The sequence below is a fragment of the Rana temporaria genome, chromosome 4, assembly GCF_905171775.1.
Source record: "Rana temporaria chromosome 4, aRanTem1.1, whole genome shotgun sequence".
Classification (NCBI taxonomy): Eukaryota; Metazoa; Chordata; class Amphibia; order Anura; family Ranidae; genus Rana; species Rana temporaria.
Window position 1 is genome coordinate 464687327 of NC_053492.1, and position 72089 is coordinate 464759415.

The 72089-nt window shown below is 47.5% G+C and overlaps 1 long non-coding RNA gene across 1 annotated transcript; it reads left to right on the plus strand.

The window, feature by feature from the left end:
• Nucleotides 1–8356: 8356 nt before the first annotated feature.
• Nucleotides 8357–59972, plus strand: LOC120938041. The gene is made up of 3 exons (XR_005748777.1): nucleotides 8357–8789; nucleotides 10273–10390; nucleotides 59850–59972. It is a non-coding gene; the product is annotated as an uncharacterized LOC120938041 (long non-coding RNA).
• The last annotated feature ends 12117 nt before the right edge of the window (nucleotides 59973–72089 follow it).

Below are 72089 nucleotides of genomic sequence, written 5' to 3' on the forward strand. Positions count from 1 at the left end.
CGATACGTTTTCTACATATTTTTTGTAAAAAAAAAAACAATCGCAATAAGCGACTGGTTTGCGCAAAAGTTATAGCGCCTACAAAATAAGGGAAATATTTTTTTTTGTTTTTACCAGTAATGGCGGCGATCTGCGATTTTTTTATTGCGACTGCGACATTATGGCGGACACATCGGACACTTTTGACACATTTTTGGCACCATTCACATTTGTACTGCAATCAGTGCTATAAATATGCACTAATTACTGTATAAATGTGACTGGCAGGGAAGGGGTTAACACTAGGGGGTGAGGAAGGGGTTAAATGTGTGTCCTATATAGTGTTCTAACTGTGTGGGGGGGGGGGTGACTGGGGGGTGACCGATCTGTGTCTCTATGTACAAGAGACACAGATCGGTCTCCTCTCTCCCTGACAGCACCGCTGTCTGTGAGAGTGCCGGCAATGAGAAATGATCTCATATGTAAACATATGAGATCATCTCTCATTGGCCGCACAGATCGCCTAGCAAACGGCCACTCCGATTGGCCGTTCACGGCGATCTGTGATTGGCTGTGTCCAAGGGACACGGGCAGCACAGAAGTTCCCCGCTGCGCGCTCGGGAGCGCGGAAAGGGGCGGACGTCAATTGACGGCGCCTCAGAGAAGTAGAACCACCCTGCGGCCGTCAATAGTCGTACGGCCGTCGGGAAGTGGTTAAATAGTTGATCAGATAATGAGATTACATGGTGGAAACAGATGCGATTGATACTTGTGTAGCACCCTCTAGTGTGCCGGAATAGGTTAACCACTTCAATACCGGGAACTTACACCCCCTTCCTGCCCAAGCCAAGCCAAGCTCTTAGCGCTGTCACTGTTTAAATGACAATTGCGCGGTCATGCTACACTGTACCCAAACAGAATTTTTATCATTTTTTCCCCCAACAAATAGAGCTTTCTTTTGGTGGTATTTGAACCTCTGCGGTTTTTATTTTTTGCCAAACAGATTTTTTTTTTTTAAATACGTTTTTCTTTTGTTTCTGTTATAAAATGTTGGAAATAAGTATGTTTTCTCCTTCATTGATGGGGCACTGATAAGGTGGCACTGATGGGCATTGATAGGCAGCACTGGGCACTCATGGGTGGCACTGGTAGGCATTGATAGGCGACACTGGGCACTGATCCGTGGCACTGATGGGCATTACTGATGGCACTGGCAGGCATTGGGGATGGGCACTGATTGGCAGCTGCTTGGGCGCTGATTGGCATTTTCATGGTGGTCTAGGGGGCATATTTGGTGGTCCAGTTTGATGGTAATTAGTGATGTCCCGGTACCGATACTACCGATACCAAGCATTGCCCCGAGTACTTGTACTCGGGGAAATGCTCCGATGCCTCAGCCGATACCTGGGCAGGCAGGGGAGTTGCAAGTCTTCTCCCCCCGTGCTGTCTTTCCCCCGTGCTCCGTGCTGTCTTTCCCCCGTGCTCCGTGCTGTCTTTCCCCCGTGCTCCGTGCTGTCTTTCCCCCGTGCTCCGTGCTGTCTTTCCCCCGTGCTCCGTGCTGTGCTGTCTTTCCCCCGTGTTCCGTGCTGTGCTGTCTTTCCCCCGTGTTCCGTGCTGTGCTCTCTTTCCCCCGTGTTCCGTGCTGTGCTCTCTTTCCCCCGTGTTCCGTGCTGTGCTCTCTTTCCCCCGTGTTCCGTGCTGTGCTCTCTTTCCCCCGTGTTCCGTGCTGTGCTCTCTTTTCCCCCGTGTTCCGTGCTGTCCTCCCCCCCCCGTGTTCCGTGCTGTCCTCTCTCCCCCCTCAATTTGTCATGATGGAGAGCGGAGGTAGGAGCCGCACTGGCACTGATGGGCATTACTGATGGCACTGCCAGGCATTGGGGATGGGCACTGATTGGTAGCTGCCTGGGCGCTGATTGGCATTTTCATGGTGGTCTAGGGGGCATATATGGTGGTCCAGTTTGATGGTAATTAGGGATGTACCGATACCAAGCATTTCCCCGAGTACTTGTACTCGGGGGAAATGCTTCGCTGCCTCAGCCGATACCTGGGCAGGCAGGGGAGTTGCAAGTCTTCTCCCCCCGTGCTGTCTTTCCCCCATGCTCCGTGCTGTCTTTCCCCCATGCTCCGTGCTGTCTTTCCCCCGTGTTCCGTGCTGTGCTCTTTCCCCCGTGTTCCGTGCTGTGCTCTCTTTCCCCCGTGTTCCGTGCTGTGCTCTTTCCCCCGTGTTCCGTGCTGTGCGCTCTTTCCCCCGTGTTCCGTGCTGTGCTCTCTTTCCCCCGTGTTCCGTGCTGTGCTCTCTTTCCCCCGTGTTCCGTGCTGTGCTCTCTTTCCCCCGTGTTCCGTGCTGTGCTCTCTTTCCCCCGTGTTCCGTGCTGTGCTCTCTTTCCCCCGTGTTCCGTGCTGTGCTCTCTTTCCCCCGTGTTCCGTGCTGTGCTCTTTTTCACCCGTGTTCCGTGCTGTGCTCTCTTTCCCCCGTGCTGTGCTATTTCCCCCGCGTTCCGTGCTGTGCTCTCTTTCCCCCGCGTTCCGTGCTGTGCTCTCTTTCCCCCTCGTTCCGTGCTGTGCTCTCTTTCCCTACCTGGGCAGGCAGGGGAGTTGCAAGTCTTCTCCCCCCGTGCTGTCTTTCCCCCATGCTCCGTGCTGTCTTTCCCCCGTGTTCCGTGCTGTGCTCTTTCCCCCGTGTTCCGTGCTGTGCTCTCTTTCCCCCGTGTTCCGTGCTGTGCTCTTTCCCCCGTGTTCCGTGCTGTGCGCTCTTTCCCCCGTGTTCCGTGCTGTGCTCTCTTCCCCCCGTGTTCCGTGCTGTGCTCTCTTTCCCCCGTGTTCCGTGCTGTGCTCTCTTTCCCCCGTGTTCCGTGCTGTGCTCTCTTTCCCCCGTGTTCCGTGCTGTGCTCTCTTTCCCCCGTGTTCCGTGCTGTGCTCTCTTTCCCCCGTGTTCCGTGCTGTGCTCTTTTTCCCCCGTGTTCCGTGCTGTGCTCTCTTTCCCCCGTGCTGTGCTATTTCCCCCGCGTTCCGTGCTGTGCTCTCTTTCCCCCGCGTTCCGTGCTGTGCTCTCTTTCCCCCTCGTTCCGTGCTGTGCTCTCTTTCCCTACCTGGGCAGGCAGGGGAGTTGCAAGTCTTCTCCCCCCGTGCTGTCTTTCCCCCATGCTCCGTGCTGTCTTTCCCCCATGCTCCGTGCTGTCTTTCCCCCGTGTTCCGTGCTGTGCTCTCTTTCCCCCGTGTTCCGTGCTGTGCTCTCTTACCCCCGTGTTCCGTGCTGTGCTCTTTCCCCCGTGTTCCGTGCTGTGCGCTCTTTCCCCCGTGTTCCGTGCTGTGCTCTCTTCCCCCCGTGTTCCGTGCTGTGCTCTCTTTCCCCCGTGTTCCGTGCTGTGCTCTCTTTCCCCCGTGTTCCGTGCTGTGCTCTCTTTCCCCCGTGTTCCGTGCTGTGCTCTCTTTCCCCCGTGTTCCGTGCTGTGCTCTCTTTCCCCCGTGTTCCGTGCTGTGCTCTCTTTCCCCCGTGTTCCGTGCTGTGCTCTTTTTCACCCGTGTTCCGTGCTGTGCTCTCTTTCCCCCGTGCTGTGCTATTTCCCCCGCGTTCCGTGCTGTGCTCTCTTTCCCCCGCGTTCCGTGCTGTGCTCTCTTTCCCCCTCGTTCCGTGCTGTGCTCTCTTTCCCCCGCGTTCCGTGCTGTGCTCTCTTTCCCCCGCGTTCCGTGCTGTGCTCTCTTTCCCCCGCGTTCCGTGCTGTGCTCTTTCCCCCGCGTTCCGTGCTGTGCTCTCTTTCCCCCGCGTTCCGTGCTGTGCTCTCTTTCCCCCGCGTTCCGTGCTGTGCTCTCTTTCCCCCGCGTTCCGTGCTGTGCTCTCTTTCCCCCGCGTTCCGTGCTGTGCTCTCTTTCCCCCGCGTTCCGTGCTGTGCTCTCTTTCCCCCGCGTTCCGTGCTGTGCTCTCTTTCCCCCGCGTTCCGTGCTGTGCTCTCTTTCCTCCGTGTTCCTCACTGTCCTCTCTCCCCCCGTGTTCCGTGCTGTCCTCTCTCCCCCCTCAATTTGTCAGGACGGAGAGCGGAGGTAGGAGCCGCTAAATCCGGCTCCTACCTTTTCAGAATGAACAGAGTCAGTGATCACGATGCTTCAGTTTATGAATGGAGAGGAGCTTCTCTCCTTTCTTAGCTGAAGCTGCAGAGAAAGGGACTGGGGAATCTGTGTCCCTAGTGCCTTTCTCTGTCGTAGGCCGAGTACTCACGATCAAACATGTCCGATGAAACCGGTCCGCGGACCGTTTTCATCGGACATGTCTGCCCGGGGACTGCCCGGGGACTTCTGTTCGATGGCCGTACACACCATCGAACAGAGGTCCAAGCGTAAACAATACGCGGGGCGTGTCCGCGGTGTCGCCGCGTCGATGACGCAGTGTCGCCGCGACAATGACGCGGGGACGTGGGCGGCCTGCCTTTAAAAGGCTTCCACGCATGCGTCAAAGTCATTCGACGCATGCGAGGGATGGCGGGCGGCAGGACATGTACGGGGCTGGAAACCTGTCCGATCCGCCCGAAAATGGTCCGATTGGGCCTACACACGGCCAAACATGTTTGCTGAAACTGGTCCGCGTTTCAGCAGACATGTTTGGTCGTGAGTACGGGGCCTCAAAGGGGAGATGTCAGAGGTCTCTTAAGACCCCTGATATCTCTCCAAAAAAACCCAACAGGGCTGATTAAAAAAAAAATGCAATAAATATTTTTTTTTAAAAATAAATAAAATGTAAAAAAATAAATAAAAAAAAAAACACAGACAATCCACCCCCCCCCCAAAAAAACACAAAAAACCCCAAAAAAATCACTGTAAAAAAAAAAAAAATACTGTCACATGACATTGAAAAAAAGTATCGGTATTCGGTATCGGCGAGTACTTGGAAAAAAAGTATCGGTACTTGTACTCGGTCTCAAAAAAGTGGTATCGGGACAACCCTAATGGTAATCCCTGGTGGTCCTGGGCGGGCATCCGAGGGGGCCCTGCGCTGACAAACAATCATCACAAACCCCCACGTCAGACGATTAACGGCTCTTCCTGTTTACATCGTGATCAGCCGTGATTGGACACCGCTGATCACATGGTAAAGAACCTCAGTCAGCTCTTTACCAAGTTTGGTGTAGTTATGTGTCAGACTGATGCGCACCCCTCACAGTGGGTGTCGGCTGTTATATTGTCATATGACCACCGCCTGGCCGTCATTGTGCTATCGGCCAGGTGGGAAGTGACACTAAAGGTTTGTGTGTTTTTTTTTTTTTTTAAAACAAACATGTCATACTTACCTCTACTGTGCCTTTTGTTTTGCACAGAGTGGCCCTGATCCACCTGTTCTGGGGTCCCACGGCGGCTCTTGCGGCTCCTCCCCGCATTAGATGACCCCCTCTGGGAAGCTCTCTACCGAGGGGGTTACCTTGCGGACACGCTCCCAAGTCATTCATTTGGCGTGCATAGCCGCTGAATGTATGACTCTGCCCTGCCCCCCAGCACCCACGTCATTGGATTTGATTTACAGCAGTGGGAACCAATGGCTGCGCTGCTGCTGCTATTATTATTATACACAATTTATATAGTGCCAACAGTTTACGCAGCACTTTACAATGTATGGGGGGATATAACAATTACAGTATAGTTCAATACATATGGTACAGGAGGACCCTGCTCGTAGAGCTTACATTCTAAAGGGAGGGGTGGTGGTACTATCCAATCAAGAGCCAGGAAGCCGTGGAGAGAGCAATGGTGGGGACACGCTCACAAAATTTCGGGGGTCAGGCAAGTAAAACGGGGGTCTGGGGGGCCGGACACTGCGAGGTGGTTTTTTTTCACCTTAAGGCATAGGATGTCTTAAGGTGAAAAAACAAAGGTTTACAACCCCTTTAATTGTTGGTGTAGGAAAATTTAGCCTGGCTTAGAGCCAGGGCTGGGTTGAATCTGTGTCAGGTTTGAGTGACCCAGAGAGTCTGGATTTCTCAGCAACCACCACTCTGGTACCCCCCCCTGCTTTCTGGAACCTTGGAGAAGCTTCTAGAAGTAGAAGTAGAGGTTGGAGTCTAGGAGGAGCTGCTTGGAGTATTGATGAGGGCCCCAGCCAATCCCCAGCAAAATGGGTTGGCAGGGGGCAGGCACCTCTTAAATACTAATGGGTCATGCCAACAGGGGCAGTCGGGTGGAAGATGGAGATGGAGTGCTGAGGGGGTTGTAATTGGCCCTTGAGGGTGTCCCCTAGTCTGGGGGGGGGGGGGTGTGACCTGGGGCTTGGGTGCTGGAGGAACCCTCTACAACTCACGGAAGAAATCCTTCCTGGAGGCACAGGGAGAGGACAGCAGGTGAGTGAGCAGTCTGCAAGGACTGTGGAGGGGGGGCTAGTAAAAATGGCTGCTGCAGCCAGGAGGGCTGGCAGGGGTGGTGCTGGGACCAGTGACCACAGGAGGAAGGCGTACTAAATGTTTTAGTGGTGTCACTCTACATTCCACAAGTATAGAGGCTGCGAGTCTCTGCCTGCAAGGGGCCATTGCTATAGACTTTTACAGAGTGACACTGCTGATGATTCTGTAAGCAAGTGCTGGAGGAAGGAAAGGAGCTCTATATAGGACTGTATATACTAGGAGTTTTTCCTGAAGTTTGCTTTTGAAGTCAAGTGTCCCATCATTTCCCCATCCAAGTTATTAACCCCTCAATAAAATAACAAAACAAAGTGCTGGACTGTTTTCAGACTCTGGGAACCTGTGGAAATTCAGTGTACCTGGCTGTGCCGGGCGGGGAAGTCCTACGTGGGGTGAGATACACTTATGATCCTAAGATGCAATTGTATCTTAACCAGGGCTCAAAATGTCAGGTCCTGAGCTACTCGCCAGGCCTTAAGATTTACTCGCCACCAGTTGCCCCGCCCCTAAACGCCTTTGTAAATTATCATATTTTATCCAGCTCATACATAGGTATACCATAATTGCAAATGCCCCCCTTCCAACGCTCTCAATAATGCCCACCCAGCTCTCTCACAAATCCCCCCCCCACCTCTCTCACAAATCCCCACCCCAGCTCCCTCACAAATGCCCCCCAGCTCCCTCACAAATGCCCCCCAGCTCCCTCACAAATGCCCCCCCAGTTCTCTCACCAATGCCCCCCTCCCAATAATCTCCCCCAGCTCTCTCACTATTCCCCCCCCAGCGCTCTCACTATTCCCCCCCCAGCGCTCTCACTATTCCCCCCCAGCACTCTCACTATTCCCCCCCAGCTCTCTCACAAATCCCCCCCACCCCAGCTCTCTCACAAATCCCCCCACCCCAGCTCTCTCACAAATCCCCCCACCCCAGCTCTCTCACAAATTCCTGCCCCCCCCCCCCCCCACCCCAGTACTCTCACAAATCCCCCCAGCAGCTCTGTCACCTCTTGGAAATATAGGATGCAGCCGGCACTGTGCTGTTTAGTTATTTTTTTTTCTTCAGAGCTCTGACTGTCGGGACTGTAGCACAGAGGCGAGGAGAAGTTTCACTGCACGTCACTCGGCTCCATGCTACAGTCAGAGAAAGAAGGTGCCTTGGACTGAAACAAAAGCAATACAGGCGGTTGCAGCACAGGGACACCCACCAGCAAATGTGGGGCATATGCCCTGTGTCCCTGGCGCTCACAATAAAGCTGTCTCTCAAAACTATTTCATAGGGGCTGCAGGATTCCTTACCAGGGGAGCTGCTGAGACCGAGGCGGAGGGCGAAGCTGGTTGAAAATCGTGAGATTGGAGTCTGCATTGAGGAGGGGGGAGAGCAGAGATTGCCAGCAAGCCAGGACGGTTTGGGGTTATCCCCTCAGCATCCACCAGGCGCCTCTTCTCCTCCCTCAGCAGCATACGGTCTGCTTCTGCCTGCTCCACTCGCTCCTAAATATCCACTCGCCAAATGCGAGCAGGCGAGTGCAATTTTTGAGGGCTGTCTTAACTAGAGGTCAACCGATATGGGTTTTTCCCTGGCCGATGCCGATATTTAAAAATTGGGGCGGCCGATATATGTTGCCGATTTTTGCGGCCGATATTTTAGGGAAAAAAATGTTCCCTTCATCTCAGAAAATCTAGGGTGGAGAGGTGGGGAGGAGGTTATTGTTTAGGGTGGAGAGGTGGGGTGCAGTCTATCAGTGTCCCATCATTGCCACCTCATTAGTGCCCACGAGTTCAGCCTGTCAGTGCCACGTCAGTGCAGCCCACCAGTGCAGCCTATCAGTATCCATTAGTCCCCACCAAAGCAGACTGTCAATGCAACCTCATCAGATTCAGTGCCCATCAGTGCCACCTCATAAGTGCCCACCAGTGCAGCCTATCAGTGTCCATTCGTGTCTGTCAGTGCAACCTCATCAGTACCCATCAGTGCAGCCCATCAGTGCCACCTTATTAGTGCCTACCAATTCAGCCTGTCAGTGCCACCTCATTGGTGCCCATTAGTGCTTACTGATGCCGATTTCTCTAAAAAGGCGAAATATTGGTCGATATATCAGTCGACCTCTAGTCTTAACTATCAATTGAAATCCACTTACCCTGCGAGTGGCATGTTGATCGAATGGGTTTTCGACTATAGATAAATTGTTCCATCACAAAAGAAATTGATTATTTATTGAAGTGTGTATGGTCTCCATTAAACACAAGATTCTCATCTTCTTGCTCTATCAGACACTTAGTTGCACTTATTTTTTTTTCAGATTCACCATATAGCCCCTTCCTTGACGTTTATGACCTGAAACCGCTGAAACATCAAGGCTCCGTTTTCTTGAAAGGGGTTCCGGTGACGGCGCCCATATCGCAGACCGAACAATATACCACCGGGAAAAAAAAGGTAAAAAAATAGAAAGAAGGGAGCTATTACCTTGTCCTCCTGCAGGGTGACTCCGATGGGAGCTATGACTGTCCTCCTGCAGGGTGACTTTGGTGGGGGGCTAGGAGTCTGTCCTCCTCCTTATATCTGGAGAGCTGTGATATCACCCCTGTATTATATAACTTACACTACATTGTCAAAAGTATTGGGACACCTGCCTTTACATGAACTTTATTGGCATCCCAGTCTTTGTCTGTAGTGTTCAATATTGAGTTGGCCCCGCCCTTTGCAGCTATAAAAGCTTCAGATCTTCTGGGAAGGCCGTCCACAAGGTTTAGGAGTGTGTCTTTGGGAATGTTTGACCATTTTTCCAGAAGCGCACTTGTGAGGTCAGGCATGTTGGACGAGAAGGGTTGAGGTCAGAACTCTGTGCAGGCCAGTCAAGTTCCCCCACCCTAAATGCGCTCATCCATGTCTTTATGGACCTTTCTTTGTGTGCTGGTCGAAATTATTTGGTGGAGGGGGATTATGGTATGGGGTTGTTTTTCAGGGATTGGGCTTGGCCTCTTAGTTCCAGTAAAGGAATCTCTTAAAGGGATTTTAAGGCTTTGTTTTTTTATTTTTTAAATACCAAACATGTCATACTTGCCTCCACTGTGCGGTTAGTTTTGCACAGAGTGGCCCCGACTTCTGGGGTCCCTTGGTGGATCTCGCGCTCCTCCCCGCATTGTATAACCCCCTAGGAGAAGCGCTCTCCCAAGGGGGTTACCTTGCGGGCGCACTCCCGAGTCCAACATTCAGCGTCCATAGATGCTGAATGTAGGACTCGGCCCTGCCCTTGGGTCATTGGATTTGATTGACAGCAGTGGGAGCCAAATGCTCCCAGCTTTGTGGGAACAGTTTGGGGACGGCCCCTTCCTGTTCCAATATGACCGCGCACCAGTGCACAAAGCAAGGTCCATAAAAACTTGGATGAGCGAGTTTGGGGTGGAGGGACATGACTGGTCTTGCCAGAGTCCTGACCTCAACCCGATATAACACCTTTGGGATGAATTAGAGCACAGACTGCGAGCCAGGCCTTCTCGTCCAACATCAGTGCCTAACCTCACAAATGCTCTTCTGGAAGAATGGTCAAACATTCCCGTGGACAGCCTTCCCAGAAGAGTTAAAGCTATTATAGCTGCAACGGGTAGGCCAACCTAAATATTGAACCCTACAGACTAAGACAGGGATGCCATTAAAGTTTAGGTACATGTAAAGACAAGTGTCCCAATACTTTTGACAATATAATGTACCTTATATCTATAGAGCGGTGATGTCACTTTTGTATAATATATCTTTTATCTGGAGAGTGGTGATGTCACTCCTGTATAATATATCTTTTATCTGGAGAGTGGTGATGTCACTCCTGTATAATATATCTTTTATCTGGAGAGCGGTGATGTCACTCCTGTATGTAATAATGTGTATCTGCACGGTGATTAATGTATATTCTCCTAACCAGGACCAGTTGCAATTTTTTACCACCATGCTCTCCCGCCTGAGGAAGTTCAGCGTAACCAACATGATCCTTGGAGGTGACTTCAACGTTGCTTTAATACCCCGCCTAGATACATCAAATGGTAAGTCCTCGTTTTCTTTGGCCACCACCACCAGGCTGCGCACTTTATTCTCTGATCTTTCCCTGGTAGACGTGTGGAGAGTACTCCATCCCTCTGCCAGGGATTATATATATTTCTCCCCTGCACACTTATCCTACAGCAGACTGGATTATATACTTATTTCCCAGTCGCTGCTGGACTTTTCCCCTACTACCTCGATTGGCCTTATATTATGGTCAGACCACGCACCTATCCATATGACCTTGGGAAAAGCACCTCCCCATAAATCCAGAGCCTCATGGAGGCTTAATGACAATTTATTGTCAGACTCAGTCTGTATTGCCGATATTCCATCGTGATTATAAAAATGTAGAAAACGTTTTTAAGAAACATTGGCCTATTTTATTAAAGGACAATGATTTGGCCAAAATTTTACCTGCCAACCCTAGATTTATTTATAGGAGAGCTCCAGGTCTTCGTAACATTATATCTCCCAACGTTCCAGACCCCCCCAAAAAGCCTCTCACTTTTCTTGACAGTCCGGGTTTTTACTACTGCACGAGGTGCAGATCATGTAAAATTACGAACAGACAGGGCAAGAAGAAATTAAAATTCAAATCCAATGTAAGTCAACAAGAATTCACCATAAAACCTTTGATCACTTGTCACTCGAGATACGTGACATACGTTCTCGAGTGTCCCTGTTCATTACAATATGTTGGTAGAACCACCAGGGAATTAAAAATCAGGATCAATGAACATGTTGCAAACATTATCAAGGGATTTCCGAATCATAGCGTTTCTCGTCATTTTGATGAATACCATGGCAGAGATCCCAGTCTACTTACTTTTTATGGTATTGATAAGATTTCCACACATTGGAGAGGCACTAACCTTACCCAAGAAGTTTCTCAGAATGAGACCAAATGGCTGCATTGTTTACAAACAATGCAGCCGTTGGGTCTAAACATTGAATTAGACCTCAATTGCTTTCTCAGTAATGAATAACAACCACCTATCAGCATTGAGTTTCTATGTGTTTTTTTGTTGTATTATGCGTAGTACCAGTACATACAATTTTAAATATATCATTTTTTAAATATACCATTTATCAATGGGATTGTCCTCTTTGGCCTCAATTTGAATATTGAGACAAAGTTTTATATCGATATATAGGAAATTATTCCTATTTTTATTTGTTATATTATCGCTACCATTTACCACAGAGTATCTCAGCGTTATATAGCTTTGTTCGTTTAATAAAGTTTTATTGTTAGAGCTTGAGACCGGAACTGAGGCTACGATTGGTCCCATTCCAACCACTCATGCCGCGTACACACCATCACTTTATGTGATGAAAAAAAATGACGTTTTTAAAAACGTCACTTTAATTGACTGTGTGTGGGGGAAAACGTCGTTTTATATCTTGTAAAAAACGACCAAAAAAAATTGAAGCATGCTTCAATTTTATGTGTCGTTTTTCAAAAGTGCACTTTTTACTTCACAGAAATTGACCGTGTGTAGCAAAAAACGTCGTTTTCTAAGACGTTTTTTCATCCACGCATGCCCAGAAGCTACTTATGAAGCAAGCTTCAATGGTAAAACGTGGTGGAACGTAACCTCGCTTTGCAAGAACATTGTGAGAAAACGATGGTGTGTAGGCAACTTCGTCTTTGAAAATTGAAGTTTCAAAAACGTCATTTTTTACTTCACAGAAAGTGTCGTTTTTTTTCATTACATAAAGTGATGGTGTGTATGCGCCATTAGATTCGTCACAGGGTTATTTAGACCCATTCGATGCGTGACCAGTGACGCTTCCTGATGACGATTTCACATCGAAACGTATGTCGAGGCGCACACTGGTCACGCTGACGCACGCTACTTCCGGGTCCTGGTGGGAGAGCTGGAACGCACGCCACCTACGGAGATACATGCAGACCCGCTCTTTGCAACATTCGATGCATTGGATTACACGCGCAGTAGCCTCAGTGCCGGGACTTTGGCACTTTATCAAGTAAGAGGCCATTTGGCTGTCCTGTCATTTTTTATATTGCTTTTAATAAAGGATAATATACTATTGCGACCTTTCTTTTGCATTTTTCGATGGGATGTGAGATCTGCCACCTGTCTTTTTGCTGACTGAGATGTCCTCACCTGCTTATTCCATGGTTACAGTTGTGTAACAAAGCTGATTTGACCTCTTTTTAACTAAAGGGTCCACTCAAGTTGGTAAGGAGCCAATCTATTTATTCACGTCGGGTGAACGTTATTCCTTTGGTGGAGGCTTCAATTGTTTTTCTCCAGACACAGATCTCACTTTATGGAAAAAAAATTCTTTCAAAGGACTTTTGTGAACACTCGTTGTCTACACAAATTTTCATAATTTTTTATATATATTTTCTATTTATCACTTATAATTTTTATTTTTCTTAAGCACATACTTGGATGGCTTCATATATGGACTATTATTCATTCACTATTATGTTTATTTACGTTTATATATGTTCACGATTTAATTAGATATAGCGCCCCCTCCCTCACATGCAGCCTAACTTAACTTTTCAGAGTTAAGTTACACTGCTGCAATTTTCCGAAGTTAAGTACCGATCCTCAAAGCACTTACCCGGAAAATTGCGGCAGCGCAACTTAACTCCATCCATCGTAAGGCGTTCCTAGTTTAAATGGGCGATTCCCATTTAAATTAGGCGTGCTCCCGCGCCGGACGTACTGCGCATGTGCGTGACGTCATTTTTCCCGACGTGCAGCGCGCAAACGTAATTTACGCCGGGCTTTGTGGATTGCGACGGGACAATAAAGTTGCGACGGGGGAAAAAAAAGTTCCGCGCCGGGAAAAAAATTTCAAATTTAAAAAAAAATTGTGGCGATCGAAAAAAAGGTCTGGTTTTACATGGTGTACTAACTTTACACATTGTAAAACCAGCCCTAATTTTACGCGTGCAAATCGTAACTTACGCAGAAAACACAAAGCTTAAAAGCTTTGTGGATCTGCTTAAGTACTCATTTGCATACGCTAGGCGGCATTTCGACTCGAAATGCCCCCAGCGGCGGATGCGGTATGCATCTTAAGATCTGACAGTGTAAGTGTCTTACAGTTGTCAGATCTTCTGCCTAACTTTGGAAAAATCCTTTTGAGGATCGTTTCCAAAGTTAGGCACAGAGATACGCAGGCTGAACAGCAGTTCCGCCTGCGTATCTCTTTTGTGGATTTGGCCCATTCTTCCCACTGACCACCAATGTAAGGGACATTCTTCCCACTGATCACCAATGTAAGGAACATTCTTCCCACTGATTACCAATGTAAGGGACATTCTTCCCACTGATCACCAATGTAAGGAACATTCTTCCCACTGATCACCAATGTAAGGGACATTCTTCCCACTGATCACCAATGTAAGGGACATTCTTCCCACTGATCACCAATGTAAGGAACATTCTTCCCACTGATCACCAATGTAAGGAACATTCTTCCCACTGATCACCAATGTAAGGAGCATTCTTCCCACTGACCACCAATGTAAGGAGCATTCTTCCCACTGATCACCAATGTAAGGGACATTCTTCCCACTGATCACCAATGTAAGGGACATTCTTCTCACTGATCACCAATGTAAGGGACATTCTTCCCACTGATCACCAATGTAAGGAACATTCTTCTCACTGATCACCAATGTAAGGGACATTCTTCCCACTGATCACCAATGTAAGGGACATTCTTCCCACTGATCACCAATGTAAGGAGCATTCTTCCCACTGATCAGCAATGTAAGGGACATTCTTCTCACTGATCACCAATGTAAGGGACATTCTTCCCACTGATCACCAATGTAAGGAGCATTCTTCCCACTGATCACCAATGTAAGGGACATTCTTCCCACTGATCACCAATGTAAGGGACATTCTTCCCACTGATCACCAATGTAAGGAGCATTCTTCCCACTGATCACCAATGTAAGGGACATTCTTCTCACTGATCACCAATGTAAGGGACATTCTTCCCACTGATCACCAATGTAAGGGTCATTCTTCCCACTGATCACCAATGTAAGGGACATTCTTCCCACTGATCACCAATGTAAGGATCATTCTTCCCACTGATCACCAATGTAAGGGACATTCTTCCCACTGATCACCAATGTAAGGGACATTCTTCCCACTGATCACCAATGTAAGGAACATTCTTCCCACTGATCACCAATGTAAGGAGCATTCTTCCCACTGACCACCAATGTAAGGAGCATTCTTCCCACTGATCACCAATGTAAGGGACATTCTTCCCACTGATCACCAATGTAAGGGACATTCTTCTCACTGATCACCAATGTAAGGGACATTCTTCCCACTGATCACCAATGTAAGGAACATTCTTCTCACTGATCACCAATGTAAGGGACATTCTTCCCACTGATCACCAATGTAAGGGACATTCTTCCCACTGATCACCAATGTAAGGAGCATTCTTCCCACTGATCAGCAATGTAAGGGACATTCTTCTCACTGATCACCAATGTAAGGGACATTCTTCCCACTGATCACCAATGTAAGGAGCATTCTTCCCACTGATCACCAATGTAAGGGACATTCTTCCCACTGATCACCAATGTAAGGGACATTCTTCCCACTGATCACCAATGTAAGGAGCATTCTTCCCACTGATCACCAATGTAAGGGACATTCTTCTCACTGATCACCAATGTAAGGGACATTCTTCCCACTGATCACCAATGTAAGGGTCATTCTTCCCACTGATCACCAATGTAAGGGACATTCTTCCCACTGATCACCAATGTAAGGATCATTCTTCCCACTGATCACCAATGTAAGGGACATTCTTCCCACTGATCACCAATGTAAGGGACATTCTTCCCACTGATCACCAATGTAAGGGACATTCTTCCCACTGATCACCAATGTAAGGGACATTCTTCCCACTGATCACCAATGTAAGGGTCATTCTTCCCACTGATCACCAATGTAAGGGACATTCTTCCCACTGATCACCAATGTAAGGAGCATTCTTCCCACTGATCACCAATGTAAGGAGCATTCTTCCCACTGATCACCAATGTAAGGAACATTCTTCCCACTGATCACCAATGTAAGGAACATTCTTCCCACTGATCACCAATGTAAGGAGCATTCTTCTCACTGATCACCAATGTAAGGGACATTCTTCTCACTGATCACCAATGTAAGGGACATTCTTCCCACTGATCACCAATGTAAGGAACATTCTTCCCACTGATCACCAATGTAAGGGACATTCTTCCCACTGATCACCAATGTAAGGAGCATTCTTCCCACTGATCACCAATGTAAGGAACATTCTTCCCACTGATCACCAATGTAAGGAACATTCTTCCCACTGATCACCAATGTAAGGGACATTCTTCCCACTGATCACCAATGTAAGGGACATTCTTCCCACTGATCACCAATGTAAGGAGCATTCTTCCCACTGATCACCAATGTAAGGAGCATTCTTCCCACTGATCACCAATGTAAGGGACATTCTTCCCACTGATCACCAATGTAAGGGACATTCTTCCCACTGATCCAGGTTGAGAAAGGTCACAAGTCTTACTACCCCTATAAACCAGAGATATGCTCTATATAGAGCCCTATAGACACTTTGGGCCTGATCCACAAAAGGGATACGCCGGCGTATCTACTGATACGCCGTCGTATCCCTGTTTCTATCTATGGAACTGATCCACAGAATCAGTTTCTCATAGTTAGGCAGAAGATCCGACATGTGTAAGGGACTTACACTGTCGGATCTTAGGATGCAGTACCGCAGCCGCCGTTGGGGGCATTTCTCGTCGAAATCCAGCGTCGGGTATGCAAATTAGCACTTACGGAGATCCACAAAGCTTTTAAGCTTCGTTTTTTCTCCGTAAGTATTAGTTTGCCGTCGCAAAATTAGGGCTGCTTTTACAAGGTGTAAAGTTAGTACACCATGTAAAAGTAGACCCTTCTTTCCCGCGACGCTGTCAATTTTTTTTTAAAACATTTTTTTTCCCGCCGCATCTCTTTTTTTCCCGACGCAACTTTTTTTACCCGGCGCGATTCACAAAACTCGGCGTAACGTAATTTCGCACAATGCACGTCGGGAAAATCGCATCGGGAGCATGAGCAGTACGTCCAGCGCGGGAGCGCGCCTAATTTAAATGGGACTCGCCCCATTAGATTAGGAACGCCTTGCGCCGGACGGATTTAAGTTGCACCGCTCAAAATTTCTAGGTAAGTGCTTTGTGGATCGGGCACTTAGGTAGAGATTTTGCGGCGGTGTAACTTAAATAGGAAAATTTAAGTTACGGCCGCTCTTTGTGGATCAGGCCCTTTGCTCCTACAAGTGACAGATGGAAAGGGGAAATTTTTTCCCCATGTAGTAATTGTCATGCATTTTTTTTCTATCATCATTACTCTCATATAGGATTACACATTGTCACAATACTCTAAACCAAATTACAACCAGTAAAGCGGAAATCGTTCTTTGTGTCAGGTCTTGCAGAGGGGCGGCAGTCTTGGCTCTTTTTTGTTTTCCTAATGCAAAACGGAAACAGAAAATCTCATTGATCATCACGGATAACAAGGACAGCTTTTTCTTAGAAGACTTTAACAAATATTAAAGCGGAGGTTCACCCATAGAGAACACATTTTCCCCTTAGATGGATGCTCGTTTTGTCTAGGGGAATCGGCTAGTTGTTTTAAAATATGACCTGTACTTACCGTTTACGAGATGCATCTTCTCCGCCGCTTCCGGGTATGGGCTGCGGGACTGGGCGTTCCTTCTTGATTGACAGTCTTCCGAGAGGCTTCCGACGGTCGCATCCATCGCGTCACGATTTTCCGAAAGAAGCCGAACGTCGGTGTGCAGGCGCAGTATAGAGCCGCACCGACGTTCAGCTTCTTTCGGCTACTAGTGACGCGATGGATGCGACCGTCGGAAGCCTCTCGGAAGAATGTCAATCAAGAAGGAACGCCCGCTCCCGAAGACCCATACCCGGAAGCGGCGGAGAAGATGCATCTCGAAAACGGGTAAGTACGGATCATATTTTAAAACAACTAGCCGATTCCCCTAGACAAAACGAGCATCCAGCTATGGGGAAAAGGTAAAAAAATAAATAAATGGGTGAACTCCCGCTTTAAAGGAATCTCATTTACATGAAGTGACTGTAATGGGATGTCCGTGCATTTATAATACATTAAAACCACATTACTAATGTGTTGGTGTGAATGCACTTCGCCTAAAAGCAGTGCTTATTACATTTTTTTATATTTGAGGCTTTGTGACTGAGATTTATTGCCTTCTCTATGTGTCGGTATTATTAGGAAGCCTTTCTTTAACCACTTGCCCACCAGGTAAATTCTGGCACTTCTCTCCTTCATGTGAAAATCACATTTTTTTTGCTAGAAAATTAATCAGAACCCCCAAACATTATATATTTTTTTTTAGCAGACATCCTAGGTAATAAAATGGCAGTCATTGCAATACTTTTTGTCACACCGTATTTGCGCAGCGGTCTTACAAGCGCACTTTTTTTGGATAAAAATCACTTTTTTGAATTAAAAAATAAGACAACAATACATTTTGCCCAATTTTTTTATATATTGTGAAAGATAATGTTACGCCGAGTAAAATGATACCCAACATGTCACGCTTAAAAATTGCGCCCGCTCGTGGCATGGCGTCAAACTTTTACCCTTAAAAATCTCGATAGGCGACGTTTAAAAAATTCTACAGGTTGCATTTTTTGAGTTGCAGAGTAGGTCTAGGGCTAGAATTATTGCTCTCACTCTAACGATCGCGGCGATACCTCACTTGTGTGGTTTGAATACCGTTTTCATATGCGGGCGCTACTCGCGTATGCGTTTGCTTCTGCGCGCGAGCTCGTCGGGACGGGGCGCTTTAAAAAAAATTTTTTTGGTTTTCTTATTTATTTTTATTTCGTTTTATAATTTTTTACACTGAAAAAAAAAAAAAAAAAAATTGATCACTTTTATTCCTATTACAAGGAATGTAAACATCCCTTGTAATAGAAAAAAGCATGACAGGTCCTCTTAAATATGAGATCTGGGGTCAAAAAGACCTCAGATCTCATAATTAGACTTAAATGCAAAAAATAAAAAAAAAATAAAAAATGTCATTTTTTCAAATGACAAAAAAAAAAATGTTTCTTTAAGAGGCTGGGCGGGACTGACGTTTTGACGTCACTTCCGCCCAGCAGAGCTATGAGGACGGGTGAAGGAGATTTCTCCTTCAATCCCGTCCCCGCTCAGCTGCCGGACACATCCGATCCCCTCCGCCGCTACCGACGGCTCCGGTAAGCGGCGGAGGGCGCGGGAGAGCGGCGGGAGGGGGGGGGCCCCTCTCCCGCCACCGATAACGGCGATCTCGCGGCGAATCCGCCGCGGAGACCGCCGTTATCGTGTACACCACCGCCCCCTGAAAAGATGAATGTCTCGGTTGTGGCAGCAGCTGCTGCCGTTATCGAGATATTCAACTTTAAAAAGGAGGACGTCTTTTTGACATGGGGCGGTGGTCAAGAGGTTAATTACAATCCTACCTTACCAATATACAAGGAACTCCATTGCCAGAGCAGTTTAAACATGACAGCTTATTCAATACCTACTTAGATGTTAAATAGCTAGCATTAAAAACTGGCTGCACAGTAGGTGCTATTGTCCTTTGGTGTTGTACAATGATATTTAAAGCGGAGGTCCGGTTAAATAATAAAAATAAATGAAAAGTCAGCAGCTACTAACACTGTAGCTGCTGTCTTTTAATAAGGACACTCGCCTGTCCTACTCGCCCGCGATGACGGCAGCCGAAGCCGAGCAATCGCTCGGGTCTCGGCTTCCCAGCCGCCATCCTCAGTGAGGGAATCGGGAAGCTTCACTGCCCGATTCCCTACTGCGCATGCGCGAGCCGTGCGGCACTACGTGAATGGGCGATGTCTCCTTGGACACACACAAGGTCCCAGAAGACACTGCTCCCCCATTCCACAGGAGGCACCCCGAGGAGGAGAAGAAGAAAGAAGATGGACCGTGGATCAGGAAGTGGCAGATTAGGATGATCTACCTAGCAACGGGCACTTCTGGTATGCAGCATTTTGGAATATTTTTTTTCAGGGTGGAGCTCCGCTTTAAGAAGAATTCAAGGTACAGTTACAATAGTCCCATTTGGCCCAATGTAAGTATGTGTGTGCCATACCTGTGGGAGCTGAAAATTACTTTACTAAGCCCCATCGTTGGTGTCAGTGGGAGGAATTGCATCCTTTTGTTGGTGTCAGTGGGAGGAATTGCATCCTTTTGTTGGTGTCAGTGGGAGGATTTATATCCTTTTGTTGGTGTCAGTGGGAGGATTTACATCCTTTTGTTGGTGTCAGTGGGAGGATTTACATCCCTTTGTTGGTGTCATTGGGACAAATAGAGACCCATTGCTGGTCTCAGTGGAAGGAATTATAACCCATCGTTGGTGTCAGTGGGAGGAATTGCATCCTTTTGTTGGTGTCAGTGGGACAAGTAGAGACCCATTGCTGGTCTCAGTGGAAAGAATTAGTCCCCATCATTGGTGTCAGTGGGAGGAATTGCGTCCTTTTGTTGGGGTCATTGGGACAAATAGAGACCCATTGCTGGTCTCAGTGGAAGGAATTAAGTCCCATCGTTGGTGTCAGTGGGAGGATTTGCATCCTTTTGTTGGTGTCAGTGGGACAAGTAGAGACCCATTGCTGGTCTCAGTGGAAAGAATTAGTCCCCATCATTTGTGTCAGTGGGAGGAATTGCGTCCTTTTGTTTGGGGTCAATGGGACAAATAGAGACCCATTGCTGGTCTCAGTGGAAAGAATTAGTCCCCATCATTGGTGTCAGTGGGAGGATTTGCATCCTTTTGTTGGTGTCAGTGGGAGGATTTGCATCCTTTTGTTGGGGTCATTGGGACAAATAGAGACCCATTGCTGGTCTCAGTGGAAGGAATTAAGTCCCATCGTTGGTGTCAGTGGAAGGATTTGCGTCCTTTTGTTGAGTTAATTGGGACAAATAGAGACCCATTGCTGATCTCAGTGGAAGGAATTGTGCCCCATCGTTGGTGTCAGTGGGAGGAATTGCGTCCTTTTGCTGGTGTCAGTGGGACAAATAGAGACCCATTGCTGGTCTCAGTGGAAGAAATTATGCCCCATCGTTGGTGTCAGTGGGAGGAATTGTGCCTTTTTGATGGTGTCAGTGGATTAAATAGTACCCCAAGGGCAAGATAAAGGCAACCAAAAGGCTTGCATCCAGCCCCCCAGGTCACAGTTTGGAGACCGTTGCATCAAAATAAAAGAAACCATAAGGTTTTAGAACCACTTTAACAAAATTTAGCAACCTTCTGTTACCTCCGGCTAAGATTCAGGTCCAACACAGAGCGCATACAGCGAAGTATTATTGAAGGTACAAAATCATTTTCATTATTCTTGTATTTTCTTCAGGCATTCACCTTATTTTAAAACTACATAAAAGTCAATAAAAAGCCATCTAAAAAAAAAACGGTAAGAAAGACAGCAGAACATTAAGTACTTTTATCCTTCACAAATATTAATGATTACTTTTGAAAAGGGAAAAGCCGGAATGAAAATGTCAAGTAGAAGAAAACAGTTTGAAATCTGCGACATTTTCCACTTATCACAATGCAGCCGCACTTCTAATCTTTGTTATGTGAAGCTTACTTAAGATAAATGCGCCTCTGGGACGTTCCCATCTATATTATTCTTGTTTCTTTGATTTGGGTGTATAAATAACACTTAATAATACAAGGCGTAGCAACGCACAGCGTGGTATAAGAGCACCTAGTGGGAACCTAAAAAAAAATAAAAAATTTGATAGCTGCTAATAAAAAAAATGTCGAATGACTAAAGCTAACCTATACGTCGTCAGAATGGCACGGGCAGGTTAAGCAACGTACTTGCCCGCCACGGGCTCTGTGCCCGCGGGACCTGCGGACTCGATGTCCGCCGGTGTCCCGCGATCATGTCACGGAGCTGCAGAACGGGGAGATGCCTATGTAAGCAAGGCATTTCCCTGTTCTACCTAGTGACAGGACAGTGATCTACTGCTCCCTGTCATCGGGAGCAGTGATCTCTGTCGTGTCACTTTAGCCCAGCCCACTCACAGTTAAAATCACTCCCTAGGACACACTTAACCCCTATCTTGCCCCCTAGTTGTTATCCCTGTGACGGATCTCGAATACCGCAGGTGGGCACATCTGCCAGACCTGTGTCTCCTGTCCTCCAAACGCACCCGCAGCCTGCAGATTCGTTATAACCAGCCCTTAACCCCTCAATCACGGGACAATCCACACAAGTGTTGAGGGTTAAACATGCAGGGCATAAACTGTTTATTAAATACAAGACATACAGTTTTACACACAGTTAGGGACACTCCTCTTAGCTTTGTCTTAGAGAGGAGGGGGTAGGGGACAAGGAACAACCAATGGGAACAGAACACTTGTACATTGAAACAGTCTACAGATAAACATAAAGGGATTATGGTAAGCAGGCAGCGTCTCAATACACATCCCCTGCGGAGAGATGTCTCCAGTCCGGACCATTGTCTATGCTATGTGCCATTTACCAACACAATTAGACACAGCAACAAGAGGGGGGGGGATGGGGGAGAAGAGATGTAGCATTACATTATCGAAATGCCAGCTTGTCCCCGGGGTCTCCAGTCTCTTCTGGGCCATAATCTGTGGGTAGGAGGCCTGCCCACAGTCCCTTCCAAAACACACAGTGACAGTGGGTTCTGACACAATCCCCTTCCCTGCAAGTGTCATTTACACAGTAATCAGTGCATTTTTATAGCAGGGATTGCTGTATAAATGTGAATGGTCCCAAAATAGTGTAAAAAGTGTCCGATGTGTCTGCCGCGATATCGCAGTGTCCGATGTGTCTGCCGCGATATCGCAGTCACGATAAAAATCTCAGATCGCCGCTATTACTAGTAAAAAAAATAATAATAATAAAAATGCCATAAAACTATCTCCTATTTTGTAGACGCTATAACTTTTACGCAAACCAATCAATAAATGCCTATTGCGATTCTTTTATCAACAATATGTAGAAAAATACATAAAAATTAGGAAAAAAATCTTTTTTATATATATATTTTTGGTGGATATTTATTATAGCAAATAGTAAAAAATACTGCTTTTTTTTCAAAATGTTCACTATTTTTCTTGTTTATAGCGCAAAAAATAAAAACCGCTCCTAAAGATTAGTAACAGGGATCTGTCTCCTCCTCCAATGAGTCCCATCCCCCTTAGCAGCCCACCCCTGACCACTCTTACTTGCTCAACCCTGACCACTAGCCCACCCCTGACCTCTCATATTAGTTCACCACTGACCTCTCTTACAAGCCCACACCTGACCTCTCTTACTCGCTCAACCCTGACCACTAGCCCACCCCTCATCTTTCTTACTAGTTCACCCCTAAACCTCTCTTACTCGCTCAACCCTGATCACTCTTCCTAGCCCACCCCTAACCTCCCTTATTAGCCCACCCCTGATCCCTCTTCCTAGCATACCCTGATCTCTCTTACTAATTTGCACCTAATTACTCTTACTAAACCAACCCTGACCTCTCTTACTAGCCCACTCCAGACCTCTCTTACTCGCTCAAGCCTGAACACTAGCCCACTACTGACCTTCCTTATTAGACCACCCCTAATCCCTCTTCCTAGCATACCCCTGATCTCTCTTACTAACTCACACCCAATTACTCTTTCTAACCCACCCCAACCTCTCTTACTAACCCAACGTTGACCTTTCTTACTAGCCCACTCCTGACCTCTTTTACACAATCAACACTAAGCACTAGCCCACCCCTGACCTCTCTTACTCAATTAAACCTGACCTCTCTTACTAGCCCACCTCTTATTAGTTCACCACTGACCTCTCTTGCTAACCCACCTCTGACCTCTCTTACTAGCCCACCCCTGACCTCTCTTACTCAATTAAACCTGACCTCTCTTACTAGCCCACCTCTTATTAGTTCATCACTGACCTCTCTTACTAGCCCACCCCTGATCTCTCTTACTTGCTCAACCCTGACCTCTAGCCCACCTTTGAACTCTCGTATTAGTTCACCCCTGACCTCTCTTCCTCGCTCAACCCTGACCTCTCTTACTAGCCCACCCCTGACCTTTCTTACTAGCCCACCCCTGACCTTTCTTACTAGCCCACCCCTGATCCCTCTTCCTAGCATACCCCTGATCTCTCTTACTCACACCTGACCTCTCTTACTAACCCACCACTGACCTCTCATACTAACCCACCCCTGACCTCTCTTACTCGCTCAACCCTGACCTTTCTTACTAGCCCACCCCTGATCCCTCTTCCTAGCATACCCCTGATCTCTCTTACTCACACCTGACCTCTCTTAGAACACCACCAATGACCTCTCTTACTAACCCACCCTTGACCTCTCTTACTCGCTCAACCCTGATTACTCTTACTAGACCACCCCTAATCTCCCTTATTAACCCACCCCTGACCTCCCTTATTAGCCCACCCCTGATCCCTCTTCCTAGCATACCCCTACTCTCTCTTACTAACTCACACCTGATAACTCTTTCTAGAACGCGCATGCGCTGAATACACCAGCGCATGCGCATTAGACATCGCCGTTCAGGGATTTGTAAATATCTCCTAAACTTTGTAGGTTTTGGAGATATTTCCAGCACCTACAGGTAAGCCTTAATCTAGGCTTACCTGTAGGTGAAAGTGGTCTGTAAGGGTTTACAACCACTTTAAAGCGACGCAGTGCCAAATTGTAAAAAGCGTTCTGGTCAGGAAGGGGGTAACATTTTCCAGGGCTAAAGTGGTTAAAGTGTCTAGCAACATTAGTGACACGTTCCTTTTCGGTATCACGAACATGATCATTCAGTAGATCTCTTAATCTTCTTGTTGTTCGACCTACATATTGAATGTTACATGTCTGGTATTACAGTTTATGTATGTTCAAATACTGTAGGATTTGACACTAATATTGGACGAGAAACTATCACCCCTGATAATACATGGACATATATTGGCTCCACACCGGCGGGCGCGATCACTGCCGGGAACCCGCGATCGCTCGTTACAGAACGAGAACCAGGAGATGTGTTCTGTCAGGGGGAGAAATGACAGATCGTATGTTCATACAGCGATCTGTCATTTCCCCAAGTCAGTCCCACCCCCCCTTCAGTTAGAACACACACAGGGAACATAATTAACCCCTTCCCCGCCCCCTAGTGTTAACCACTTCCCTGCCAGTGGCATTTTTATAGTAATCAATGCATTTTTATAGCACTGATTGCTATAAAAATGCCAATGGTCCCAAAAATGTGCCAATAGTGTCTGCCATAAGGTCGCAGTACCACTGATCGCCGCCATTAGTAGTAAAAAAAAAAAATATTAATAAAAATGCCATAAAACTATCCCCTATTTTGTAAACGCTATAACTTTTGCGCAAACCAATCAATAAACGCTTATTGCGATATTTTTTTACGAAAAATATGTAGAAGAATATGTATCGGCCTAAACTGAGGAACAAATTGTTATTTTATATATTTTTGGGGATATTTATTACAACAAAAAGTAAAAAATATTATATTTTTTCAAAATTGTCGCTCTATTTTTGTTTATAGCGCAAAAAATAAAAACCGCAGAGGTGACCAAATGCCACCAAAAGAAAGCTCTATTTGTGGGAAAAAAAGGACGCCAATTTTGTTTGGGAGCCACGTCGCACGACCGCGCAATTGTCAGTTAAAGCGACGCAGTGCCCAAACGCAAAAAGTGGCCCGGTCATTGACCAGCAATATGGTCCGGGACTGAAGTGGTTAACGGGTAGATCGAGATTTAGCCACTTAGCCAGCATGCAGAGTAGCGCAGGCAGGAAATGTGTGTAATAAGTTCTCTCTCATTTCTCGCTGCGGCTGCTCCCCGCCCCACGGCGGCCCCTCCTCTCTTCTCGTCCATCCCCATTTGCTTATGACATCATCTGGGATGGACGATAAGAGAGGAGGGGCCCCGGGGAGCAGCCGCAGCGAGACATGAGAGAGAACTTATTACACATACTTCCTGCCTGTGCTACTCTACTCTGCATGCTGGCTGGTAAACAGTGTGCCCGGATGTGCGTCCTGTGCCCCCGTGTCCTGATGTACTATGTGCCCTGATGTGCTATGTACCCTGTTCTCTGTGCCCTGATGTGCTATGCGCCCGTGCCCTGATGTGCTATGTGCCCGTACCCTGATGTGCGCTGTACTCTGATATGTTGTGCCCTGGGCCGGGCTGGATGAATTCCAGGGCCACATTTTTGTCCCAGTCCAGCCCTGCCTAACGCCTATTTGAACCTGGGACTGGCTGTTACTTTTTCTTCTACCAGCAATATTTCCTTTATTGGATACTTAAAGTGTGATAGGGTGAGTAAGCATGTAGGCTTGAGCATGGTGGGTGTAATGCTGCGTACACACGACCGCTTTTAATGTCATGGAAAAAACAAAGTTTTTCTCAACGTGATTCTTCTTGTCAAGCCTGCCTTGCATACACACGATCGTGAAAAAAAAATGCTGGGGCAAAGCGCGGTGATGTACAACACGTACGACGGCACTATAAAGGGGAAGTTCCATTCGATTGAGTGAGTGAGTGAGAGTGAGTGAGAAACTTATATAGCGCAAACAAATGCGAACTTAATCGCCTCAAGGTGACACCCTTTGGGCTGATTATACACATTTCCCTTCTCATAACCTGCTTCTGAGCATGCATGTTTTTTCCCCTGTCGTTAAAGTCCACACACAACCGTTTTTTTTCCACGTTAAAAAAAAAAAAAGAAAAAAAATTAAGAATGTTCTAAATTTTTAATGCCCATTTTTCACGTTGAGAAAAATGCTCTGGAGCCCACACACGATCGTTTTTAATTGACCAATTTTAAAAAATATATATTTTTCTCGTCATGAAAAACGGTCGTGTGTACGCGGCATAAGTCTGTTACTGACAACGTTGTCAAATATTGATTATGAAATGGTGAAGGTAATTGTGGTTTTATGTATGTTTATGTAATAAAGCAATTTGTACTTTTTCAAAAAAAAGTTTTTACTCCTCATTGATGAATATCTTGAAAATGTTTGTCCTCTTTTCATGATTTGGAGCTTGGGAAGTCTGATGCCTGTGGAAATGAATGCAGATTGGTAGTTATTTCCGGACTGCCTCTGTCTTCCTTGTTTTGAATTGTCATAAGGTAAGAGCTGTTTTTTGTGGTTCTTTATACTTACTGAAGTCACAGATGGTGAGTTATTGAGGTTTCAACAAAAGGTTTTCTTCCTTATTATACCCACAGCTTTTTTGTCATCATAATTTTCTGGCTCCCTCTGGTGGTTGATTAAGGAAATGACAGCTTCCAAATCTGCAGAATCTACACTGAGCAAAATTATAAACGCAACACTTTTGTGTCTGCCCCTATTTATCATGAGCTGAACTTAAAGATCTACGACTTTTTCTATGTACACAAAAGGCCTATTTCTCTGAAATATTGTTCACAAATCTGTCTAAATCTCTGTTAGTGAGCACTTCTCCTTTGCCGAGATAATCCATCCACCTCACAGGTCTGGCATACCGTATTTGCCGGCATATAAGGCGACTGGGAGTATAAGACGGCCCCCTAATTTTCCAGCTAAAATGTTGGTTTTGGGATATACTCGCCGTATAAAACGGCCCCATTCTTGACAGGAACAACCGCTGACAGGAACAGGCTTTATTCAGCTTTTTTCAAATCTCTCTGTACCATTGCATGCCTCACTGTGCCATTGCATGCCTCACTGTGCCATTGCATACCAAACTGTGCCATTACATGTCTCATTGTGCCATTGCATGCCTCACTGTTCCATTGCATACCTCACCTCGACGATTCCATACCTTATCCCTGACATGAAGAGTCTCAGTCAGACAGCGGGCGTCCATTGTTTAAAAGCCGCTCCTCCTCCTTGTACTGTTCCCGTGATAGGCGGAATACTTAGTTTCCCAGCAGAACCTCTGTTCAGTGTTCCGCCTATCACGGATGTCCTCTCGTCCGAGGCAGAGGATGAGAGGACCTCCGTGATAGGTGGAACACAGAACAGAGGCTCCCCGTGGGAAACTGAGTGTTCCGCCTATCACGGAACAGCACGAGGAGGAGGCACGGCTTTTGAACAATGGACGCCTGAAGTCTGACTGAGACTCTGCATACAGGTACCGGCGTATAAGACGACCCCTGAGTTTTGAGACATATTTTTAAGTATAAAAGGTCGTCTTATACTCCGGAAAATACGGTATCAAGACGCTGATTAGACGGCATGATTATTGCACAGGTGTGCCTTAGGCTGGCCACAATAAAAGGCTGCTTTAAAATGTGCAGTTTTATCACACAGCACAACGCCACAAATGTCGCAAGTTTTGAGGGAGCGTGCAATTGGCAGGCTGACTGCAGGAATGTCCACCAGAGCTGTTGCCCTTCAATTGAATGTAAATTTCTCTACCATAGTAGGGGTCCTACCCGACCAACCAATATTTATATACAGAAGGCCACCGAATTTTGGTGACCAGGTGGTAAGGAAAATCTTGGATCCACCTGGCCAGCAAACAATAAAAATTGATTAAAAAAAATAAAAGTTTTATTCATGCAGGAAATGCATATGTTGCAGAACTGTTATGCCAAGTACACACGATCGGATTTTTTGTCTGAAAAACCTTGGATGGTTTTTCCGACGGAATTCCGCTCAAGCTTGGCTTGCATACACACGGTCACACAAAAGTTCTCTGAGCTTTCGACCTTCAAGAATGTGGTGATGTACGACACTACGACGGGCCGAGAAAATTAAGTTCAATGCTTCCGAGCATGCGTCTAACTGTTTCTGAGCATGCATCCGGAATTTTGGATTTTTTTCTGTCGGAAAATTTGAGAACCAGCTCTCAAATTTTTGTTGGCGTAAATTCCGACAGGAAAAGTCCGATGGGGCCTACACACGGTCGAAATTTCCGACCAAAAGCTCGCATTGGATTTTTCATGTCGAATTGTAGAGTAAGCAATAGGATCACAAATAATGATCAGGAAGTATTTGAGATAAATGAGTTTCTCACAAGTTGTATACCTATTATGTGCCCCTGTGTGTTTGTTCTATGTGGGGAGAACAAAAAGACTCTTGAAGGTACGAATTGCTGAGCATTTAGCAAATATAAGAAAAGACCTCAAATATCATAGCGTCTCCCTACATTTTAAAGAGAAACATGACCGAGACCCTACTTTATTACAGTTCTGCGGGATAGATTGCGTATTCCCTGCTTGGAGGGGCTCAAATAGGGTACGGGATTTATCCCAGAGAGAAACTCGATGGATCTTTCTGTTAAAATGTCTCTTTTCCAGAGGCTTGAAATATTGAGGTAGACCTTAAAGGGGTTGTAAAGGTACAATTTTTTTCCCTAAATAGCTTCCTTTACCTTAGTGCAGTCCTCCTTCACTTACCTCATCCTTCCATTTTGCTTTTAAGTGTCCTTATTTCTTCTGAGAAATCCGCACGACACTCCACACCAGGGAGAAAGCCTCGCATTACTGTGTGGAGTTACAGACAGAAAAGGAAGTGAGGATTTCTCAGAAGAAATAAGGACATTTAAAAGCAAAATGGAAGGATGGGGTAAGTGAAGGAGGACTGCACTAAGGTAAAGGAAGCTATTTAGGGAAAACATTTATTTTTTACCTTTACAACCCCTTTAACCCTTCTTGTGTGGTTGAAAGTGTTTAAGTCAAGCACAAGAGTATAAGGCATTTGAAGTTGGTGAGTGCAATTTCTGAAGGGAGCGGAATGACTTGCATATATTGGTTATGACTAAGGCCCCGTACACACGATAGAATCCATCCGCAGATAAATCCCAGCAATATGGTGTGTACACGCCAGCGGATCTTTTTCCGCGGATAAATCTCCCCTGGGATGGATTCCAGCAGATCGGATATTTGCTGACATGCACAACAAATCCATCTGCTGGAATCCATTCCAACGGATGGATCCGCTCGTCTGTACAGACTCACCGGATCCATCCGTCCAAAGGGATTCCCCGCACGCGTCGTAATGATTTGACGCATGCGTGGAATTCCTTATATGACAGTGTCGCGCCGTCGCCGCGTCATAATCGCGGCGACGGCGCGACACGTCATCGCCAGAGGATTTCCGCGCGGATTTCAATGCGATGGTGTGTACACTCCATCGCATAGAAATCTGCGGAAATCTTTGAGAGGATTTATCCGTGGAAACGGTCCGCTGGACCGTATCCGCGGATAAATTCTCTCGTGTGTATGGGGCCTAAGGCCTTATAGGCTGAAACACGTCAAACTTTCCTATTGCGTTTGTCTACTGTGGCTTGTCAATAAATACATCAATTGTTTAAGAGCAGCGACCTGAGTGCGGATCATCTTTTGATCATATATTGGTGTGGTGGAAGAAATAAGAAGACACTACACAGATTTATTAATTATTTATTATTTTATTATTTTTAACAATAGAATTTATTATTTTATTTATTAATATTGGAACAGTTTATGGCCTTTTTTAAATAAACATTTATGAATGTATGCTATTATGGTTGTCCTCGGCCTGTAGATTTAAACAAAACATACAAATTACATTGGATTCTTTAGCAACAGGAGTGCACATCATCATTTACATCAGATTATAGACACATTCTAAGGCCCCGTACACACGAGAGGATCCATCCGCTGAAAAATCTCAGCGGATCGGTTTCAGCGGATAGATCCCCTGGTGTGTACGTTCCAGCGGATATTTATCCGCGAATATTTCCGATTTCCAGCAGATAAAAATTTGTAGACATGCTTACAAATCTATCCGCTGGAATCGGCACCAGCGGATCGATCCGGTGGTCTGTACAGACTCACCGGATCGATCCGTCCGAACCCATCCCTCGCATGCGTCGTAATGATTCGACGCATGCGTGGATATCCTTATATGACAGCGTCGCGCACGTCGCCGCGTCATCATCGCGGCGACGGCGCGACACGTCACCGCGATGGGAATTCGGCGCGGATTTCGATCCGATGGTGTGTACACTCCATCGGATTAAAATCCGCTGAGGATTTATCCGCGGATACGGTCCGGCGGACCGTATCCGCGGATCAATCCTATCGTGTGTACCAGGCCTTAGATGATCTATAGCCCTCATACACAGAATTTACGGGATTTAACCCGGAAAATGGAATGAGGTTTGGTTTGAGGGGCTTTAAAATTATTCTGCTAACCTTTCACTGATACAGTATGGGGGGGAGATTTATGCAAACTGGAGAGTGCTAAATCCGGTGCAGCTCTGAAAAGAAACCAATCCGCTTCAAAGGTTTTATTGTCAAAGCTAAATTGAACAAGTTGAAGTTAGAAGCTGATTGGTCACCAGGCACAGCGTCACCAGAGTGCATCAGTTTTAGTAAGTAAGCTACATGAGCGTGTTGACTTTTCTATCTCAGTTAAGACCTGGACCAATATGCAGGTAAAGGACCTTGCCCCTTTTTGCGATTCGGCACTGCGTCGCTTTAACTAACAATTGTGCGGTCGTGCGACGTGGCTCCCAAATGGAATTGGCGTCCTTTTTTCCCCACAAATAGAGCTTTCTTTTGGTAGTATTTTATCACCTCTGCGGTTTTTATTTTTTGCGCTATAAACAAAGATTTTGACAATTTTGAAAAAAATTCTATATTTTTTACTTTTTGCTATAATAAATATCCCCAAAAAAGATATAAAAAAACATTTTTTTCCCTCAGTTTAGGCCGATACATATTCTTCTACATATTTTTGGTAACAAAAAAAACATTGCAATAAGCGTTTATTGATTGGTTTGTGCAAAAGTTATAGCGTCTACAAAATAGGGGATAGTTTTATGGCATTTTTATTAAAAAAACATTTTTTTTTACTAGTAATGACGGCGATAAGCGATTTTTTTCGTGACTGCGACATTATGGCGGACACATTGGACACGTTTGACACATTTTTGGGACCATTGTCATTTTCACCGCGAAAAGTGCTATAAAAATGCACTGATTACTGTGAAAATGACAATGGCAGTGAAGAAGTTAACCACTAAGGGGCGCTAAGGGGTTAAGTGTGCCCTAAGGGAGTGATTTTTACTGTAGGGGGGCATGGCTGGACGTGTGACATCACTGATCGTCGTTCCCTAAAACAGGGAACAGACGATCAGTGACAAGCCACAGAGAAGAACGGGGAAGGTGTGTTTACACTCACCTCTCCCCGTTCTTCAGCTCCTGTGACTGATCGGGTCCCGCGGGCGTGGTCACGGAGCTTCGGACCGGGTCGCGTGCACGACCCACGGCTGGGCTCTTAAAGGCGACAAACCTGTACGAGATTGTGCCCAGCCGCGCCATTCTGCCGACGTATATATCGGCGTTAGGCGGTCCGTAAGTGGTTAACAGAGTTGGCCCCCTTTTTGCAGCTACAACCTCCACTCTCCTAGGAAGGCTTTCTAGAAAATGTGGAAATATGTCTGTAGCAATTGGTTCCCATTCAGAGAAAAGAGAGATTGTAGGGTCAGATAAGACCTGGCCAGGAGGATGAGTGTGGGCAGGCAGGATTCGTCATATAAGACATTTACATCTTGCAAAAGTAAGTACACCCCTCACCTTTTTAAAAAATATTTTCTTCTATCTTTTCAGGTGACAACACAAAGAAATTACACTTTGCTACAATGTTGTGTAGTGAGTGTACAGCTTGTATAACGGTGTAAATTTGCTGTCCCCTCAAAATGACTCAACACACAGCCATTATTGTCTAAACTGCTGGCAACAAAAGTGAGTACACCCCTAAGTGAAAATGTCCAAATTGGGCCCAATTAGCCATTTTCCCTTCCCGGTGTCATGTGACTCGTTAGTGTTACAAGGCCTCGGGTGTGAATGAGAAGCAGGTGTGTTAAATTTGGTGTTATCGCTCTCACTCTCTCATACTGGTCACTGGAAGTTCAGCATGGCACCTCATAGCAAAAAACTCTCTGAGGATCTGAAAAAAAGAATTGTTGGGCTACATAAAGATGGCCTAGGCTAGTAATGGCGAACCTTGGCACCCCAGATGTTTTTGAACTACATTTCCCATGATACTTGTGCACTGTGCAATGTAGTTGAGCATCATGGGAAATGTAGTTCCAAAACATCTGGGGTGTCAACGTTCGCCATCATTGCCCTAGGCCAGGGGTCGGCAACCTTGGGACTCCAGCTGTGGTGAAACTACAAATCCCATCATGCCTCTGCCTCTAGGAGTCATGCCTGTAATTTTCAGGGTCTTGCAATGTCTCATGGGACTTGTAGTTTCACCACAGCTGGAGGGTCGAGGTTGCCATATCACAAAAAATTGCCTGGTCATGAAGGGGGGTAAATCTTACGGAGGTCAAGTGGTTAAGCAATATGGAGGTGGGGGGGGGGGATTGTTAGAGAAGAGGGACAAGCCAGGCTTTGTGAGTGATTAGTATTAGTCTATAGTGGTTCTGTATTTGTAGGGTGCACAGCCCACTGGAGGTTGCGCTGGTCCTTGAGCCCAGGTTCACACTTGTGTGATCTCAGACATCGCATGTGATTCGCACTCCCACCACAGGTGCCGATCACATGCAATGTCTGTGAGATGCAACTTCAGCCATACAGTTGTTTGGCTGAACTCGCATTAGATCCCTATGCGATCCGATTCCTGTGCGAGTTCACATTGCGATCTGTGAATCGTTCTGGGGGTGCCATTAACAATGTATTGGCACCTGTAGCAGTCCGCAGAAGGAGAGAAGTGCAATGCGAATCGCACAAGTTTTTAACCCTTGGCTTAGTGTGATTTAAGTTGCCTGCCCCTACCTACAGCCAGGGCCGATCCGCCCTATAGGCTCACTGTGCAAGCCGCTTAGGGCCCTGCAAAGCTGCGGAGGGCCCCCTAAATTACGAGAGGCCCCACCTGGTGAGAAGTCATTTTCGGCCCCTCATCCCGCTTCTCAACCTGCTGGCTGCATGGGAGAAGAGGTAAGAAGTCAGCACCCCCCGCTTCTCACTTTAAAGCGGATGTGCCACTAAAAAAATATATTAAAAGCCAGCAGCTACAAATACTGCAGCTGCTGACTTTTAATATTAGGACACTTACCTGTCCTGGAGTCCAGCGGCGTCCGCAGCAGATGACGAGCGATCGCTCGTCACCCTGCTGCTCCCCCCTCCATCCACGGTGAGGGAACCAGGAAGTGAAGCGCTCCGGCTTCACTGCCCGGTTCCCTACGGCGCATGCGCGAGTCACGCTGCGCCCGCCGATTGGCTCCCGCTGTGTGCTGGGAGCCGAGTGTTCCCAGCATACAACGAGGGACTGCCGGGATGCCAGGAAAAAACCCGTCTTTTGCCCGTGTCGTGTGGCCGGAAGTGGGTGCAAATGCCTGTCTGTAGACAGGTATCTGCACCCCCCTCCCCCCTGAAAGGTGTCAAATGGGACACCGGAGGGGGAGGGTGCCGATCAGCGCGACTCCACTTTAGGGTGGAGATCCGCTTTAATGTAAGATGTCATTTCCGACAGCAGAACACCCCCTCCCCCCGCTTCTCAACCTTAATCTTTAATGTGACATGTCACTGTCGACGGTGCCCCCCCCCCCCCCCCGCGCTTCTCAACTTTAATGTGACATGTCATTTTCAGCAGCCCCCCCCCCCCCCGCCTCTCAACCTTAATGTGACATGTCATTTTGCTTAGGGCCCCAGGGAGGTCAGGATCGGCACTGCCTACAGTTACAGGGAGACCAGATTTCATCTAACATGAGGACAGAATCATATGAATGGCATTCGATGTGCAGCTTACCCGGCAACAGTCACCCTGAATAATTTATTTATTTTCTCCTCTATTAGGTCTTGAACATATTTACCGTATTTATCGGCGTATACCGCGCACTTTTTTGCCCTGAAAATCAGGGCAAAATCGTGGGTGCGCGATATACGCCGATACCCGCTTTCCCGCGCCGAGTTAGAATACTGCGCCGGCATATACCGAGCGCAGTACACTCGTGTATAGTCGGGCAGGCACGGCTCCACTCGCGCTCACGTCCTGGACGTACAGGATGTGAGCGCGAGAGTAGCCGAGCCTGCCCGAATATACACGAGTGTACTGCGCTCGGTATATGCCGGCGCAGTATTCAAACTCGGCGCGGGGATCGAGCGGGGAGGACGCCGCAGGAGGACGCCGGACCCGACGAAGAGGACACCTGAAGCTGCAGACGGACGCTGGACCCGATGAGGCCACCGATGGACGCCGCGCAGAACACCGAAACTGTAAGTACAAAAATCTTTTTTCCACAGGAATGCGGGTCCACTTTAGGGGTGCGCGCTATACGCCAGAGCGCGCAATACCCCGATAAATACGGTAAGTCTAGACCGTTGTTCTACAGGAAGAAGGAGCTCATAAGTAATGCTATAAATACAACACATTATATATACAGGCATACCCCGCTTTAAGTACACTCACTTTACATACACTCGCGAGTAAGGACATACCCGTGAGTGTATGTAAAGTGCCTTACGAGTACTGTACAGACATTTTGCAGTCTCAGTAGAAGGAGCTGAAGCTCAGAGAGCATAGCCCGCCCTGTTCCAGTGTGCCCCTGACACCTCCACTACAGCCCCTGAGACATCAACTACAGCTCCTGACACCTCCACTACAGTCCCTGACCCCCCACTACACCCTAGAAGTGAAAAAATGTATTGTTTCACTTTAAGTACATTTTCGTTTTACATACATGCTCTGGTCCCATTGTGTACTTAAAAGTGGGGTATGCCTGTATATACACACGTATACACATAAGACTTGACTCGCTTTCCATCCACGATCAGCAGATTAAGACGGAATGATTTGGCAATTTTTACATAGTTCCATTAGCCCAGCTTGGATCAATGTAAATATGTATATTGTATATATGTGTGATCCCCTAGAACAGGGGTCTCCAAACGTTCTAAAGAAAGAGCCAGTTTACTGTCCTTCAGAATTTAGAGACGCCGGATTGTGCCCAGCTGGAAGTGAACAATACCCGATGTCTGGTATTGAGAGGAGAAATATTTAGTGCCAGTGGAAGGAATAATGCCCCATTGTTGTGTTAGTGGAAGGAATAATGCCCCATTGTTGTGCTAGTGGAAGAAGTTATGCCCCATCATTGGTGCCAGTGGAAGGAATAATGCCCCATTGTTGTGTTAGTGGAAGGAATATTGCCCCATTGTTGGTGCCAGTGGCAGGAGTTATACCCCATTGTTGGTGACAGTGGAATGAATAATACATCATTGTTGGTGTCAGTGGAAGGAATAATACATCATTGTTGGTGACAGTGGAATGAATAATACATCATTGTTGGTGTCAGTGGAAGGAATAATACATCATTGTTGGTGTCAGTGGAAGGAATAATACATCATTGTTGGTGTCAGTGGCAGGAGTTATGCCCAGTTGTTGGTGTCAGTGGCTGGAATAATGCCTCAATGGCCACAGTTTGGAGACCACTGCCCTAGAAGATGGCAATCCTTGTATCAGGCACCGCTGCTCTGGTGATCTCCACTACCTCCTGGCTCCTCAGTGGCTGTCCTATGTTGTGAAAACAGGAGGATGGGCACCACTCAGGTAAAGCTTTGCATTTTTTTGTAATGAATGCAAAGAGTTCTCTAATTGGATGAGGTGTAACTCATGACTAAGCACTAGATCCAGTGTGAAACGCGTCAGTTGCCAAGGTTCTTTGTTTTGTTGCTGTGACTTGTAGTGCTGTTCCTATTTCAATAAAGGCAACCATTGTTCAGAGTGCGGCTGTCCAGAAACATCCTTTGTTCCTGTCCTGCTGAGTGCATTGCCTGCACCTGAAATACCTGCTACGGTGGATTTTCATTTCAGGTTCCCACCTGGAGCGGATATTCCTTTTTCCTGGATGAGGTGTAGACAGGGCGTTATGATTTTCACCTTGTCCAATCAGAGAACACTTTGCATTCATTGAGAAAATGTAAAGTTCTCTGAATGGCTCCTGTGCTGAGCAAGGGACCTCCTGTGTTCAGTGTGCAGCATGGCAGCCACTCACTTTTTTTTCCTAAATAGCTTCCTTTACCTTAGTGCAGTCCTCCTTCACTTACCTCATCCTTCCATTTTGCTTTTAAATGTCCTTATTTCTTCTGAGAAATCCTCACTTCCTGTTCTTCTGTCTGTAACTCCACACAGTAATGCAAGGCTTTCTCCCTGGTGTGGAGTGTCGTGCTCGCCCCCTCCCTTGGACTACGTTGCAGATAGAGAAAGGAGCTGTGTGTTAGTGGGCGTCCTGACTCTCCTGTAGTCCAAGGGAGGGGGCGAGCACCACACTCCACACCAGGGAGAAAGCCTTGCATTACTGTGTGGAGTTACAGACAGAAGTGAGGATTTCTCAGAAGAAATAAGGACATTTAAAAGCAAAATGGAAGGATGAGGTAAGTGAAGGAGGACTGCACTAAGGTAAAGGAAGATATTTAGGATTTTTTTTTACCTTTACAACCCCTTTAAGGCTGGGTTCAGATTATTGCAATTTGGATGTGGGTTTCCTCGCATCCATTTCGCAAGTCAGGAGACTGTGACCGGCTCTCTATGGAGCCAGTTTACACAGCTCAGGGATGGCTGCACAGTGAATTGCTCAGGAGTCCTGTGCATCTTCTGGTCCATTTCAGGTCCGAATTCAGCCCAAAATTTGAACTGAAATCGGACATGAAATAGTGAACAGGGACGCACCGCACCCCTGCTGTGAACTGCTCCGCCCAGCAGTGTGAACCCAGCCTTAAAGGGGTTGTAAAGGTAAAAAAAAAATCACCTTAATGCATTCTATGAACGTGCTGGCTTCTCGGCTCATTCATTGGTTGATTGAAAGCAGTGCAGCGATTGGCTCGCGCTGCTGTCAATCACATCCAATAATGCGGCCCGCCTGGGGGCGGGGCCGAGTGATACAGTGAGGGACTATAGCCGCCGGCTGTATCACGAGCGCGCCCGCAAGAACTCACCACCATGCAAGCTCACATGTAGGTGGTGAATTCTTGCTGGGAGGACTTAAGACAGCCGCTGAGGGATCCCAGAAGACGAGGATCGGGGCCAATCTGTGCAAAACGAGCTGCACAGTGGAGGAAATATAACATGTTTGTTATTTAAAAAAAATTATCTTTAGTGTTCCTTTAACCACTTCCATACCGGGCACTTACGCACCTTCCTGCCCGAGCCTATTTTCAGCTTTCAGCGCTGTCGCACTTTGAATGACAATTGCGCGGTCGTGCTACACTGTACCCAAACAATTTTTTTATAATTTTGTTCCGACAAATAGAGATTTCTTTTGGTGGAATTTGATCACCTCTGCAGTTTTTATTTTTTGCGCAACAACTAAAAAAAAGGCAGAAAATGTTGAAAAAAAATTAAGTTTTTATTTTTTTCTGCTAATTTTTTTGTAAATAAGTACGTTTTCTTTTTCAATTATGGGCACCGATGAGGTGGCACTGATAGGCGGCGCTGGTATGCGACACTGATGGGCACTTATGGGTGGCACTGATGGGTACTTATGGGTGGCACTGATGGGTACATATGGGTGGCACTGATGGACACTGAAGGGTGGCACTGATGGACACTGAGGGGTGGCACTTGTTTATTTACTATTTTGGGGGAAAAACTTTTTTCACAAATAAAAAAAAAAACAGGGGCCCATATTCTCTCTAAAAATCCGCGGGCTGCGCTTAAGGCACTTACACTCCGCTGTCCCAACTTACAGGAGCAAGTGTTGTATTCCCCAAACACTTGCTCCATAAGTTGGGACGGCGGAGTGAAAATGCCCCGGCGTAGCCTGGCGGATCTCCAAGGGGGCGGCTTGTATTCAAATTAAGCGCGCCCCCGATTCTAATGAACTGCGCATGCGCCGGGCTTCAAAAAGCCCAGTGCGCATGCTCCAGTTCTCGGCGAAAAACGTCAATGACGCCGACGTGTGCGTCATTGACGTAAAGTCGTAATCAAGAACGACTTACGGAAACGACGTACCCGACGAAAAAACACGACGTGGACCCGACGCCATCCGTAACATGGCCTACGTGGGACTTGCGGAAATTTACTCCCCATATAGCAGGACTAAATTTCCGCTTACGCAAACGACGTTAGCGACGCGAACTGGTTCGGGAATCGGCGTAGAAGGATCATTTGCATACGCAAATGAGTCCTTCACGTAAATGCCATCTAGCGGCGGCCGGCGTCATTACATTTAAGATCCGTCAGTGTAAGTGACTTACAGATGGCGGATCTTAAGTGTATCTATGCGAAAATGATTCTAAGAATCAGTCGCATAGATACACGGGCCAAAAAAGGGAGTTACGATGGAGTATCCTGAGATACTCCATCGTAACTTCTATGAGAATATGGCCCAGTAAAGTTAGCCAAATTGTGTTGTATAATGTGAAAGATGATGTTACGCCGAGTAAATAGGTACCCAACATGTCGCACTTTAAAATTGCGCACATGGAATGGCACCAAACTTCGGTACTTAAAAATACCCATAGGCGACACTTTAATTTTTTTTACAGGTTACCAGTTTAGAGTTACAGAGGAGGTCTAGGGCTGGAATGTTTACACTTGCTCTAACGCACGCGGCGATGGTGACGGGAGGGTCCCGTTGTCTATAAGAGCGAACAATTGGCGGAACTGCCGCTATGATCGTTCTTATGGTGCACAGAATCGCTGGCTACAAAGAATGATATCTGAATGATGCCTGTAGCTGCACCCATCATTCAGATATTTCCCTCGAAAGTCCAGGACGTCATATGACGTCTAGCGGTAGGGAAGTGGTTAACAAGTGATTCTCAATACAAGCATTTATTTTTTAAATACTGACTCAGTTTGCGAATGTTGTCTCGCAAACCAAGCAGGATTCAAGCCTATGCGGTGTGCTGTACTACATTTGGCCTGAGGTATGGGGGCACCGGTGACGTTCAGAGCTGTTTGGAAATACTCTGAAACACACGGAAATAACTCTGTTCCCAAGTGTTTCCAAGTGCAGCCGAACGGTCTCCGAGTATTTCTGAGTCTCTCCGGCGCCCCCCCCCGATCCTGGCCACATGTGGTATTGCATGCCATAGAAGTCAATGTGGAACGAAAAATCGTCGTTTCCATTGACTTCTATGGGGAAACTCGCTTTGATATGCGAGTGCTTTGGATTACAAGCATTTTCCTGGAAGGGATCATGTTCGTAATACGAGGTTCCACTGTATATAACATAAATACAATCTTGCAAGCTACCGATATATTATACTATAGGTTAAAGAGATGATATGATTCCTTTCAACTGCTGACACCAGTCACACTCCCATTAGCTGTGTAAAATAAATCTATAATAAATACATTTTGCCGTACTGTATGATTACCACTGAGTTAATGTTATATAATTAATAACATATGTGCAAAAGCCAATTGTGAATAAATAACTGTGAATAAATAAATAAATGTTTTTAATAAATTAATGTGCCCCAATAATACCTCTATTGCATAATAAATTCCAAACACAATGCAAATTTAAAGGGACGTACAGGTACGCCCATGTGCCCGCCCGTGCCATTGTGTCAACGTACACCTGCATGCGGCAGTCGGTTAATAGGACACATATATTGGTATATTAACCACTTAAGGACCTTGCCTGTTTTTAAAAATCGTTGTTTACACGTTTAAAAACAATTTTTTTTGCTAGAAAATTACTCAGAACCCCCAAACATTATAATTTTTTTTCTAACACCCTAGAGAATAAAATGGTGGTCATTGCAGTCCTTTTTGCCACACCGTATTTGCACAGCAGTCTTACGAGTGTGCTTTTTTTGAAAAAAAAAAAATCACTTTTTTTTAAGAAAAAAAATAACAGTAAAGTTAGCCCAATTTTTTTTATATTGTGAAAGATAATGTTACGCTAAGTAAGTTGAACGATCGCAGCAACGCTTCACATGTGTGGTTTTGACACCGTTTTCATATGTGGGCGGGACTTATGTATGCGTTCGCTTCTGCGTGTGAGGTCGGCGGGACGGGGCACTTAAAAAAAAAAAAAAAATCTTATTTATTTTACTTTTATTTTATTTATTTTTATACAATTAAAAATAAAATGGATCACTTTTATTCCTATTACAAGGAATGTAAACATCCCTTATAATAGGAAAAAGCATGACAGGAAAGAAACACAAAGCGGCGCCCTCTAAGCGTAGCAGTTGAGTGGTTTAATAAAAAAGTAAAGATATATAAAAGACCTACTCACAAAGCAGGTGTAAAGACAGGCATGGGTACATGTATGTTGTCATCCGCGGGGATCCGGGTAGAGGCGTCATCAGGGCCGGCCCAAGACATTGTGCTGCCTGGGACCAAGAATGAAATGCTGCCCCCCCCCCAGAAAAAAAAATCACGCCAACCAAAAGGCCCCCACATTCATTATTTTATATCATGATAACTAAAGGGGACCGTCATGGCTCTATACATGTATTAAAGGAGTATAAAGAGGACCTGTCATTGCTCTATACATGTATAAAGGAGTATAAAGAGGACCTGTCATGGCTCTATACATGCATATAGGCGTATTAAAGGACCTGCCATGGCTCTATACATGTATTCAGGAGTATAAAGGGACCTGTGAATTGCTGGCGGCCACAATGTCTTTTGCACAAACTAATCAATGTACGTTAATTGTGTTTTTTTTTTTTTTGGTACCAAAAATATGTAGAATACATATTGGCCTAAACTGAAGAAAATTGTTTATTTTTCTACATTTTGGGGATATTTATTATAGCAAAAAGTAAATAAATATATATATTTATAGCACAAAAAATAAAAACCGCAGAGGTGATCAAATATCACCAAAAGAAAGCTCTATTTGTGGGAAAAAAAGGACATCAATTTTATTTGGGTAGCGGAGCTGGCGGAACGGGCTGGCGGGCATCAGTATGCTGCCCCCCTAAAAGTGCTGCCTGGTACCCATGGTACCACCCGGTCCCATCATAGGGCCGGCCCTGGGCGTCATGGAAGAGTTCGGAACATTCGTGTCCCTTTATCAGGCGATTGCCTGATGAAGGGACACGAATGTTCCGAACGCGCGCATCCTCCCGCGCCCGGAAGTGACGTTCAGCAACGCAGCACACCCTTCTCTTGAGTTCCGAGAGTGTTCGGTCCCCGCCGATGCTGCCGCCTGTGGCAAGGAAGTCACTGTGATCCAGTGCGAGTGACGATCGCCTCTACCCGGATCCCCGCGGATGACAACATACATGTACCCATGCCTGTCTTTACACCTGCTTTGTGAGTAGGTCTTTTATATATCTTTACTTTTTTATTAAACCACTCAACTGCTACACATAGAGGGCTTTGTGTTTCTTTGGTGTATTACAGATTGCTTCTTCTGTCAGCTGGCTGCCATCAAGTGAAGTTGTACTACTATTATTGTTTATAGACTATTGATATGGACTACAGCATATATATTTTAATGCTTATGTGAACTTTGGTCATATCATCCTTCATTTTTCCCCTCCCCTACCTTTTACCAAGATTTATTATTATTATTATACATAGGTATTCATTGGGAGTGCGCTCAATTATCTGTTTTTAAAAGCATGACAGGTCTTCTTAAAATATGAGATCTGGGGTCAAAAGGACCTCACATCTCATATTTGGGCTAAAATGCAATAAAATATACAAATTGTCATTTGAAAAAATGACAAAAATAAATGGTCTCCTTAAGACCTATGGGCGGAAGTGACATTTTGACGCCGCCTCCGCCCTGCTATGTTATGGAGACAGGTGGGGGCCATCTTCCCCTCACTCGTATCCATGACAAGCCACGGACAGGACCCGATCGCCTCTCCGCCGCTGCCGACGGCTCCGGTAAGCGGCGGAAGGTGCGGGAGAGTGGCGGAAGGGGGAGCGGTCTCCCGCCACCGATAACGGTGATTCCGCCGCAGAGACCACCATTATCGTTTACAGGACCGGCGCCTGAAGAGATGGATACCTCGGTTGTGGCAGCAGCTGCTTCCGTTACCGAGATATCCCTCTTCAAAAAGAGAACGTATATAGTCGTGCGCAGGTCCTTAAGTGGTTAATAATATTTTTATACATATATGATGTTTTTTTATTCAGTTTTATTACTTTACCCCCTGGTCTATTTTAATTTTTGCACACAAAATCTGCATTCATTTCTAGAAATTGCCTTAACCCCACCCCCATAAAATGGTGGCAGTTAAAAAAAAAAAAATTACGTTCCACAATATTCGCACAGCTATTATCAAACACATCAAGAAAATAAAATTGCGCTAGTCAATGCATTAATATCTAATCAGATAGTGACCACATTAACATTGATGAATAATGTGCAAATAACAAGACTAATCAATAGATTACATAGATAATAGTGCAGCGCTGCATATCTATAAATCTTATATAAACAAATAATTAAATATTCCATAAAACAATTTATTGAAAAAACAAACAAAAAAACTGTTCATATGTAGATTTCCAAAGCTGTCACCGCTGTGTAAAATCCTATTTAAATGGATCCAATATTTAGTGTCCCACCACGAGGGGTAATGAGGGACTCTTACCAGATACTCAGGACCACCTATCGCTAGGATGGCCAGATAAGCAAACAGAATAACCTCTGCAGGGTAATATGGAATTTTATTTTATTTTAATTCTTTATTGTTTTTTTATTACCAAACACATACAGGCACAGAATTGTGAGGGAAAAACATACATTACAAGGAATTTCAATGCAAACACATTATTATATTATATTTTGGGTAAGATATAAAACATTTTCATTGAGTAAATACCAAACATGTTAAACCTTAAAATTGTGCCATTAACCACTTCCAGTCCGAAGGTGTCTTTCAGATTCGGCATTTACAAGACTAAAACAGTTTTTTTTGCTAGAAAATTACTTAAAACCCCCAAAAATTATATATATTTTTTTCTAACACCCTAGAGAATAAAATGGCGGTCATCGCAATACTTTTTGTCACACCGTATTTGCGCAGCGGTCTTACAAGCGTACTTTTTTTTGGAAAAAATTCACTTTTTTGAATTAAAAAATAAGACAACAATAAATTTGGCCCAATTTTTTTATATATTGTGAAAGATAATTTTACGCTGAGTAAAATGATACCCAACATGTCATGCTTTAAAATTGCGCCCGCTCGTGGCATGGCGTCAAACTTTTACCCTTAAAAATCTCGATAGGCGACGTTTAAAAAATTCTATAGGTTGCATTTTTTGAGCTGCAGAGGAGGTCTAGGGCTAGAATTATTGCTCTCGCTCTAACGATCGCGGCGATACCTCACTTGTGTGGTTTGAATACCGTTTTCATATGCGGGCTGCGCGCGAGCTCGTCGGGACGGGGCGCTTTAAAAATTTTTTTGGGGGTTTTCTTATTTAATTTTATTGATTTTTTACACTGAAATAAAAAAAAAAATTATCGCTTTTATTCCTATTACAAGGAATGTAAACATCCCTTGTAATAGAAAAAAGCATGACAGGTCCTCTTAAATATGAGATCTGGGGTCAAAAAGACCTCACATCTCATATTTAGACTTAAATGCAAGAAAAAAAAAAAAAAAAGGAAAATTTGTCATTTAAAAAAATGACAACAAAAAAATTGTCTCTTTAAGAGGCTGGGCGGGACTGACGTTTTGACGTCACTTCCGCCCAGCAAAGCTATGAGGACGGGTGGGGGCCATCTTGCCCTCACTCAAGTCCTCACACACGAGCTGGCAGCATCCGATCTCCTCCACCGCTACCGACGGCTCCGGTAAGCGGCGGAGGGCGCGGAAGAGCGGCGGGAGGGGGCCCTCTCCCGCCACCGATAACGGCGGTCTCCGCGGCGTTATCGTTTACACGGCCGCCCACTGTAAAGATGGATACCTCGTTTGTGGCAGCAGCTGCTGCCGTTACCGAGATATCCAGCTTTAAAAACAGGACGTACATATACAGTGGGTGGTCGGTAAGTGGTTAAGGTGCAAAAAAACAAACAAAAAAAAAAACAAATAGATACATAAGAGCCGGTTCACACAGGGGCGGCACGACTTCGGGGGCGACTCGGCCAGGCGACCTGAAGACGACTTCTAAGGCGATTTGCAAAATGACTTCTGTATAGAAGTCAATGCAAATCGCCCCGAGTCGCCCCCGAAGTAGTACAAGAACCTTTTTGTAAGTCGGAGCGACTTGCGTCGCTCCTATTAGAACGGTTCTATTCACTACAATGGGACGCGACTTGTCAGGCGGCTGTGTCGCCTGACGAGTCGCCCCAGTGTGAACCGTGTCTAAACCTATCCATATATAGGGCATATATATAGTAGTACCGATTGAGCATGCATTTCATTTGCTGAAGACAAAACTGAAGGGAAAATGCCCCAAGAAGAACAAGCAGGAACTGAAGACAGTTGCAGTAGAGGCCAGGCAGAGCGTCACCAGGGATGAAACCCGGCGTCTGGTGATGTCATCGCGTTCCACACTTCAGGCTGTAATTCACTGCAAAGAATTTGCAACCAAATTTGGCTCAAAAGTGATATGGTCCAGAAATATTTAGACAGAATAAAGGTGGATAAAGCACCTGGACCTGATGGCATCCACCCACGGATCCTAGGTGAGTTGAGCTCTGTCATTTCAAAGCCACTGTATCTAATATTTAGGGACTCATTAAAGACAGGAATAGTACCACTGGATTGGCGCAGGGCCAGTGTGGTGCCCATATTTAAAAAGGGAACAAAGTCTTTACCAAGTAACTATAGACCTGTTAGTCTAACTTCTATAGTTGGGAAGATACTGGAACGTTTAATAAAAGACCACATGGATGAGTTCTTGCTGGAAAAAAACTATTTAAGCAGCAGACAACATGGATTCATGAAAGACAGAAGTTGTCAGACAAACCTGATTTCCTTTTATGAAGAGGTAAGTAAAACCCTGGACAGAGGCGTGGCTGTGGTCGTGATATATTTGGATTTTGCAAAAGCGTTCGATACTGTTCCGCACACACGGCTCATGTGTAAGGTAAGGTCTACAGGATTGGATATATCAGTTTGTAAATGGATAGAAAACTGGCTGAAAGACAGAATTCAGAGAGTCGTGGTTAATGATTCTTACTCTGAATGGTCCAATGTTATGAGTGGTGTACCCCAAGGTTCAGTGCTGGGACCCGTACTTTTCAATATATTTATAAATGATATTGGGTCTGAGATCAAAAGTAACATTTCTGTCTTTGCAGATGACACCAAGCTATGCAGTGGAATAACGTCCTTACAGGATGTCGCCAATTTACAAGCCGACCTCGATGCTCTGTCTAATTGGGCGACTAAGTGGCAGATGAGGTTTAATGTAGATAAATGTAAAGTTATGCACTTGGGGGCTAAGAATATGCATGCATCATACATACTAGGGGGAGTACAACTGGGGGGATCTGTAGTGGAGAAGGATCTGGGGGTTTTAGTTGATCATAAGCTCAATAATGGCATGCAATGCCAAGCTGCGGTTTCCAAAGCGAGCAAAGTCCTTTCTTGTATTAAGAGAGGTATGGACTCCAGAGACAGAGATATAATTTTGCCCCTGTACAAATCATTAGTAAGACCTCATCTGGAATATGCAGTTCAGTTTTGGGCACCAGTTCTCAAAAAGGATATCGGGGAACTGGAGAAAGTGCAGAGAAGGGCAACCAAACTGATAAGAGGCATGGAGGAGCTCAGCTATGAGGAAAGATTAGAGGAACTAAATGTATTCACTCTTGAGAAGAGGAGAATAAGGGGGGATATGATCAACATGTACAAATATATAAGGGGTCCATATAGTGAACTTGGTGTTGAGTTATTCACTTTACGGTCAACACTGAGGACAAGGGGGCACTCTTTACGTCTAGAGGAAAAGAGATTTCATCTCCAAATACGGAAAGGTTTCTTCACAGTAAGAGCTGTGAAAATGTGGAACAGACTCCCTCCAGAGGTGGTTCTGGCCAGCTCAGTAGATTGCTTTAAGAAAGGCCTGGATACTTTCCTAAATGTACATAATATAACTGAGTACTAAGATTTATAGGTAAAGTTGATCCAGGGTAAATCCGATTGCCTCTCGGGGGATCAGGAAGGAATTTTTTCCCCTGCTGTAGCAAATTGGATCATGCTCTGCTGGGGTTTTTTGCCTTCCTCTGGATCAACTGTGGGTATGGAGTTGGGTGTATAGGATTTTACTAGGGGTGCAACGGATCAAAAAACTCACGGATCGGATCGATCCTCGGATCAGGAGTCACGGATCGGATCATTTTCGGATCAGCAAAAAAAAAAAAAGACAAATCTTGTTACACCCACCAGAGTTTTAGATTTCACAGTTCTTCTCAACATAAAACGGAGCTTATGTGCTTAAATACAGTGTTTGGAAATCCGACGGACTGTTTATTGCTAATGTGACAGAACACCTCCTGATTTTCACATTTAAACAGTCCGTCAGATTTACAAATACTGTATTTAAGCGTATAAGCTCTGTTTTGTGTTGAAATCACTGCATCTCGCAATACTTATATGTGCAGCCAAGTGGAAGTCGCAGCCCCATGTAAGAAAGTGGTGTCACCAGTTCCCTACTGTGACCTGAACTATCCCAATCATCAGATCCCTTTAGTGTCATTGATCGGCGGGCTGAGTGTCTAGTGAAAATCCCCCCTACGTGCTCAATCCATACAGATCCCCCCGATCGCCTCCTCTCTCTTCTCTGGCAAGCAGCAGGACGCCTGGTGCGGTGGCAGCGGCTCCCCGTGTGGATTCCTCAAGGTGCAGCATGGAGCTCATCGCTGGGCTGTTGGGAGTCAATGACATATTGAGCTCAAGTGCCCACAAACTTCCGAGGAGCAGCCTGCATCCCCCGCGCCGGGTGGACCTCGATGGCCGCCGCTTCGATAGCTAGGCCGAAGCCGCGGCCTTTCCTATGGACCGGGAGGCCCGTGGATCGCCGTGTGTCCCGACCCGAAGGTGCTGATCCGTACGGATCAGTTGCACCCCTAGTGACAATACTTGATGTGTTCCCACTGTCATATGGCATTCTTGTGCCACAGTGCCTACACACCGTCACGGTTTTATCCACTAACCTCTTTCCTTCATCATTATATTTGACAGGGAAGCCAAAATTCTCCCATACAGGGGATTTAAATGACGCGGGGCATTCAAGCTCCTCCGTTCGCCATGACCATGCTGTGTGTGGACTGAACATGTGCAAATTATTATTATTATTTTTTTTTAGAAAACAATCCTCGGATCACGTGTGTGCGGTTCGGATCAATCTTTTTCGGTTCGGATCACGGATCAATGACAATCCGTTGCACCCCTAGATTTTACTGTGTTTCTTATTTTGTTTTTTGTGGTTGAACTGGATGGACTTGTGTCTTTTTTCAACCTGACTAACTATGTAACTATGTAACCAAGTATTAAAAAGTGAAAGTTTGATTTATGATTGTTATTCTCTCCCATTACTTTTGGTCCCTTAAAAAGTGGGAGGCGCATATACAAACTGTTGTAATTCCTACACCGTTCACCTGATTTGGATGTAAATTCCCTCAAATTAAAGCTGAAAGTCTGCAGTTAAAGCACATCTTGTTCGTTTCATTTCAAATCCATTGTGGTGGTGTATAGAGCCAAAACAATTAGAATTGTGTAGATGTCCTGATTGTATAATCTGAATAAACCAAGAGTCCTTTGGTAAAATCAATTGGCCAGAAGTGAAGATCTAGTGATCCTCTCGCCCAATCACTGACACACTTTTGACCAAGAGATTCAAAGCCTGCCCACCACGGCAAGGTAGACTCTTCTAGGGCAGGAACTACACTAACTACACTAAGCTACCCTGCTGGATGCTAGTCATCCTTTTTCTAATGTTGGGTGTATGTTTGTAGTAGGCCTCATCCTATAATCTGTGTGTGCGATCTACTCTCTCCTAATTTGGTTGTGTGTGTGTGTACATCTATCTAAAGCATGGAGCGGTCAGTTTATGTACATCTGGACGTCCTCTGTTCGTGTAGGTCAGTGCATGCCAGTCATTGTATGTGTGTCAGTAAATAAATGTTAGTCCTGTTTTTACCTGGGCACTTAGCCAAACTCATCTGCAATTCTGAGTAAATCTTTCCTTCTGTCAAAAAATCTTGGTCCTCCCGGTTTGAGGATGAAGAAATCACATGCTCTGTCCATCTGTGCATACATCTTCAGCCTAAAGATCTCCTCCTTCCTTTCAGGTGGAAATGGTTTTGAAATCTCCGGGTTGTTCTTTGGTTTAATGCCTTCACGTCCCCTATTGTCTATGTCCCCTTCTCCCCTTCCCCCAGGTTGTCTTTGGGGAAATAGATACTGTTCCCTCCTGGTCCCCCCTATCATACTGTTCCCTCCTGATCCCCCTATCATACTGTTCCCTCCTGGTCCCCCCTATCATACTGTTCCCTCCTGATCCCCCCTATCATACTGTTCCCTCCTGGTCCCCCCTATCATACTGTTCCCTCCTGGTCCCCCCTATCATACTGTTCCCTCCTGGTCCCCCCTATCATACTGTTCCCTCCTGGTCCCCCCTATCACTGTTGCCTCCTGGTCCCCCCTATCGCGGTTGCCTCCTGGTCCCCCCTAATACTGTTCCCTCCTGGTCCCCCCTATCACTGTTCCCTCCTGCTCCCCCTATCACTGTTCCCTTCTGGTCCCCCCTAATACTGTTCCCTCCTGGTCCCCCCTATCACTGTTCCCTCCTGGTCCCCCTATCACTGTTCCCTCCTGGTCCCTGTGATGCAATTGCCTATATGCTTCAGTCTAATGCTCTCCCTGCTAACTTAATGCTGTGGGTTACAGGTAACAGGTGTTTCATGTGTGATTCATCTCTCTCTGTGAACACTGTTCATATGTTAAATAAGGCTAGCTTTTGAAAGGCCTTTAATTGTGTGATAACCCTGTCTACAACCTAGTGATTCTCAGAGGTGTTAATAGGTGTCAAACTGGATACAGACGAAACGTCTGCTTAGGAAACTCAGTGTGTGAAGGTGGTTTGTTGTTTAAGGAATGTGCAGTGATTAGACATGATAATTGTCGGTCGGTGCCGACCTGTCTGGAATGTTTTAGTAATTAGCCTTAGTGTGTGATTAGGGGGGGTGGAGATTTCATTGTTGCTTCAATGTCTTGGACTGTATAAAAAGCTGAGAAGAAAAACCATTAAAGTCTGTGTTGTTCCAGCAGTAAGCTTGGCATGTGTGGCTTTCTGGGCGACTCCAGGGATATTCCTTCTCGTGGAATATTGGGGTGATTTTCGTTATGGGAAGAAGGGAACGTTGACGGGGATATCATACCAATACCGTCACAATTGGTTGGCAGCAGTGGGATTTTTCCCTTCTATTCCCCTTCACACCCGGATTCCAAGCAGACACTGGAAGAACTACTGGAAGTTCGTGGAAGGATTGCTAGCAACAAAACCAAGCGGGTCATCATAGCAGAATCAATGGAGATAGACCAGGAGGACGGGATTGCAGCAACGCCAGCAGTACAAGAGATGGAGACACCAGTGATTCAGGAGGAGGAATCGCCAGCCAACAAGCTAATGAGAGAGAAGCTAGCGTGGTTCGGCCCGAACCCAACGGCAGATGTGGTGCTGAGAGTGATGGACCTGTTAGCGAAGGAGGCTAAAGAAATAAGGGACGCAGAACTACAGAAGGCTAAAGAAATAAGGGACGCAGAACTACAGTTAAAACTGGCAGCAGTCCAACAAGCAGCCGCACCTTCTCCGAACAGTGAGTACAGCACAGCAGACACAAGGAAGATTCCGTTTAGCGCTTTTGATGAAAAGGACTGTGAAATTGATAACTACCTGGCGGATTTTGAGCGACAATGTAACCTGCACCGAATAGCTAGAAGAGAGTGGGTTGCAATATTGTCAGGCAAACTGTCAGGCAAAGCTTCTGATGCTTTCCGGACCGTGCCAGATCAGGATATCCATAGCTACGCCAGGGTTAAAGAAGTGCTCCTGGCTCGTTATGCAGTAACCCCAGAGTCCCACCGACAGAAGTTCAGGGACTCACGCAAAACCACGAAAGACTCTTACGCGGAATGGGCATGCCAGTTGTCCCTGTCGGCCTCTAACTGGGTTAACAGCAGCCAGGCCACCACCGCAGAGGACATTTTGCAACTAATGCTCCTGGAGCAATTTTACAATCACATCCAGACGGACGTCAAGGATTGGGTGAGAGATCGCAGGCCCATGACTCTACCAGAGGCCGCGAAGTTGGCGGATGAATATGCGGATACTCGCAAGACAAACCAGGTCACACCACGGGTACAACCTCCACAACCAACGGCGCCCTCACACCCACCAGCCGCTAGATACCAACCGCCTAACAGACCGATGACATCTAGCCCTCGCTACCCACGCCAGGAGGACAACGAACAACGCTGCTTCCAGTGCAAACAGTTGGGTCACTTCAAGCAGAATTGCCCCATGAATGACAACACCAGGTCAAATTGGTCTCAACCTGGGTACCGCCCACCAGCAGCAGCCCATTGTGTAGACTCGGCTTGGGATCCCCAGGAGCTGGGTCAGGAAGAACCATTGGGCACCCCTTACGAAGCCCTCATGGTACAATCTGTTATTACGGACAACAGGGAACACCATTGTCAGCTGGTCATGGGCGACAGCCATGAGCCGGAGGGGCCTTGGAGGGAGCTGGGCAGAAAGAGGCACCGCCAGCTACCCTCCAAGAAGAAGAGGTCCTGGAAGTCATATAACCAGCGGACCTGGGAGGAGAAGAAGCGACTGGAGGAGATGGAATCGCAGCGGGCGCCCCAGATGCGGGCCGAGATGTTCGCCAAGGGCCCACCGGTGGCCCCTTACACCACCACCCAGTTCCTGATGATGAAGGACCACGTGGAAAGCCTGCAGGACATGAGCAAGCAGGATCTGATCCGTGAGTACATAGAGCTGGAGGAGTGCATAAGCCGCATGGAGGAGGAGAACAACCACCTGAGGTCACAGCGGGCTGACCCCCCCAGGCTCCATGAACTGGAGATGGAGCTGGAGAAGCTCAAAGAGGAGAACCGGCGGCTGCGGAGGGAGCAGGGGGTGGCTGACCTTATGGGGCTCTGAGTCCCCTCCCCCCCCCGGACTCTGAGCACCAGTGCTACAGCATTTCAACAAATATAACTTTTTCTTTTTATGAATCTCCTGTGACTGTCACTTCAGAGCCATAACCTGCCCCTCTCATAGCGGGACATCTAGATGGCGGCGCACAGACCCATTCGCCGTCTTCACACTGACTTCTGGTGACTCTGCAGATCACACAAAGACTTGGGGACTGACCGGCATGTGATCTGACGACCCGGTGACATACCTGAGTCGGGAGCAGTTGCCAAGGGAGGTCAGTTACGCCAAACGGAGTTAACCTCGGACTAAAAGCTCTGAACCCGTCAACCCTACTGGACCAGGGAAGGTCCAACCGGGTTTGCCGTAGCAGGGAGAAAATGGGGGGCCATTGTGATGCAATTGCCTATATGCTTCAGTCTAATGCTCTCCCTGCTAACTTAATGCTGTGGGTTACAGGTAACAGGTGTTTCATGTGTGATTCATCTCTCTCTGTGAACACTGTTCATATGTTAAATAAGGCTAGCTTTTGAAAGGCCTTTAATTGTGTGATAACCCTGTCTACAACCTAGTGATTCTCAGAGGTGTTAATAGGTGTCAAACTGGATACAGACGAAACGTCTGCTTAGGAAACTCAGTGTGTGAAGGTGGTTTGTTGTTTAAGGAATGTGCAGTGATTAGACATGATAATTGTCGGTCGGTGCCGACCTGTCTGGAATGTTTTAGTAATTAGCCTTAGTGTGTGATTAGGGGGGGTGGAGATTTCATTGTTGCTTCAATGTCTTGGACTGTATAAAAAGCTGAGAAGAAAAACCATTAAAGTCTGTGTTGTTCCAGCAGTAAGCTTGGCATGTGTGGCTTTCTGGGCGACTCCAGGGATATTCCTTCTCGTGGAATATTGGGGTGATTTTCGTTATGGGAAGAAGGGAACGTTGACGGGGATATCATACCAATACCGTCACAGTCCCCCCTAATACTGTTCCCTCCTGGTCCCCCCTATCACTGTTCCCTCCTGGTCCCCCCTATCACTGTTCCCTCCTGGTCCCCCCTATCACTGTTCCCTCCTGGTCCCCCTATCACTGTTCCCTCCTGGTCCCCCTAATACTGTTCCCTCCTGGTCCCCCCTTATCTCTGTTCCCTCCTGGTCCCCCCTATCACTGTTCCCTCCTAGTCCCCCTAATACTGTTCCCTCCTGGTCCCCCCTTATCGCTGGTCCCCCCCTTATCGCTGTTCCCTCCTGGTCCCCCCTTATCGCTGTTCCCTCCTGGTCCCCCCTATCACTGTTCCCTCCTGGTCCCCCCTATCACAGTTCCCTCCTGGTCCCCCTATCACAGTTCCCTCCTGGTCCCCCCTAATACTGTTCGCTCCTTGTCCCCCTTATCGCTTGTCCCCCCTTATCGCTGTTCCCTCCTGGTCCCCCCTTATCGCTGTTCCTTCCTGGTCCCCCCTTATCGCTGTTCGCTCCTGGTCCCCTCTAATACTGTTCCCTCCTTGTCCCCCCTTATCGCTGTTCCCTCCTGGTCCCCCCTTATCGCTGTTCGCTCCTGGTCCCCTCTAATACTGTTCCCTCCTTGTCCCCCCTTATCACTGTTCCCTCCTGGTCCCCCCTATCACTGTTCCCTCCTGGTCCCCCCTATCACTGTTCCCCCCTGGTCCCCCTATCACAGTTCCCTCCTGATCCCCCCTAATACTGTTCCCTCCTGGTCCCCCCTTATCGCTGTTCCCTCCTGGTCCCCCCTTATCGCTGTTCGCTCCTGGTCCCCCCTAATACTGTTCCCTCCTGGTCCCCCCTTATCGCTGTTCCCTCCTGGTCCCCCTAATACTGTTCCCTCCTGGTCCCCCCTTATCGCTGTTCCCTCCTGGTCCCCCTAATACTGTTCCCTCCTGGTCCCCCCTTATCGCTGGTCCCCCCCTTATCACTATTCCCCCCTGGTCCCCCTATCACTGTTCCCTCCTGGTCCCCCCTAATACTGTTCCCTCCTGGTCCCCCCTTATCGCTGTTCCCTCCTGGTCCACCTAATACTGTTCCCTCCTGGTCCCCCCTAATACTGTTCCCTCCTGGTCCCCCCTAATACTGTTCCCTCCTGGTCCCCCCTAATACTGTTCCCTCCTTGTCCCCCCTTATCGCTTGTCCCCCCTTATCGCTGTTCCCTCCTGGTCCCCCCTTATCGCTGTTCCCTCCTGGTCCACCTAATACTGTTCCCTCCTTGTCCCCCCTTATCGCTTGTCCCCCCTTATCACTGTTCCCTCCTGGTCCCCCCTTATCGCTGTTCCCTCCTGGTCCCCCCTTATCGCTGTTCCCTCCTGGTCCCCCTAATACTGTTCCCTCCTGGTCCCCCCTAATACTGTTCCCTCCTGGTCCCCCCTTATCGCTGTTCCCTCCTGGTCCCCCTAATACTGTTCCCTCCTGGTCCCCCCTTATCGCTGGTCCCCCCCTTATCACTATTCCCCCCTGGTCCCCCTATCACTGTTCCCTCCTGGTCCCCCCTAATACTGTTCCCTCCTGGTCCCCCCTTATCGCCGTTCCCTCCTGGTCTCCCCTAATACTGTTCCCTCATGGTCCCCCCTTATCGCTGTTCCCTCCTGGTCCCCCCTTATCGCCGTTCCCTCCTGGTCTCCCCTAATACTGTTCCCTCCTGGTCCCCCCTTATCGCCGTTCCCTCCTGGTCTCCCCTAATACTGTTCCCTCCTGGTCCCCCCTTATCGCTGTTCCCTCCTGGTCCCCCCTTATCGCCGTTCCCTCCTGGTCCCCCCTAATACTGTTCCCTCCTGGTCCCCCCTTATCGCTGGTCCCCCCTAATACTGTTCCCTCCTGGTCCCCCCTTATCGCTGTTCCCTCCTGGTCCCCCTTATCACTGTTCCCTCCTGGTCCCCCCTATCACTGTTCCCTCCTGGTCTCCCCTAATACTGTTCCCTCCTGGTCCCCCCTTATCGCTGGTCCCCCCCTTATCGCTGTTCCCTCCTGGTCCCCCTTATCACTGTTCCCCCCTGGTCCCCCTTATCACTGTTCCCCCCTGGTCCCCCTATCACTGTTCCCTCCTGGTCCCCCTAATACTGTTCCCTCCTTGTCCCCCCTTATCGCTGTTCCCTCCTGGTCCCCCCTTATTGCCGTTCCCTCCTGGTCCCCCTAATACTGTTAACTCCTGGTCCCCCTTATCACTGTTCCCTCCTGGTCCCCCTGTGCTCTCTTTCCCCCGTGTTCCGTGCTGTGCTCTCTTTCCCCCGTGTTCCGTGCTGTGCTCTCTTTCCCCCGTGTTCCGTGCTGTGCTCTCTTTCCCCCGTGTTCCGTGCTGTGCTCTTTTTCACCCCGTGTTCCGTGCTGTGCTCTCTTTCCCCCGTGCTGTGCTATTTCCCCCGCGTTCCGTGCTGTGCTCTCTTTCCCCCGCGTTCCGTGCTGTGCTCTCTTTCCCCCTCGTTCCGTGCTGTGCTCTCTTTCCCCCGCGTTCCGTGCTGTGCTCTCTTTCCCCCGCATTCCGTGCTGTGCTCTCTTTCCCCCGCGTTCCGTGCTGTGCTCTCTTTCCTCCGCGTTCCGTGCTGTGCTCTCTTTCCCCCGCGTTCCGTGCTGTGCTCTCTTTCCCCCGCGTTCCGTGCTGTGCTCTCTTTCCCCCGCGTTCCGTGCTGTGCTCTCTTTCCTCCGTGTTCCTCACTGTCCTCTCTCCCCCCGTGTTCCGTGCTGTCCTCTCTCCCCCCTCAATTTGTCAGGACGGTGAGCGGAGGTAGGAGCCGCTAAATCCGGCTCCTACCTTTTCAGAATGAACAGAGTCAGTGATCACTGTGTTTACGATGCTTCAGTTTATGAATGGAGAGGAGCTTCTCTCCATTCTTAGCTGAAGCTGCAGAGAAAGGGACTGGGGAATCTGTGTCCCTAGTGCCTTTCTCTGTCGTAGGCCGAGTACTCACGATCAAACATGTCCGATGAAACCGATCCGCGGACCGTTTTCATCAGACATGTCTGCCCGGGGACTGCCCGGGGACTTCTGTTCGATGGCCGTACACACCATCGAACAGAGGTCCGAGCGTAAACAATACGCGGGGCGTGTCCGCGGTGTCGCCGCGTCGATGACGCGGTGTCGCCGCGACAATGACGCGGCGACGTGGGCGGCCTGCCTTTAAAAGGCTTCCACGCATGCGTCAAAGTCATTCGACGCATGCGAGGGATGGCGGGCGGCAGGACATGTACGGTAGGTCTGTACAGGGCTGGAAACCTGTCCGATCCGCCCGAAAATGGTCCGATCGGGCCTACACACGGCCAAACATGTTTGCTGAAACTGGTCCGCGTTTCAGCAGACATGTTTGGTCGTGAGTACGGGGCCTCAAAGGGGAGATGTCAGAGGTCTCTTAAGACCCCTGATATCTCTCCAAAAATAAATAAAATGTAAAAAAAAAAATAAAAAAAACCACAGACAATCCACCCCCCCCCCCAAAAAAACACAAAAAAACCCCAAAAAAATCACTGTAAAAAAAAAAAAATACTGTCACATGACATTGAAAAAAAGTATCGGTATTCGGTATCGGCGAGTGCTTGGAAAAAAAGTATCGGTACTTGTACTCGGTCTCAAAAAAGTGGTATCGGGACAACCCTAATGGTAATCCCTGGTGGTCCTGGGCGGGCATCCGAGGGGGCCCTGCGCTGACAAACAATCATCACAAACCCCCACGTCAGACGATTAACGGCTCTTCCTGTTTACATCGTGATCAGCCGTGATTGGACACCGCTGATCACATGGTAAAGAACCTCAGTCAGCTCTTTACCAAGTTTGGTGTAGTTATGTGTCAGACTGATGCGCACCCCTCACAGTGGGTGTCGGCTGTTATATTGTCATATGACCACCGCCTGGCCGTCATTGTGCTATCGGCCAGGTGGGAAGTGACACTAAAGGTTTGTGTGTTTTTTTTTTTTTTTAAAACAAACATGTCATACTTACCTCCACTGTGCCTTTCGTTTTGCACAGAGTGGCCCTGATCCACCTGTTCTGGGGTCCCACGGCGGCTCTTGCGGCTCCTCCCCGCATTAGATGACCCCCTCTGGGAAGCTCTCTACCGAGGGGGTTACCTTGCGGACACGCTCCCAAGTCATTCATTTGGCGTGCATAGCCGCTGAATGTATGACTCTGCCCTGCCCCCCAGCACCCACGTCATTGGATTTGATTTACAGCAGTGGGAACCAATGGCTGCGCTGCTGCTGCTATTATTATTATACACAATTTATATAGTGCCAACAGTTTACGCAGCACTTTACAATGTATGGGGGGATATAACAATTACAGTATAGTTCAATACATATGGTACAGGAGGACCCTGCTCGTAGAGCTTACATTCTAAAGGGAGGGGTGGTGGTACTATCCAATCAAGAGCCAGGAAGCCGTGGAGAGAGCAATGGTGGGGACACGCTCACAACATTTCGGGGCTCAGGCAAGTAAAACGGGGGTCTGGGGGGCCGGACACTGCGAGGTGTTTTTTTTTCACCTTAAGGCATAGGATGTCTTAAGGTGAAAAAACAAAGGTTTACAACCCCTTTAATTGTTAGTGTAGGAAAATTTAGCCTGGCTTAGAGCCAGGGCTGGGTTGAATCTGTGTCAGGTTTGAGTGACCCAGAGAGTCTGGATTTCTCAGCAACCACCACTCTGGTACCCCCCCTGCTTTCTGGAACCTTGGAGAAGCTTCTAGAAGTAGAAGTAGAGGTTGGAGTCTAGGAGGAGCTGCTTGGAGTATTGATGAGGGCCCCAGCCAATCCCCAGCAAAATGGGTTGGCAGGGGGCAGGCACCTCTTAAATACTAATGGGTCATGCCAACAGGGGCAGTCGGGTGGAAGATGGAGATGGAGTGCTGAGGGGGTTGTAATTGGCCCTTGAGGGTGTCCCCTAGTCTGGGGGGGGGGGTGTGACCTGGGGCTTGGGTGCTGGAGGAACCCTCTACAACTCACGGAAGAAATCCTTCCTGGAGGCACAGGGAGAGGACAGCAGGTGAGTGAGCAGTCTGCAAGGACTGTGGAGGGGGGGCTAGTAAAAATGGCTGCTGCAGCCAGGAGGGCTGGCAGGGGTGGTGCTGGGACCAGTGACCACAGGAGGAAGGCGTACTAAATGTTTTAGTGGTGTCACTCTACATTCCACAAGTATAGAGGCTGCGAGTCTCTGCCTGCAAGGGGCCATTGCTATAGACTTTTACAGAGTGACACTGCTGATGATTCTGTAAGCAAGTGCTGGAGGAAGGAAAGGAGCTCTATATAGGACTGTATATACTAGGAGTTTTTCCTGAAGTTTGCTTTTGAAGTCAAGTGGGCATCCCATCATTTCCCCATCCAAGTTATTAACCCCTCAATAAAATAACAAAACAAAGTGCTGGACTGTTTTCAGACTCTGGGAACCTGTGGAAATTCAGTGTACCTGGCTGTGCCGGGCGGGGGAGTCCTACGTGGGGTGAGATACACTTATGATCCTAAGATGCAATTGTATCTTAACCAGGGCTCAAAATGTCAGGTTCTGAGCTACTCGCCAGGCCTTAAGATTTACTCGCCACCAGTTGCCCCGCCCCTAAACGCCTTTGTAAATTATCATATTTTATCCAGCTCATACATAGGTATACCATAATTGCAAATGCCCCCCTTCCAACGCTCTCAATAATGCCCACCCAGCTCTCTCACAAATCCCCCCCCCCACCTCTCTCACAAATCCCCACCCCAGCTCCCTCACAAATGCCCCCCAGCTCCCTCACAAATGCCCCCCAGCTCCCTCACAAATGCCCCCCAGCTCCCTCACAAATGCCCCCCCAGTTCTCTCACAAATGCCCCCCCAGTTCTCTCACCAATGCCCCCCTCCCAATAATCTCCCCCAGCGCTCTCACTATTCCCCCCCAGCGCTCTCACTATTCCCCCCCAGCGCTCTCACTATTCCCCCCCAGTGCTCTCACAAATCCCCCCCACCCCAGCTCTCTCACAAATCCCCCCACCCCAGCTCTCTCACAAATTCCTGCCCCCCCCCCCACCCCAGTACTCTCACAAATCCCCCCAGCAGCTCTGTCACCTCTTGGAAATATAGGATGCAGCCGGCACTGTGCTGTTTAGTTATTTTTTTTTCTTCAGAGCTCTGACTGTCGGGACTGTAGCACAGAGGCGAGGAGAAGTTTCACTGCACGTCACTCGGCTCCATGCTACAGTCAGAGAAAGAAGGTGCCTTGGACTGAAACAAAAGCAATACAGGCGGTTGCAGCACAGGGACACCCACCAGCAAATGTGGGGCATATGCCCTGTGTCCCTGGCGCTCACAATAAAGCTGTCTCTCAAAACTATTTCATAGGGGCTGCAGGATTCCTTACCAGGGGAGCTGCTGAGACCGAGGCGGAGGGCGAAGCTGGTTGAAAATCGTGAGATTGGAGTCTGCATTGAGGAGGGGGGAGAGCAGAGATTGCCAGCAAGCCAGGACGGTTTGGGGTTATCCCCTCAGCATCCACCGGGCGCCTCTTCTCCTCCCTCAGCAGCATACGGTCTGCTTCTGCCTGCTCCACTCGCTCCTAAATATCCACTCGCCAAATGCGAGCAGGCGAGTGCAATTTTTGAGGGCTGTCTTAACTAGAGGTCAACCGATATGGGTTTTTCCCTGGCCGATGCCGATATTTAAAAATTGGGGCGGCCGATATATGTTGCCGATTTTTGCGGCCGATATTTTAGGGAAAAAAATGTTCCCTTCATCTCAGAAAATCTAGGGTGGAGAGGTGGGGAGGAGGTTATTGTTTAGGGTGGAGAGGTGGGGTGCAGTCTATCAGTGTCCCATCATTGCCACCTCATTAGTGCCCACGAGTTCAGCCTGTCAGTGCCACGTCAGTGCAGCCCACCAGTGCAGCCTATCAGTATCCATTAGTCCCCACCAAAGCAGACTGTCAATGCAACCTCATCAGATTCAGTGCCCATCAGTGCCACCTCATAAGTGCCCACCAGTGCAGCCTATCAGTGTCCATTCGTGCCTGTCAGTGCAACCTCATCAGTACCCATCAGTGCAGCCCATCAGTGCCACCTTATTAGTGCCTACCAATTCAGCCTGTCAGTGCCACCTCATTGGTGCCCATTAGTGCTTACTGATGCCGATTTCTCTAAAAAGGCGAAATATTGGTCGATATATCAGTCGACCTCTAGTCTTAACTATCAATTGAAATCCACTTACCCTGCGAGTGGCATGTTGATCGAATGGGTTTTCGACTATAGATAAATTGTTCCATCACAAAAGAAATTGATTATTTATTGAAGTGTGTATGGTCTCCATTAAACACAAGATTCTCATCTTCTTGCTCTATCAGACACTTAGTTGCACTTATTTTTTTTTTCAGATTCACCATATAGCCCCTTCCTTGACGTTTATGACCTGAAACCGCTGAAACATCAAGGCTCCGTTTTCTTGAAAGGGGTTCCGGTGACAGCGCCCATATCGCAGACCGAACAATATACCACCGGGGAAAAAAAGGTAAAAAAATAGAAAGAAGGGAGCTATTACCTTGTCCTCCTGCAGGGTGACTCCGATGGGAGCTATGACTGTCCTCCTGCAGGGTGACTTTGGTGGGGGGCTAGGAGTCTGTCCTCCTCCTTATATCTGGAGAGCTGTGATATCACCCCTGTATTATATAACTTACACTACATTGTCAAAAGTATTGGGACACCTGCCTTTACATGAACTTTATTGGCATCCCAGTCTTTGTCTGTAGTGTTCAATATTGAGTTGGCCCCGCCCTTTGCAGCCTTTAAAAGCTTCAGATCTTCTGGGAAGGCTGTCCACAAGGTTTAGGAGTGTGTCTTTGGGAATGTTTGACCATTTTTCCAGAAGCGCACTTGTGAGGTCAGGCATGTTGGACGAGAAGGGTTGAGGTCAGAACTCTGTGCAGGCCAGTCAAGTTCCCCCACCCTAAATGCGCTCATCCATGTCTTTATGGACCTTTCTTTGTGTGCTGGTCGAAATCATTTGGTGGAGGGGGATTATGGTATGGGGTTGTTTTTCAGGGATTGGGCTTGGCCTCTTAGTTCCAGTAAAGGAATCTCTTAAAGGGATTTTAAGGCTTTGTTTTTTTATTTTTTAAATAACAAACATGTCATACTTGCCTCCACTGTGCAGTTAGTTTTGCACAGAGTGGCCCCGACTTCTGGGGTCCCTTGGTGGATCTCGCGCTCCTCCCCGCATTGTATAACCCCCTAGGAGAAGCGCTCTCCCAAGGGGGTTACCTTGCGGGCGCACTCCCGAGTCCAACATTCAGCGTCCATAGATGCTGAATGTAGGACTCGGCCCTGCCCTTGGGTCATTGGATTTGATTGACAGCAGTGGGAGCCAAATGCTCCCAGCTTTGTGGGAACAGTTTGGGGACGGCCCCTTCCTGTTCCAATATGACCGCGCACCAGTGCACAAAGCAAGGTCCGTAAAAACTTGGATGAGCGAGTTTGGGGTGGAGGGACATGACTGGTCTGCACAGAGTCCTGACCTCAACCCAATATAACACCTTTGGGATGAATTAGAGCGCAGACTGTGAGCCAGGCCTTCTCGTCCAACATCAGTGCCTGACCTCACAAATGCTCTTCTGGAAGAATGGTCAAACATTCCCATAGACACACTCCTAAATCTTGTGGACAGCCTTCCCAGAAGAGTTAAAGCTATTATAGCTGCAAAGGGCGGGGCCAACCTAAATATTGAACCCTACAGACTAAGACAGGGATGCCATTAAAGTTTAGGTACATGTAAAGACAAGTGTCCCAATACTTTTGACAATATAATGTACCTTATATCTATAGAGCGGTGATGTCACTCCTGTATAATATATCTTCTATCTGGAGAGTGGTGATGTCACTCCTGTATAATATATCTTTTATCTGGAGAGTGGTGATGTCACTCCTGTATAATATATCTTCTATCTGGAGAGTGGTGATGTCACTCCTGTATAATATATCTTCTATCTGGAGAGTGGTGATGTCACTCCTGTATAATATATCTTTTATCTGGAGAGTGGTGATGTCACTCCTGTATAATATATCTTTTATCTGGAGAGTGGTGATGTCACTCCTGTATAATATATCTTCTATCTGGAGAGTGGTGATGTCACTCCTGTATAATATATCTTTTATCTGGAGAGCGGTGATGTCACTCCTGTATAATATATCTTCTATCTGGAGAGTGGTGATGTCACTCCTGTATAATATATCTTCTATCTGGAGAGTGGTGATGTCACTCCTGTATAATATATCTTCTATCTGGAGAGTGGTGATGTCACTCCTGTATAATATATCTTTTATCTGGAGAGCGGTGATGTCACTCCTGTATAATATATCTTCTATCTGGAGAGTGGTGATGTCACTCCTGTATAATATATCTTTTATCTGGAGAGTGGTGATGTCACTCCTGTATGTAATAATGTGTATCTGCACGGTGATTAATGTATATTCACCTAACCAGGACCAGTTGCAATTTCTCTTTCGTTCATAGACGGACACAGCCTTCTTTGACCTTAGGGTTATGCTTCTTCCTACCAGGAGATTTAGGCAGAATTCTACAGCACTTAAGGTGTTAAAAACTTTCCTTCATGCCGCTCCTCCCAGGGGGCGTGGCTCCCCCAGGCATAACCCCCACTCTGCTCTAGCAGCTTCAGTTTGTTTCTGCCTAACCGTCAGGAGAGTCAGGCTCTCTCTGGAGTCCTGGACTCTGGAGTTTTTTCTTGCAATTTTCTTGCGATTTTTCTCGCTTTTTATTATTTTGTTCCTGCATTTTTTGAATCCTGCGATTCTTCTATCAACAGCCGACTGGGTGACAGGCTGGGTCCTCGGCCCTTGTAGTCCCCCCAGGTTCGGCCTTCGAGCGTGTGCCGGCCCTCAGCTCAGCTTTGGGACGTCCACGACAGGCCCCTTTGCTCCAGGGGCGGCCGGGGAACTTCGGTTCTAGGGCACACATATGACCGGTCTTTATGGCCTTGTCACAGTGTGTCTGGCCGACAGCCATGCCGTTTAGCGGACGTTGGTTCTGTCTGGGATACCTCCAGCCGGTAGTCGCAGGACAGGTAAGTAGTGACCCTTGCTCAGGTAAGTGGTCTGGCTGGAATTTTCCCTGGGGAGGTCGACTGAGGGTTCGCCCTGCTTTTCTCTCTCCCTTATTCCTCTCCTTCCTTCCCTTTTGGGTAGCGGCTGTGAGGGTTTTTTTTTCTGGGGTCTCTTTATTACACCGGGGCCTGTGTGTTAGCTGGGGCTGTGTGTGTTCACTGCAGGGGGCTGTAGTGTTCTCTGCGGGACTTGTGTGCTGTTTTACTATGCTGCTGTGGCTGCTGGCTGTCTGTTTAAAAAAAAAAAAAAAAAAAAAAAAAAATTTTTTTGAAAAGTGCGCCACGGCCGCCATTTTGCCGTAGTCGTGCCTTGTATATCTCGGCGGCCATTTTCTTGTGGTCCTTGGCAGTTTTTTTGCATTACGGCGGCCATCTTTAATTTTCGTTTGTCCTCGTGTGGCCGTTTTAGCGCTCGGAGAGACCGCGAATCTCTCCGTGGGGACTGTCAGCAGCGCAGCCGGCTTCTCAGCACATCATCAGGCTCCTCTCAGCGCGATGCACCAGGCGGGGTGATGAGTTCCCTGGGGGCCCTCATGCTCAGAATAGAGCTAGAACAGCCGGGAGGTGACCGTGGGTGGTTCTCTGCTTTGCAGTTTGGGTAACTCGGTGGTGGGATGCCCTGGAGCCTGTACTAGGTACTATCCTCCCCACTAAGGCCTGAGTTAACCCTTGATGCCCCTCCCCCTGCCACTTCTGTTAAGGGAGTGTTATTTCTGAAGCAGCTAGTGCCTGGTTGGGGGGTAAAAAAGCGCCCCCTCCCTGAGCCTGCTTCGGGGGATGCCGCTGACATTAGACTATGCCCGGCTATTGCGTCTGGTTCTGTGGTGTCAGTGGATGCGGACTATAAAAACCCACGCGACCAAGGAATTTGTTGGAGCTCTTATTTTCTGCGGTTAGAGCTTATAGCTCAGTAACTAGACGGTTTGTGGTTTTGGCGGAGGTACCAGTGGTACCGGTCCCTTCTGGGTTCCGCAAAAACGCAGCGCACTGCAACTGTGTTCCTTATTTGGACTTTTTATGTTACACCGCAGTGTGTGTATATATATATATATATATATATATATATATATATATATATATATATATATATATATATTTATTTATATTTCTCTCATCACCTTCCAGGACGGCACCCGAGAGATGATGGCTCCTCCCCACAGGAAACACAATCACTTAACAATTTAAAAGTCCCCACCCTTCCCCTTGATCCTCAGTATTGATTGTGTTTCTCCGAACACATCGTCACGTTTGTTTTGTTTGAAAACCTAGAGACCGGGGAGGGTTGAAGGTACCCCTGTTGAGACAGGTCTTAGGGAGGCCGGGGAGGGCTGAACTAACCTGTAGGCCTTCGGGTCTAACTCACAGGTCGCCCCAGGCGTGCACCAGCGCTCTGAGCTGCGGGGAGGCTTGCCATCGCTAGGGTGCAGAAGAAACGCCGCCATTTGAAGAGCTCTCTCTTCCCGGGTACTGCTTCCTACTTTTGGAAACATGGCGCTCCAAGCCTCTCTGAGTGAAGGTGGGCTTTTGCCTCACAGCGCAACCCGGAAGGGACGCCGGAGAGAAGCATGGTGGTGGAAGGGTCGGCTTGCGGATAGCCCTTACAAGAGGTACCGACAGCCGGGGACCCAGCCAAACCTCCTCATGGACAGGAGGAGATGAAGGCAAATGTGACTGCAGGCAGATCCAGGTCGGGGCGCAGTGAGTACATTCCCCCTTGGAAAGGGAGGAGGAAAGGGAGTGAGAGTCCTGGTCTTCAGGGTCTGAGTCTCTGGGGCCAGCCAGCCAGCACAGGACTGGTTTTTACTTCTCACCCTTTCACCTCCCCAGTACAAACCTGCAGTCCTGGGGGAGGACAAAGTAATATTATGCATATATGTATATCTCTTGTCTTGCAAAAACCCCCCAGCGGATCCCAGGAGACCCCAAATAAACAGTCTCCTACCGCTACAGGGCATAGCTCCTCATAACTTGGCAGAGAAAGGAAAAACTTTCCATGAAGCCGCCAGGCAGTCCGTAACTTAAGGTCTGACATAGAGGAGCTTATCCCTAGAGAAGACATATCCTCCCAAGAAGGCCTCGTCCGAACGGAACCTAGTGCCCTTCCCCCGCCCTCACAGTCATTCCCTCTAGTCCAGGTAGAGGAAGCTTAAGGAGGACAGGGAGGATATGGTAAGCCAAGCTAAACAGGAGCCATTCACCCTAGAGGGTCTGGTTGGACACCTGCAGGCAAATACAGGCCTCTGAGGAGATTATAAAATCCCTAGAATAATCTCATAAAAGGGGGCTGAGCAAGGCTCAATCCAGTTAGGGCCAGCCTGCCATGAATCTGACAGGCAGATCACAAGGGTGCAGTTAGGTTTTTTAGCCAAAAAACTGACCTCCTAAACTCTTAGGATAGGCCCAACAGGGGGCATACTAGTGGGTTTATTACCCTTGTGGGGGTTGTTTATTGGTTACAATATCTCCCAAGTTCCAACCGATCACTTCCTCCTTACACTGCTGGTATATCTGTCAGTGTGTTAGAGTTAATCTAAACCTCTTGTGGCTCAGGCAACAAACCATTTAGGTGGTGTGAGAAGCATAAAATGCTAGCCTGCAACCCTTAATTGGGAGTTTCTCTGGTACAAACCCCTGTGTTAAAACTATGAAAATCAGCCATACAGGTGTCTGATTGCCTCCAGCCTGAGACTATGGTCACCTCTTCATGAGAGACCTAATTGATTTCTGAGTCTGTGCTCGTTAAGACCTTAAAGGCTTGGACTAGCTCCCACCTGTGTGTGGACCAGCTACACCTACTCAGACCTTTGCAATAGCAGAATAGCAGCTACCACTATTGTGGTATAGTCACACACCTCGGATTTCCAGTATTTGGAACTACCATGTTCCTTCACTGGGATGAAGGATCAATATCTGAAACTCAGGTTATGCTAGGATAGAGCGTTGGTCTGTCCGCACATCAGAAATGCACAACATGGGTTTATCTTGGGTCATTTCTGAGATATATGTGTGTGTGTGTATGTATATATATATATTTGTGTGTGTATATATGTAGACTGATGATCAAGGGATATCCTATGACTCACCAGAAATGCCTAAAATTGATTAGATAACGGTACTCTGTTCCTTATCAAACGCATAACACTGAATGGTGGTGACGCCTCTATGCTATATTCGCACACTATTGTTATTCAGAAACATACCACATTGAGTTACTGTCGGTGTAATTTCTGTCGGATACATGCATGTATATTATTGCTTATCAGAGAAGCATGACATTGATTTGTCGGTGACACCTCTATTATATAAACCGCACACTATGGTTATTCAGAAATATACCACATTGAGTTACTGTCGGTGTAATTTCTGTCGGATACAGGAATGTATATTATTGCTTATCAGAGAAGCATGACATTGATTTGTCGGTGACACCTCTATTATATAAACCGCACACTATGGTTATTCAGAAACATACCACACTGAGTTACTGTTGGTAAAAATTTCTGGAGGTTACATGTTGGTACACTATTACTTATCAGAAACGCATGATGCTGAGTTACTGATAGCGACACTTCTGCTGGTTATATGACTATGCAATTTTGCTGATTAGAAACGCATAGCATTGTATTATTGTTAAGGATATTTATAAATTCAGATATGCACTGCTTTAAGGGTCCTTTTTTGCTAGTGACATTTCTGTTGATTAGATGACCCGACAAGGTTGCATTAAGTAACACATTGGGTTGCTGACAACATGCTGTTGGTCATATAAACTTTCCAAGTTTTTTTTTTCTAATCAAAATAATGCACAACTGGTATTGTGGGTTCATGACGGTATACTGTTACTATCCAGAAACGCACAGCATTGAGTGTTCTTGCTAGTGACGTTTCTATCAGGTATATGACTGTGGGTGTTGGAATACACAATGTTACTGTCTGTAACATTTCGGTCCCTTGTCCTATACCCTATTGTTTATCGGAAGTATGCTAATACCACTCTCTGCTAGTTATGACTGCAGGGAGTATAACACCAGCAATACACGGTTGAGGCCGCATATGTCCTTTTGGTCATACTGGCCATGCGACTGTTTGTTTTTTTCTATGATCATCAGAGATATACTATAGGTGCTAGTATTATTTTCTGTTGATTGGAAGACCGTACTGCGGTCAGTCAGGAATAGACAACACTATAGTGGTTCTTGTCCTCCTGTCCTGAATCTATTACCTTGGGTCGCTGCACATAAATAAAACACAGCAGTAGAAGGTGTCTGTGTCCTCTGCCCTCAACTCCAGATTGGCTAGTGGCCTCTCTGTTGGATACAGGACCTATAAACCTATTAAGCATCAGAAGCTCACACTTGGAGCTTCTGTCCTTTCTCTGGGCTTAGGTTATATGGTATCTTACTACATATGAGAAATACACACCTAAGGTTGGTTGTGTCTTCTCTATTCTACAGGTGTCTGTATATCAGAAAACACAGCAGTAGAGGCTGGGGGTGTCTATCTGTCTTTCCATATTAAGTCTGAGCTTGCTGTCCTTCGGAAATACAAGATCTAGGACCTGTATATCTGGGACATTTTGGTCACTTCATTTCGGTCACTTTATTTCAGACCTTATTTTCCATTCACATGGAAAGAACAGGATTTCTGATTGCGGGCCTTTACTTCTAGGCATGCCAGAGACATTCCCTAGACCTGAACCCAGTAGGGTTATAGGACACTGGAAGGAGGTCATAAAATCACCTAGTAGGTTCTTTTTAGTAGGAAAGGGGTTACGCTGTTAGGGGCTGTTTGCCTAAAAAATTCAGCATCAGGATTCTTTCTGACTGGTTCTCCCGATCCGATCCGAGCTTTATAGCTCAGTGTATGTCCTTCATGTCACCCCCTCGGACGAACTGGATATGAATAACCAATATTCATCTTTACTCCTACTATGGCATTGGTCCCTTGTGGTAGGGATCTGCTTAACTTAACACTCCTTGGTGCGTGGAGTGGATCATGACCTCAAACACTGGATTTTTACAGAATACTGTATTCTGTTGGCGTGTGGCACTCATGGGTTTACCCTGAGATTATAGGGTAAAATGTATCTGCATATTATACGCGGGGGGCGGTGAAAAGTTTTCTTTCCCCGACACCTTTGTTCTTTTCTGTTATATACCAATGAATGCAGTGGTTACTCGCAATTTCGTAACAGGCTCCTTTCTGCGTAGTTTAATGATCGACTCGCAGGGTTATAAGGAGCCTAGGGTATATAGAACAATCTCACATCTGACATGTCGGTATTCAGATGGGAAGGAACCCAGAAATGGGGAATGACCAGGATGGGACCTGCTTGTCAACAGGCTTGCAGAGCAGCTGTTTTTGTCCGGTCTAGCAGTGTACGTTGGAGACAGGAGTCTGTCCACGCGTATTGGCGGACGCACGAACGAGCCACGCCAAGGCATCCTGTGGTCCAGACACTGACCAATAAGTGTCCTCGCTATAAAGTCACATGCATTCCAATGAATGGAGGTGGACAGGTGGACTGAAGGGAGTGCAGGAGCACACCAAACGCCCTGCTTGGTCACATACCTGTCCAGTCATTTGAGTGTAGGGAATAGACTTCCCTTAATCTAGTATCCTTGAGTGGGTTTATTTCCTTGTTTCACCAGGACTTTGGCAAACAAAAAAGGGGGACCCACAAGGATTGTACTTCGGGAGACCCTGTTTCTTTCTAAACCATTCTCCTGTACAGACTAGTGGCTTAAAACCACATGTTTTTTTTTTTTTTTCTGGGTTGATCAAAGTAGGTCTTTGTTTCACAGAACAAATCTCTGACTAAACTTTGGATGGTCTTATGCAGCTTTGCAGACACTATCAACCACGATGGCTAGAATATTGGCACAGCCAACCTTTCTATCCTAAAGAATACTCAAGCTCTCAGAATTTTTTTCTTTAAGAGCACGTGCCACCTAGACTCTGCATCCAAAGAGGAGACAGGAGCATAGGTGGAGCAGACCTGCAGGTCATTTTCATGATCCAGCTAGGATACCCTCATCACACACTAGGAAGTGGAAGTGGTGAAATAAAATCAGATTCTGACATCTAGCAAAAGACCTTGCAGGCAAGGGTCCCACCCTAAAGTAGGCCTGTTGGTTACTCGTCTATCCTCTCGGGTGCCGTCCTGGAAGGTGATGAGAGAAAACGGACGTTACTTACCGGTAACGGTGTTTCTATGAACCTTCCAGGACGGCAGGCCTACTTCCCGCCCTATGTGGAGGGAAAAGATAAGCTAAACGCTAGGTGGTAAGTACCTATACGGAACAATGTCCCTTGTGAACCAGTTCAGGACTACTCTAATTCATACTGAGGATCAAGGGGAAGGGTGGGGACTTTTAAATTGTTAAGTGATTGTGTTTCCTGTGGGGAGGAGCCATCATCTCTCGGGTGCCGTCCTGGAAGGTTCATAGAAACACCGTTACCGGTAAGTAACGTCCGTTTTTTTGCAGTCCCTGAATGCTTTGCGACCCCTTCGTAAGTTGGTGGGCCTCTCCTCCTGTGGACCCTCCGGTGTCCGGATGGAGCAAAGCCGCCACGTTGCCCGTGGAAGGGGCTCCTGCCTGTGGGTACCCCGCTGAGACCGGTTTTGACTCGGTCTCTGGTGTCACAGACTCTGACTAGAGGGCTGTAGCTCCTGCTGCAGGAGCTGGGGGCACAAGATGCTGCTGAGCCCTGTAAGGACCTAGCTGAACGTTTGGTTCGGGGTCTGTAGTTCGTCTGTGAGTCGGTCCTGGATGCGCTTCCCTTGCTTTCCAGGGCCTCCGCCTGTGTGGGGGTGTTTGCGCCACCTCGTGTGGCTTGCATGCTGGTCTTCGGACCGATCCTCAAAGGGTCCTTGGTGGACTCACCCCTTTAGGGGTGGGCGGCTTTTTGGGCCTCCCGGGTTGGCACCCCTAGGGATGCCACGGGTGGTAAGAGCACGCTGCTTCCTCTGCTAGGAAGGGCAAGGAGCCTTGCCGTCGGCGAGGGACCTCCTCTCCCGAGCGGTTCGTGCGCCAAGCACGGTGGGTATTCTGCAGGGTGCTAAGGCCCCCGCTGCGGGGCTGTGACGCGCCTGGCACCACGTGCCTTACGGGCCTGCGGACGGTATTGCTTCCGCATGTAGGTCTGCCCCCGCCCGTGTCGGGTGGGGGGCTGGCTTTGTGATTTTGCGGCTCGGTTGAGGCCTCTTCTTTCCGACCGTTGGCTTTGCGAGGTTTTCTCGCGGTGCAAGATAGATTTTCTCTCTTGGCTGCCTAACAGATTTTTTCCCTCCATCCTCTGGCTTCCTCCGGTTCGCTGGTTGGTTCTGTCCAGGATCTTCTGATCGGGGGAGTGATGGTGCCAGTTCCCTCGATGGAACGGTCTCAGGGGTAATACTCCAATCTGTTGGTAATCCCCATGGTGGACGGGGTCCGTCCAATCCTGGGCCTCAGGGCCCTCGGTTGTTTTTTGTAAAGTACAACATTTCTGGATGGGAATTTTTTTTCTGGCGTCCTTGGATGTCATGAACGCATACCTGCATGTTCCCATATGCTCTAAGCACCAGAGATTCTGGGCTTTGCGGTCAGGGAGGACCTTTTTCTTTTTGTGGCCCTCCCGCTCGACTTGGTGTCGACACCACAGGTTTTTACCGGGGTGCTCGTCCCGATACTGGCCCGGCTGTGTCAGCGGGGGTTTATCGTGGGGTGTCTGGACAACATTCTCCTACGAGCTTCTGAGAACTCTGCATTTGTGGAGCCGTGTCTATCACGTGTCAGACTCTCCGGGAAGTTTGGCTGGCTTCTGTTTTTGTCCAGAAGTCAGTGTTGGTCCCGTCTGGGACTGGAATTCCTGGGACTAGTCCTGGATTCTGCCGGGGCGGGAGTTTTGTTCTCCTAACGGAAAAATTTAAGACTTGGCAATCTGCTGGGCAGCAGTTGTCGACCTAGTGGTGGTCATCTCCACGATTCTGCTTGAGGGTTCTGGATCTGACGGTGGCCTCTTTCGAGGCGGTTCCGTATGCCCAATTCCACGCCAGGGTGCTACAGGAGGACCTGTGGTCACGTGGGGACTAGCTTCCGTCATCTCTGGATTACCAGGTTCGGATGAGTCATCTAGTCCCTGGTGTGGTGGCTGATGTTTTCCGGTGCTTCGGGCCGGGAAGTCGTTTTGGCCAAGCCACTGGACAGTGGTTGCGACGGATGCCAGCCTCTCCGGTTGTGGGAGGGGTTTTTGGGGCACCCAGTCAGCCCTGGGGTGCTGGACTCAGGTGGCGACCCACCTACCAATCATTGTTCTGAATCGAGCTTTGCCTTGCCTGGTGGTCCCTGGATCTACAGGGCCGACCATTCGGGACCCTGTCCGTCAACGCTGTGGCGTACGTCGACCATCAGGGAGGCACACAGAGCTCTGTTGCAGCGACGAGGGTCGCGCACATACTTGGGTGGGCCGAAGGGTCCGTTCCGGCTCTATTGGCCGGGTACATTCCGGGAGTACGGAATGGGCAAGCCGACTCCTAAGTCGGACTGTGCTTGACCACGGAGAGTGGTCTCTCCATCCGTAGGGGTTTTTCAGTATATGTGCCGAAAGTGGGGCACTCCAGGCGTGGTCCTTCTAGTGTCCCGCCTCAACCGGAAGGTGCCATGTTTTTGGCCAGGTCACGGGACCCGTGGGCTGACGCGTCAGGTACGTTGGTGGCTCCTTGGGGTCGCTATCGCCTGCTTTATACCTTCCCTCCTCGGTAGCTTCTTCCTCGCCTGCTGCGCAGAGTGGAAGCCGAGGGTATTTATCAATCCGGATTGCCCCAGATTGGCCGCGTCGCTCCTGGTACGCGGGCCTGATGCGTCTGGTGGCTGACGCCCCCTAGCATTTTCCCCTGGGGGTTGATCTTCTGTTACAGGGTCCGATCTTCCACCCTGTTTTTACAGCCACTGGCTTAGCGACGTGGCTGTTGAGAGCCTGGGGCTGGAGGCCCGAGGCCTATTGGGCTCGGTGGTCTCGACCGTGCTGCCAGCACGGTAGTCTACCTCACGTAGGATTTACATCATACGTGGAGGGCCTGCATCTCTGGTGAGGAGATGAAATGGCACCCTCGTACGTACGTGGTATCCAGGATTCTGCTGTTTTTTACAGCAGGGAGTGGATCAGGCTCTCGCCTTACCTACAGTTGGGAATCAGTTTTCTGCTCTGGCTGTTATTTTCAATGAGCCTTGGCGTCGCACTCCTTGGTGCGTACGTCTGGTCTGAGGGTCTGGCATATGGCCCCTCCACTACCCCCATGGGACTTGTATTTAGTCCTTTTGGTTCTTCTGGATGCTCCCTTTGTGGACATTCGGGAGGTTTTTTGTTGACTGTCACGAGACGGGAGCAGGTTTAGCTCAAGTGCTAGAGTACCTGCCCTTCAGGCTTTTGACTCTGGGTTCTAGCCCAGGAAGGTCTGCGTTGTCACGTGGCCGTGGCTCGTCGTGGGCATTTCCACTGTGATTTTTTCTGGTAGCAATT